The sequence below is a fragment of the Eucalyptus grandis genome, chromosome 9 (assembly GCF_016545825.1).
Source record: "Eucalyptus grandis isolate ANBG69807.140 chromosome 9, ASM1654582v1, whole genome shotgun sequence".
Taxonomy (NCBI): domain Eukaryota; kingdom Viridiplantae; phylum Streptophyta; class Magnoliopsida; order Myrtales; family Myrtaceae; genus Eucalyptus; species Eucalyptus grandis.
In genome coordinates this window covers 16,781,400-16,853,488 of record NC_052620.1, presented here as the reverse complement: position 1 = coordinate 16,853,488, position 72,089 = coordinate 16,781,400, and the positions used below count along the sequence as shown (strand labels likewise).

At 38.1% G+C, this 72,089-nt stretch overlaps 4 protein-coding genes across 4 annotated transcripts; 2 read left to right on the top strand and 2 right to left on the bottom strand.

The window, feature by feature from the left end:
• Positions 1-2,471: 2,471 nt before the first annotated feature.
• Positions 2,472-4,976, top strand: LOC108955169. Its single transcript, XM_039302406.1, has 3 exons — positions 2,472-2,503; positions 2,738-3,568; positions 4,718-4,976. The coding sequence occupies exons 1-3, from the start codon at positions 2,472-2,474 to the stop codon at positions 4,776-4,778; spliced, it is 924 nt and encodes a 307-aa protein (XP_039158340.1). The 3' UTR covers positions 4,779-4,976.
• Positions 4,977-24,476: 19,500 nt separating this feature from the next.
• On the bottom strand, positions 24,477-28,656 carry LOC104420342 (cysteine-rich receptor-like protein kinase 6). The gene is made up of 4 exons (XM_039301298.1): positions 27,880-28,656; positions 26,104-26,241; positions 24,833-24,931; positions 24,477-24,679 (listed from the first exon to the last, which is right to left on the bottom strand). Exons 1-3 carry the CDS (start codon positions 28,178-28,180, stop codon positions 24,843-24,845), a joined length of 528 nt encoding a protein of 175 aa, XP_039157232.1. The 5' UTR covers positions 28,181-28,656; the 3' UTR covers positions 24,477-24,679; positions 24,833-24,842.
• On the top strand, positions 28,596-31,370 carry LOC104420341 (outer envelope pore protein 37, chloroplastic-like). Its single transcript, XM_010032203.2, has 2 exons — positions 28,596-28,610; positions 31,020-31,370. The coding sequence occupies exons 1-2, from the start codon at positions 28,596-28,598 to the stop codon at positions 31,368-31,370; spliced, it is 366 nt and encodes a 121-aa protein (XP_010030505.2).
• An 11,052-nt stretch (positions 31,371-42,422) lies between these two features.
• On the bottom strand, positions 42,423-58,948 carry LOC104420339 (cysteine-rich receptor-like protein kinase 10). Its single transcript, XM_039302405.1, has 6 exons — positions 58,622-58,948; positions 44,100-44,215; positions 43,729-43,939; positions 43,269-43,506; positions 42,988-43,138; positions 42,423-42,758 (listed from the first exon to the last, which is right to left on the bottom strand). The coding sequence occupies exons 1-6, from the start codon at positions 58,938-58,940 to the stop codon at positions 42,423-42,425; spliced, it is 1,371 nt and encodes a 456-aa protein (XP_039158339.1). The 5' UTR covers positions 58,941-58,948.
• Positions 58,949-72,089: the final 13,141 nt, after the last annotated feature.

Sequence of the window (72,089 nt, the reverse complement as noted above, 5' to 3'; positions counted from 1 at the left end):
TTAAATGAAGCTTACCTCCTTTGAAGCAAAATTGTTTAGCAACAAATGAAAATAATTGTTTCCCATGAAATGGAGATGGTGTAAGAAAAAAATTCACATAAGATTAGTACACCGTTTTTAATTTATTAATTTATTAATTGACAATTAGTCAATTACATAAATTAAATTCACATTTATCCATGTAAAAAAAGTATAGACACCTAGTTTTTTTTTTTTTTTTTTTTTTTGTAGGATTTGAACAAATTTTGACTAAAAGTCAACCTCATCAAAATTTCGACAAGAGAGTACAATTGGATCATGCTCCGCATGAAATTTACAACTGTATTTGATTTGGGTAAATTAGACAATCATATAGTTAGAAGTCACGACTTTTAATTGTAATTGTTTGAACTTAAAGGTGATGGGAAAGTCATAATTATGGCATATCGGTTGATGAGATCTCAAAGATTTGATCTAGCATTTAGGCCTTTGAGAGTTATTTTGATTGAAGTTTTCTCGAGTGAGATATTATAACCTTTTGTCTCTGCTGTCCATTTGGGTCATTTCATAAAAATTAATAGTTCCATCAATTTTCATAAAATTGGATTACATTTTTTTTTTTTAAAGTTTGGGTTGCAAACTTTCTATGTATGTCAAGATCGGGTCGACTAGACACATGATAAAATGGGTGATCGAAGTTAGGTCAAAAACCTATTTATAATGTGTTGCCATGTGTCAATTATACGGGTAGTCCACCCTTGTACCAACACCATGCTTTTGAAGGGTTGATCTTTCCCGTTGGGCTCTTGCTTACCCAACAACTCTCTTATTTTTATTTTCTTTCGTCTTAAAGCCTCTTATATTAACATTTACAGTAATATCCAATTTGTCCAAATTGAATCGACGAATCTTAAGATATTGAAAATTTTGATCATGATTGTCTCATAATAAGGTGTTGAAAAGTTTATTATTTGGATCGATTAATTAATTCACCTTAAAAATCAATATATAGACCTTTCAGTACCACCATAATCAAAACGATGTAATAAAGAAAATATAGTTCATTATCCCAACCATTAGTTTGGCCTGATTTCAAGAAATGTGTTATCCCAACATTTTTTGAAAAATCAAGCTGTATATTTGGAAAATTGGGGTCATGAGCTTTTTGTAGGCATAAAAGTGGAGGAAACGGAATTGGATAAAAAAAATTATATATAGTTAAAGTTTAGTCAAATTTAGATATAAAATATATACATATCATTTTTCAAAATTAAAAAAAAAAAACCGAGGACTTTCAGTCAGGCCAACCCACGACTGCCACGTGGCAATACTGGGGTGGCCTAGCCCTGCATTAGTGCCGTGCTGGACGTGCGTCGCGCCCTGCGGGCTGGGCTGGCCCTTTGCAAGGCCCATATAGTCTTTTTACAAGATTATTTGAGCCTTTTGCGAGGTCCTTTTAACCTTTTTCAAGGAACCTTGCGCATGGTAGCCCCACAAGCCCAAAATTTTCCTTTAAATGGCGGTTGATTTGCTCATTTTTCTTAAGGTAAACTCTCCATATTTCTCTCTTTCCATCATAGTTTCTCAAGTTCTCAACACTAATAACTTTTTCTTATTTTGTTAATGAAACTCCGGTGCAATTAAGCTAAAAAATTCGGCAATCCTAGGCATATACGAATCGATGAAAACTAACGTGTCATCGAGTAAGGGCTTTAGACCCCTTAAAGAAAATTAGTATCGTCATAATACTAGATTTAGGTTAATTAAATAATCTAGTTCTTACTGCATTGGGTTAAATTGGACTAGCAAAAAAAATTGGTTGTCATAATGTCAAAATTAACCTTTGAAATATGAAAAAGAATACTTTTATTACTATCACTCACACTCAAATAAATCTAGAAACTTCTATTGTGATATCCTGAATTTCGACCCGTCCCGATTTTATGAAATGGGCATTTCGTCGACGCGCCTATGATTCTTTTTTTCTGAGTTGATTACTTACAAGTTAACTAATCATTGGGTGAAGCAATTAAGGGATAAATAACCGCGGTAAAATCCCTAAAAGTTACTCAGTAGGTTGGATTGTACTAAAATCGCGCCCGATCGATTTTAACCATGAAATTGAATTCGGTTTCGAAATTGGACGTTCGAGCATGTTATAATTCATTTATAAGACATTGTCTTGTCTTTCGGAGAAATTTTGTTGGGTTCGGGATTTTTATAGAAAATCATTTTGGATGGTTAGGAAAATAACGAAAATTCGGATAGGCCAAATTGAATGGAATTTCGACTTCCAAGTCGAGCCTTTGGGTGTTGGGGATTTACAGAAAGTTTGTGGGATTTCTCTTTAGCAAATTTGCACGTCGATTTAGAGAATTGAGTGAGGAAATTGAAGGTAATTTGGAGAAATTCGGAACCTAGGATGGGGGGTGCAACAATTGCACTCAAATTGGATAATTGTGAGATTTATCTTCAAGAAAGAATTAGGTGACATGAGGATAAGCTTGAGAGACTTCTTGGACATGTAATGATGGTTTTAGATATTTGTTTTACTTTTGTTTCCCTTCTTCGGCTTCTACCGCAAGCCAAACCACCGACCAACTGCCCTCCTTCCTCGTGCATGTATCTCTCTCCACGGAGGACTTCGACTTCTCCATTCCACCTTCCCATTCGTCCTCTGCTTCTGGTTTATTTTCATTTCCCTTTCATCTTTTCCCTTCTCACTTTGCCACGTTCACAGCTCACCCCACAAATGAAGCCAGCCCACCAGCGAACTCTCCTCCACCGTTTTCTCCACCGAAACAGCCCTGTCACCGAATCACCTTCAGCGGCCCTCACGACTTCAACCCAGCGTCCACCGAACTCCACCCATCTTCCTTCTTGCTGCCACGTTGTGTCTTCTTCCCACGCCGGTCAGCAAACCAGCAGCTGAAGACTACCGAAGATTGACCGAGGCTGCCCTTCGTTCGCGCGTCTCCACCGACCGGCCCGCATCCCACGAAGCAGCAGCCAGCTCGTCCTCTCCTCCATCGTGCGTCTTCAACGGTCAACTCTCAGCTCCATTTCCGCGTGGTCTTCCCCAGCTCGACGCCAGCGAGCTGCTTCCTTCGTCCGCGTGTCTACGGCCCAGCGAATTCATCCCCGAAGCCCAGCGTCCAAGCCTCCTCCTTTGGGCCACCGAATCCGCCGAGCCAGCAGCCTATCTTCATCTTCAGCTCGGCCCAAATCTACAGCTTTCAAGCCCAGCGAATTTCAGTCTAGCTGGGCCCAAAAGTCCAGCGGTTCAGCCACTTGAAGCCCAGCCCAGTTCAGTGTTTCCAGCAGCAGCCCACATCTCAGCTTGTAAGTTGGGCTTAGCAGCCCGCAAGCCAAGCCCACGGTTCAGCCCATTGGAATTCAGCCCAACTTCAATCCATCTCCAGCAGAGTTTTAGCCCGCGAAGCAAGCCCAGCCCGACTCAGCAACAAATCTCAGTTGGATCGAGATTTGTTGGGCCAAGTTTAGGCCTGGCCCGAGAGTTCGTCAATGCCGTCGAAAATTCAGATTTCGGCTGCCGTCGTACAGTGATCCGGTCTCCGCTTTTAATTAAGTGAGTTTTACTCATTAATGCTTTCTTAATTTGCTAATTATGCTTAAGGGTTGATTAGATTTAATTAAGTGTAATTAGGTGGTTAGATTATAGTAGATTAATGATTATTAGTTAATGATGATGCATGTTAGGCATTTAGCTAGTGCAATTAGATAGAGGATAGCATATATTATTTATTTAATGCATCTCGGGATTTTTCCCAACCCGTTTCGGGCTTCAATTAGGCATTACGGGCATAAATTGGATTTTTAGTAATTATTGATTAATTTTCGAAATTAATTATTTAATTATTTATTTTCCTGAAATTAGGCAGTGATAGCCGACGATCGGAATTTTATGCTGATTGTTGTGGCATAGTCCGTTTATTTAATTGAGCTTTATTTTGTATTGAATTGAATTATTTGTGAAATTGAGAATTTTTCTTTAATTGAATAATCTTTGGTTATTAATTGAAAAATAACCAGGTATCTGTTGATAATGCCAAAAATATTTGAGTGGACTACAAAAAATGGTGGGAATTATGGAAAGGAATAGTACGGTATTTTGGCTAAGGCCGACCGTGTACCCATACACGATAAATTTTTATCGGGTATCGTTAATACGAGGGAAATATGCCAATTATTATTTTGATTGAAGATTCTAAGTGTGAAGCACACGGTCCTTGGCCAAGAGTAATTAATCGTGTGAGGGTTATTAGTCGCATTGAACAGACTATTGAAAGATGTAATGATGTATGATGGGTGTGTGACAATGTGGAATAGGGCATGGAAACCATCGAATTTGGAATCGGTTGTGCTCGCTGAGCCGAAATTCAGCATTTCCACCAAAGTATGGTTGTGTCCACTGGACCGTAATCTACCACCGAATTTAGAACCGGTTATGCACGCTGAGCCGTAATTTAGCATTACCGCCAAAGTTTTAGTAGGCCGTGCTCGCTGAGCCGTAATTCAGCAGTGAATTTGAGTAAATGAGATTAGCTGACCAAGAAAGGGTCAAGATGACATGTAATCAACTAGATTGATTGATCATTGCTTTGATTTGATTTCGTGAATTGATTTATTGAATTGAAATGACCGATGAATGGTTTGATTGACATGAAATCGACTAGGTCGATTGATCGAGATATCGATTTGTGATGTGATTACTTAGGTGCCTATTGAATTATGCATCCCCTTGGGAGAAATACAGCAAGAAGTCCATCTGTGCTTAGAAGAATTATGCTTAAAGCTCCAGATGGTCCGTACATACATCACAGATGACAAACGCCTTGAATCAGCTTGCTCTCGTCAAAAGTTGAAAATCAAATGCTCCAAGCAAGACTGTGTTGGTACTTGTGGTAAGTACTCTCGGAAAAATAAACATTACAAGAAGTTTTGGATAAACAAATCCAAACATGGTTCCAAGCATTTCCGGAAAAAGAAGAAATGGCGATACCTACGCAAAAGGAAGGATCGCACAAGCCATAAGAAATCAAACCGTTGCTACATCTCGCAACTGAAAGGACATTTTGCCAAAAATTGTCCACAATCAAAAAAAAGGTTAGAATCGTCTAATTCATCACATTGAGAATGAAACAAGTATTTCTCTTGAAAATGATGACATTGAATCCTTATTTTCTGTTGGCGAAGAACCATGTGAACAAACTCTCTGTGTCATTCCTTATTACCAAACTTCCAGTGAGACTAAGTTAGACTCAGAGTCTGAAGATATTTTTCATATATCATCCTCATCTCTAGAACCTAACTTTGACATATTTTCAAGTCAAACTCACTGTCCCCATTTCCTTGTAAAAATCCTCACTTCAAAGTTTGCCAAACCCATTACGATCATTGCCCCATTGACACAGGAGTAAGTTGTTCAATATTGGACACTAAAGTTCTTCCTGAAGAATTCTGGACTCCTTACATTCGATATTTCAATTCTGCCTCAGGGGATACTTTCTCCACAAATGTCAGAACCACTCCCGTAACAGTCCAGTTCTTCTCGCAGTGTTCTATAACCACAAAAATCTTTGGATCAAGCCTCCCCAATAAAGACCTGATAATTGGGTGGGATATCATGACTCAAATCTCTTAACTCCGTATCATTCCTGGAAAATGTCTTAAATATAAAGACCAATTCTATGAGTTCGTCAATATTTATAGACTCTTTTCCATTCAGATGAGTCTATTAGATCCAATCATGCAAAAGTTGTTAGAATCTTGTTCAGAATCCCATTCAGAATTCGCTCAGAAATGTTTTCATCATTTATGGAAAAATCCAGAGTTCTTTGTTCGTCTTCCCTTCAAGAAGAATGAAGATATAAATCCAACTAAGGTGAGTCACATGGGAATGAATCCGGAACATTTGACTTTAGCTCAAAGGGAATGCTTAGAATTATTGCAACAAGGCCTTATTGAAATCTCTAATTTTCAATGGGCCTGTGAAGCCTTTTACGTCAATAAGCGTTCTGAGCAAAATAAGGGAAAAATGAGATTGGTAATCAATTATGAGCCTCTCAACCTTTTTCTCAAAGATGATAAATTCCCTTTACCATCCAGAGACTCTCTCTTTGCTGGCCTAACCAAGACCCATATCTATTCCAAATTCGACCTCAAAGCTGGATTTTGGCAATTGGGCATCCATCCTGAAAACAGATCCAAGACAGGATTATGTATCCCAAATCAGCACTTCTAGTGGAAAGTACTTCCTTTTGGCTTAAAGGTAGCCCCATCCCTTTTCCAAAAGGCCATATGTCGTATTTTCCAACCAATCTTATCAAGTGCAGCCGTATACATTGATGACATTCTGCTCTACAGTCCTGACGAATAGTCACACTGCCAACTCCTTGAGCAATTCGCAGAAATTGTCAAAAAGCATGGCATTATGCTTTCTCAAAGGAAAATGAATATTGCCCAAACAGAGATTGAATTTCTTGGTATGCACCTTAACAAAGGTACGTACTACCCAGGGGCCACATATTGCTCAAGAATTATTGAAGTTTCTGAAGATAACTTCACTACAAAACAAGTTCAGCAATTTCTTGGGATAATAAATTATCTCGGGGATTTTGTCCCAAACATTGCAAAGCTTCCGATTCCTTTGCAATCCATGCTAAAGAAGAATCCCCCACCTTGGGGAAAAACCCGCACTAAAGCGATTCTTGCTGAGCTTAAGGAGATTATGCAGAATCTCCCATCATTGCAAATACCATCAACAAGAAAAAGAATTCTTCAAATTGACGCCAGTGATGAATACTGGGCAGCCATCCTGTTAGAAGAAATTGATGGTAAGAGACACCTTTGTGCTCATAAAAGTGGAAAGTTTTCTCCAGCTGAAATGCATTACCATTCCACTTTCAAAGAAATCTTAGCAGTAAAAAAATGAAATCAAAAAGTTTAAGTTTCATCTCATTGGCCATCACTTTCTAGTAAAATTAGACATGGCATCTTTCCCTCATATGACCAAGTTTAAACAAAAGTAGATTCCAAACTCCCAATTGCTTCAATGGGCTGAATGGTTCTCAAAATACTCATTTGAAACCAAACATATTCCTGGAAAGAAGAATGTGCTTGCTAACTTCTTATCAAGGCCAAAAGCACCAGCCGAAATCAACATGTACATCAAGAGGCCTGCTTTCCATATGCTCAATCATGGAGTAAAATACAAGATTGAGAATATCAAAGATTTGCAAAGTTGGAAATATCCCCAAGAGATTATTCGGCAAATCCAGAATGACAGCCTTGCTGAGAACTTGGAGAATCTCATGTGGCAAAGCCACACAGACCTATTCAGATTCAATGGAGGTTCGATTCTTTATTCTTTTGGGTTAAATATGAATTATCCATTCATTCATCCTCTTATTTGGAAGGAAGATGATTTCCCTGAACAGCTCAAAACACTATTGTGGTACTTAACCAATAAGTACTTGATAGCCATTGAAATTCCAACCAGAAGGTTCATTGCCAACCTCACCAGGATATTCTTACTTGGAAGAAATGTTGAAAAAGAAAGTGATAAGAATCTCTTAGACTTTCTTAACTGGTTCCATTCTCCTACTTACTGGAAACAACTCTTAGAAAGGGAATTGAGAACCATGACACCAAGTCCTGAAGTCCATACCATCCTGTTTTTCAGACGGCCATGACATTTTTTCACAAACAATGGAAGAATCATTAATGCCCTACAGGAAATAGGAACCACATCCTATAAACCTCACTTGGACAGCCGAGAAGCACAGATTCACAAATCTTATCCAAGATCTGTCAGATTTTGTGAAAACGAATACCGAGAACTCCAGAGAATCCTGTGCCAGGAAAACAAAACCATTCGCGAAAATGTTTGGAATAATGTACCCACTACGTGGGATCATTATGACCTAGCATCAAAAGCTAAGGAAGCACTCGGATAATATAGACAAGCTACATCGTCCCAAGAGCATGAAATGACAAGCGAAGATGACATTGTCCAATCCACCCAGGACCCCTATGCACGCTTTGGAGGCCCTCTGTCCTAAGATCCCTATGAACAAGAACCTTCGTCCTTATTCCAAGGCATGAACACATCTTTCTATGCACAGCCATCCAACTGGCCTCAGCCAAGAATTCTTGCCGACACTCAAGAAAATGAAAATACAAACTGGGCTGAAGAAGAAGCATCACATTGGGCTCATGAACAAGCATCCTCATCACGAAGGCTGAATCAGATCCTTTCACCTGAAGACCTTGAAGCCCTTGAACAGAAATACGAGACACATCTCCTAGAAGACAGCTCAGATGACTTAGTCTGTAGCTACAATGCTTGTGACGGACGAGACCGTTGAGTCCGTACATTTTCATTGTAGCAAGTCATTGTTCACTTTTACTATAGTACTAGGCTAGGGAAGGTACTGTTCACAGTACAGTTACTGTTCATAGTGTGCGAATAATTCCCTCCCGAAAATTTCCGGTGCCTTTGTTTGTGCCCGGACCCATGAGCTTAGTCCTTGTTTGTTTGTGACCTCTAATTGTCTATAAAAGGCAAGGAGGATGTATTGTGTTGGGCAGAGTCCCTTGAAGTAAAGTGTGTGCTTTGTGAAAAACCTCTCCATGGCTTTCTAAATTTCTCTTCTTCTCTAGCCTGGTAGGATCCTCCAAGAAATGCAGCTTGGGTAGGTTAGAAACGATTCCATCCTGGATGTTTGGGTGTCTCTAGGCTCTGAACTAAAGGGCTGAGTGATTTTCTGCTAAAAGGTTGTCCCTGAAGGGCTTGAACGGGAGTTGTTCGCCTAATATGGGATGCATACCTACAGGAAATTTACTCTCATTCCCTAGTTCTAAGTTTAGGTCCATTCAATGATATCAGAGCGTGGAATCTGAGGCCAAGGTAAGTCTTATGATCCGTGCATGCATAGGCAGCCCGGTTAGCGTATTGGTTTACTAATCGAATCTTAGGGGGTAGAACTTGCTGAGACGTGGTCTCAATGGTTATTGTATAACCATTTCAGGACTCTGATGAGGAACTTGATGAGGAGGAACCTGAGGAGGAGAACCCTGATGTGAAACCTGAGGAGGAGGAAGATTTAGAAGAAGAAGATGATCTAGAGGAGGATCCTGAGTATGATCCGGATGAGGACTGAGATCTCATCCTATTTTGTCAGACCTTGATTATATGTGGATAAGTGTTAGATCCAACCCTTGTGAATAGAATTGCATTATATATTATGAGGTGCTTGTATAAAAGTGTGGTTGTGAATTTCAGCATGAAAATTATGGCTCTGCTTTTCTATCCTATTGCTTTATTGTCTGGGGATTTATAACTGCTTCCGCATGTGTTATTGAAAAATGAAAGGGTCGGCAATACATAGTCCTGGGATATCGCATTTTAAAATCGACCAAAGATAAAGGATGGACACGTGACCAAGGATCGGGGCGTGACATCTATACTACTCTAGACTATTATTATACTTGTTAATCTACATGTCAACATTTTCTAATTTTTTTTTAAAAACTATAGTTGTTTTTCCTAAAATACTTTCAAATTTGAAAATCAGGATTGTATATGGCGAGAAATGGAAAATACTGAAGTCTAAGCATACCAAATTATAACATGGCTTTGTCAATTCTAATACTAAATATGCATCATAAAATAAAATTTCACTTAGTTAATTGCACATGCATACATGGGCTCTCCTATGCTTATACCAATTCGTAATTGATGATTCAAGTTCTTAACATGCAAAATCATTTTCATTTAGAGTCGCTACATATCTAATTTTAGTGGGTCAATTAGAAATCTAAGTAAAGTATCGGGAGATGCCCTTTTGGTACATTATTATTTTTATTTAAAAAATATTTTGCAAGTAGCTTGAATTCATCTTAACTTATCCACTAACATTTTCGATGATAATGCATGTGACATCCCTAAATTAACTAACTCGAGGTATTGTCTGCTTTAGTTAGTCACATATTGAGCCTCACGGCTTTGTCATTTGGCATACATGCATAGATTTTCCTAGGAGATCACTCATCTTAATAGTGCTTGAGCTTTTGAAGTTTTAAAGCAAAGTTTGCTATTATGTTAAAATGCGCATTTGTGGGTTAATTCCAGTTCACACACACACACACACACACACACACACACACACACAATCATTCTTCTTCTATTCGGTGCATAGTTTGGATTAATTCTACCATATTTGTCATTCTAGAAGCTTGCTAAAAGCTGCTTCTTATCCAAACCCTCACACACACACACACACACACACACACACAAAACATAATTGTTCTTCTCCTATTCGGTGCATAGTTTGGATTAATTCTACCATATTTGTCATTCTAGAAGCTTGCTAAAAGCTGCTTCTTATCCAAACCCTCCGGCCTTGATGACCACTCCCTGCTCTTATCAAACCGGGTAGTTATAATGCAAGTGTGCAACCATTAATGAAATACTCAATAATCAAAGTAATAAATAAATTGCAATGGTAGGGAAGAAATACTTATCTTGACACACACACACACACACACACAAACATAATCGTTCTTCTCCTATTCGGTGCATAGTTTGGATTAATTCTACCATCTTTGTCATTCTAGAAGCTTACTAAAAGCTGCTTCTTATCCAAACCCTCCGGCCTTGATGACCACTCACTGCTCTTATCAAACCGGGTAGTTATAATGCAGGTGTGCAACCATTAATGAAATACTCAATAATCAAAGCAATAAATAAATTGCAATGGTAGGGAAGAAACACTTATCTTGAAACAATCCAAATTGCTGCAATGTCATTTGGAAAAACATATGTTCCTCATAAATGTGGTTTCTAACTACCACACAATTGCAATCGATTAACTTTTAGGTTTTCACTTATTTAAATGAAACCTAAACTACATGTAATGCTAGCTTAATCTAAGTGCAATGACATAGTGTCACGACCTAACCTCGGGTGAACTTCCTAGGGTTTGGCTAATGGATTACTAAGCTTAAACTTAGCTGGACCCTCCCAAGCCCATACCAATTCATGACTTAGGTTTAAGTTCTTAACATGTAAATGATTTTTCAATTAGGAGTTGTCGCTAATCTATTTTTGGTGGGTCGGTTAGAAACCCAAGTAAAGTAACGGGAGATTTACTTTACTTCTGCGAATCAGAATCAGATATTGTGAGTTCGGGAACTTGATTACGCTAGATTTGTCTAATGCTCTTTCGATATACTTCTCTATTATTTTGAAAAAAATGTTTTGTAGGCAATTCAAATTGATTTTAATTTACTTCCCTAATATGTGAGATAATCATGTGGGTACACAAACCATCAATTTAACACTGAAATAAAGTAATAAATAAATTATGGGACTTACCTCATAGTAACAAAAACATCTACAATATTAGATAATAATTCACATCAACGGTTCTAGATATGATTTTTAATTAACACGCAATCACTTAATTTTTATTTTCACTTGTTTAATGAGAATCATGCTTTATGCAATTAAACTACATGACATAAGTCTAGTATTTTTGTGTTTTCTTAATAAGCATGCAATCTATCCTGGCAAAAGAAACTAATTTATTCTAAGACAATGGTTCTTTTTTGGTATTTTACGTAAAATTCGAAATTAAAAAATAGCGAAAATTGTCTATCTAGATTAAGATATTATCCAACTTCTATTAGAAATTAGACTAGGCCGAATCTTAATTTAAACTAGAATGCTATCTTAACTAGGTAATCCTTAACCTAAATGCAATCTATCTAGGAAAAATTATCTAAATTTATAATTAATTAGGAAGATTATATAGAATCAAATTAAACATGCAATCATATCCTAATATGCAATGACTAGATGACATGCAAAGAATGCCCTAATTCTAGGTTTTCTTTTTCTTTTTATAAAATTCGAAATTAAAATTGTCCAATATTTAAACAAGCAATTTAAATTAATGAAAAGAGAATCTAATATCCTAAATTAATGTTTTTGGTATTTTTTATTTTTAAAAAAATCGAAATAAATAAATTTCCTAATCTTAAACATACAAACTACCCTAAAACAAGCAATGAACCTAATCCAACTAAAATATATTTATTTTGGGTTTTTGTTTTACATAAACAAAATCCATTCAAACAACATGACAGCAAATCATGCAAGATATGATTGATATCCATATAATAAATTGACGAATCGTATCTCGCGCATGAAATCGGATTGGTTAATTTTAACAAAATCGTGAATCGCATCTCGAGCGTGAGATTGGATTGACGATTTTTTGTGCAAGTGCGAGTCGTATTTCGAGTGTGAAATCAGATTGGTTGTGAAATTAATAATATTTCCCAATTTATAAAGCTACTCGAGATTACGGATATAATAGCATATCGGGAATTTCAATCATGTGTATCAAAATATTTTAAATAAGGAAATGCAATATTTGGAAATCAAATTAGACAAAAATTTTACCTAATCTGAATATTGGCTTCCAAATTTAGACTTCGCGCAATCTACCAGGATCGCAATTGGGGGGCAACTGAGCGGTGGATGGCAGTGGGCAGCGAGTGGCAACGTTGATGATAGTAAACGGCGACCGCGTCGACGACGATCGATGGACCTGCAAAACACAAACTTCGATGGTGGTTCTTGACCGAGTGTACGAGCAGGCCCGATGGACGCCTCAACTTGGCTGGAGCAAAAAGAGAAAAGGACCGCAATGAATTTGTGGACTATCCCTCTTGTGATGCTTTCTCTCTCCTTCAAGATCTCCACTTGACTTTCTTCTTCTTGGATCCAGATCACACTTTCTTCGTCCCGACTCCCACTACTTTCACAATTTTTATTTTCTATTTTCCTTTTTTACTGTTGCAGACTCTCCACCGAGTGGACTTTCTTTCAAGGTCGATTGAGAGCAAACTTCTTCTAGCGGCAAAAGTGAAGCGTGGCCCAAATGCTTGCTGGAAGTTGTCGGGACCGCTTAAAACGTTGTGGAGCAGTCTCCGAGCAAGCTTGGATCACCGCTAGTTTTGGACGGAAACTTCAAAGATGCTCTCTGGTTGAGCGTCGGTGCTGGTGGCACGTCCGGACAGCAGCCTCGTCGTCGAGGTTGGAGCTCGCGGCGGCAGGTGCTCAATGTCGCTGGGCTCCGTGGCAGAGGGATAGCATGAGCGGTGTTTCGACCAAGGCTTGGCCGAAGGACCCTTCTTTTCTCTCTCATGTGTTTTGCTCAATGTGCTTCGAGTACTTTGAATTGCCGACCACCTTGCTTGTCCGTAGATGGCCCTTTTATAGGTAGGACTGACATAGGTTTTCGAGGAAAGAGAATAAATCTGCATATTATATTTTAGAACCATGATATTTTGTAGCCAAAAATTTTCCGATTCCTTTCCATCCATGTTCCTCGATCTTCTTACCCGCGTCTTTGCAGAATCAGCCGAATTCTTTCTTCTTTTTATTTGCTTTACTTGCCACATTGTGTTCATGAAACAAATTTCTTCAAGACAAACTAAATATACTACCATAGATACGCGTGAAGAGAATATATGGTCAATATCTCTAAATTTTTACTTCCTTTCTATTCAGTGTCTTCCTAAAAAATTGGCAAGCTTTTGGATATTGCCCAAGCAATTTTTTCAAAATTCATGCGTGAGTGGGCTCCTTGCCCGCAATTTCAAACATCTACACCTGAATTTCGCAAGAGGCCCTTGAAAATCAAACATGTTCGCTAATTCTAATGCAATACAATTTTTTTTGCCGACTCATTGTTACTAAATGATAATGCTACTACAACTACATGTTATGCAATTAACTTATATTTTTGCTTAGGAGTCGCAGTTGATCCCTAATTTTTTGTGTAATAAATAAATTATTAGATTACCAAAATTTAGGTGTCAACACAAAGAAAATATTATCTATTATATTATGGCATGTTATTTAACTCCAACCTAATCTTAATGGTGGGCACGAATTAATGCAATTATTTTGGCATGACCTTACAGACAGGAGAAGTAATATTGAGCCTTATAGAAGCACAATAATGTACAAATGTGATGAATTATAGTGGATTGATGTATGATTTAGCCTCAATTATTAACACAATTAAGAAGAATTATAATAATTAAGATGGATAACATGTGCAGTCCTCTTTCAAATGCACATGATCCCATTTGAGCAATTAACTTATTCTCCAAATACATAGATTTTTGCTTATGGTTAGTTTAAAAATCATGGTGGAAGGCCAAGCAAATCTCACTGTGAATTCATGATAACTATTGTGGCCAAGTTGGGTCTAATAGCTGGATCTTCTTGAATGCATAGTAAGCAAATGTGCAGGCATCAAAAGAACTAAGTTTTTACAAAGAAATTTCAATTTCTCTTGACCAAAATAACAAAGAGTATGGTGCCAATATTTGTCATAGTAGCATGATAAAATTCACGAAACTAGCAAGATACTAGCCCCCTCCAATTGGTGGTAGAAGTTATTCCTCTTGGCACAAATGATCTCTAGAAGTAGTATACCAAAGTTATAATCGGATTTCATTGGGAACTCTGTATGCATTTCATATCCCGGAGACATGTAACCACTGCAAAAATAAGCATTAGCCACATTTATATTGCAATTTTAGATTCGTATCACGTAGCATCCTTGAATAGATAACATGAGAAAGTCCAGCAGTTAATCACAAAGTCATCTATTCAAAAATTAAGACTTACAAAGTCCTCACAATTTTATTTGTGTTAACTTATATTTGATCATCTCCAAAAATTCTTGCCACGCCAAAATCCGAAATCTTGGGGTTTATTTCACTATCTATCAAGATATTATTATGCTTTAGGTCATGATGGATGATTAGGACACAAGAATCTTGAGCATTTCTCTAGTGATCCCAAATACTATTTTGCAATAGAATGGCCAATTGAATTGTCCTCATTTTTTGGGATTCACATCATACAATAAAATTCATTAATGTATTGGGATGTGGCACCTATTCAAAACTCAAGGCCAAGTTCATCACACAATACCAAAATATATTTACTTTCATCAATCAAAGGTAGCTTAACAAAAAACTATAATGAGTTGAAAGAATGGAAAACCTTTTAATTTCAAGGCTTTTTAGCCAATGGAAGCTCGAGCATATGATTTCAAGCAAATTATAAATTCTCCATGTATGAAAGTTAAACTGCAACTTACCAAATAAGAAGTTATCAAGGCTTTTATTTGGCACAAACTCATAGACTAGTCATTTTTCATCTCCCTCCAAGCAGCTGTACAAGGTATCTATGTTGAAGCTTCGCAATTAATAGAACTTCATTCTTGATTTCTTCTTCACCCTATCTTGAGTTTTGAGATAGCCTCTTCACCATGATTTGTTCTTCATTAGGAAATCCACCTTCAAATGTTTTGTGTTTAGCATTTGATTCCTTACTACATGCATCTTGTTTCCATATTATCCGATTGCACAGATATATGTACCATATGCATCTCATTTCCATATTATTTGTGAATATTAAATTTACACCTTTGTTCTCCACAGAAACGAATCCTTTTTGCGATGGAATATTCTCTTTCAAAAGTTTGCCTCCTAAAACTTCTTGGAATGGAAAGTGTGACAGAAAAGTGCTCCAATAATTTTATTTTCAAATGGTTTCGTATATACGTGAAAATTCTTTTGGAAAAGTTATGCAAAGTCGAAAAAAATGATGATAATCAAGCTATTGATTGACAAATTACAGAAACGAGGCATCGCGGCAAAAGTCAAACTACGATACGAAGGCCACGTCGACTTTGAGAGCAGGTGAGGGGCGAGTGCTCGTTAAGCATAAATTCTTTCTCTCTAGTCATGATCACCTAATGCACAGTTTGAAAACGTGAATAATTTGAGATTTCAGTGAGACTAGCTACCGAAACCTAAATTGCATATGAAAACCTAAGTTTACGTTGATTTTTTTGTTCTCTATAGGTGTTTAATATTGAGCTAAATGATAAGATTCCGTTATTTTTCTTGAAAGGTTTGGCTTTTGTGGTTACGCAGCATAAGTGCCAATTTTGACGATTAACTTTGAAAGTTTTATATTCCGATTGCAAAAGATGAGTCCCACAGAGCACTGTTACAAATATAGCATAACAGTACCGCTAGTCTAGCAGACTCTTATTACAAAGAATTCTCTTTTCTAATTTTCGTCTTTATGGAAAAATCTCAATGCAATGCAAAATGGCTTTCGATTTTCGTTTACAACAAGGAAATGGAAATGTCAGTATCAACTCTTCAAATGATGGCCCAAAATGAAGAGGAAAACAAAATTATCTAACGAAGGTTCTTGACAGGAACGTCCAGCTAACTAGGTATATCAAGTAGAAAAATAATTCTTGAATCCGTGGTGCCACAATGAAAATAAATTTTCAAACGATTGTCCGTATTGACCAAACAAAATCAAAAGATGAAAAGTAATATGTATCGACAAGTTGAAACCTTAAAACCGGAGTTAGATTTATTAAAATTAATTTACAAGACTGTTTTACTAGGAGATAGGTAAGGTTGTGAGTGATTCTCTAAATAATCCATTACATACAAGAATCAATAATTGCTGAATACCTCATTTAATAAATTAATTGCATAAACTAATCTTAGTAAGTCTAGTATTTTCCTAAAACAAAACCCGATGACATTGGCTCAGTGATTTAGAATTTGGAGACGTATAGAGCCATCTCTGTTTGCGCAAGGGTTATTGATTTGCATAATCAAAAGGGATCTTCTTGTTGTTAAAAAGGAAAATCTCAAAACCGAAGAATTAAAAATTCTACAAGGCTTACATCAGTATTACTAACTCTGTATAAAATCGGGTCTATCGTTAAAGAAAAAAGCCTAGCTAACCGCACTATTAGCTTGGAAAATAGATGGTGAATTCATACATTTTTCATGAGAGAGGGGAGATATTTTTTTGGGGGGGGCACTGTTAGCTTGGAAAATAGATGGTGAATTCATACATTTTTCATGAGAGAGGGGAGATCTTTTTTTTTTGGGGGGGGAACTTCGACGTGCTTTTATTTGAGAAAGGAAATTGCTGTGGCCATCCTTCCCTTCACATAATTTTCTACGTGGAGACCATGTAGAGTGATGCCGTGCGTGACCCGTTGCGTAGAGATGCAAAGCTGGCAATAAGGAATAATTTGACTCTTATGTATTTTGAAGGCGGCTGGTTGAGGTTGTGGGTGTCACGCGGTGATATAGATTTGAGTGTCTGACTTTTTAACTTTAGCCACGCAATTGAAAATAATCTTCTTTCTATCAAAATAGAAGTTGTAATTTAATGTGTAAGCCCAAATGAGAAGCATAGGCACTATTGATTGACCATGTCACACCCCGAACCTGGAGCGCACCAACATCCCGCCATGGTCATGCAAATGCGACATTCCCAGGTAGTGTCATCGACCCAATTCATTTATTATTGCACAAGCGGAATGTATTATAGAACCCTTGACAAAAACTCATGGGATAGAAAAGCAAGAAACCGACTCATTCATAAACAAACATGCTTTCAAAGGTAACCACACTAGGGTTTACACATATACCAAAAAGGGCAGTCTACAAAAGGGATTGGTCCTATGACCACTAGTTGGACTCGTTCTTTGATCTCACTTTTGATTGATCAGCCTACGAGGGTTCCACCATCTACGATCCTGATTCCACCATCTACGATCCTGAAATTTTGGCCTACAACGGGGTGAGACATTGTCTCAGCAAGTTCAACCCCCTAAACCCCTATTAGAAAGAAAATACACCTAATGGTGGCCTAGCCATACCACATAGAGAACTTACCTCGCCTCAGTTCCTTCCTGCAGGTTAGCACAATTCAAATCACTCAATCATAGATAGTAATAGGAACTTAAACCACTGGAACGCCAACAATATCATTTCGAACGACCACAGAAGTCCGGATTATATGACCAAATCATTATGACACGTCCCATACCATGCCACATGATTTCGTCCCCATAATCCGACCCATCAATAACACTGAACATGCGATCCAATTGTTATTCATTGCCACATAAAGGCATAGCCTACTCGCAATTCAGCTATCTACTGACATTAATGCCACGCATTGCCTCCCCCCTTGGAGCGCGGCTTCGTCACTACGTCGACCGCATTCCCGAAGGAGCATGGTCCAGTTGGCTTAGCCTCTACTGTGACCCGCATTCGTTGTAAGGGTCATCCCATATAGGGGCAAGTCCAGCTCAACAGCCCTGGACAACTTCCTCTTAATTATCACACCACAAAATCATACTCTGCCCTAGGACACTTTGCATTTCACTCAATGCTTCCACTTAAAATAGTGATTCCGACCATTTTTCTTCATATTAAAAACATTTGAGAAAGTAGTTGTGTGTGTGGATACACAATCAAATTCAAACCAGAAAAACTAACACCATTCTTTTTCAAACCCCATTACTTGATATAATACTTAAAATCCATTTCGGTATCAAACCCGACACTCGGGATTTTCTGAAGAAATTATATATTTTTCACAATCACCACTTAGTTTCACAATTCAGCAATCAATTGCATAAATCATCACTCAATTTGCAATATCCACTCATCAAATTAATAATCTGAATACACAAAGAGTGATCAAAGACAAAATTCGAGAAAATAAGGTCCCGATTTTTTCGAAATTTAATAAATAATTAAATTTATTCCGAAAATTAATTAAATAATATTATTTTAATAATATATTTATTATTTAAATTTCAAATAATTTCGAAATATTCTAATTAAATCAAAATTCCCTCATTTAAGTCAACTCACCATTAAACTAATATAAATAACAATTTGGCCTTAATTAAACCTACTTTAACTTAATCATACTCTTAATCTAATTAACATTTAAATAAATTAAACTAACCACCTAAGCTTAATTAACTTAAGCTAAGCACAATTAAAGCATAATTAACCTTCTAATAAAGGTTTAGTGAGTTAAACTCACCCAATTAATGAATCGATCAGACCAAAACGACGGAAAAGCCGCAGGGAACAACTTTCATCAAAGCGGGCCAAGCATCCGGGGTTGGGAAGCCGGCCAAAACGAGCCAAAACTGAGCTGGAATACCTATTTTTCTAGCTACTGTTTTGGGGCCAAAAAGGGCGAAGCCGGCATTGGTTTGGGTTGGAACGGGCGGAGGAGAGGGGCGGTAGCTCTGGCGGTGGCTGGTAGAGGCTCCGGCGGTCTCCCAGTGGCCTTGGCGATGGCGGCAGCAGCTGAATGCAAGTGCCGGACGGTCGAACGAGCGGGTTGAGGCTCAAGCAGAGGAGGACCGGCGAACAACAACTGCGGCTTGCATGGGTCTCCGAAGAGCTGGACGGGACCTCTGGCAGGTCTTCGCTGGTTCTGACGGTGGCTGGCGACCTAGAGCAGCGACGGACGGAGGTGGAGCTATGTGCTGGCCGGCGGGCAAGCAAAGGCGGAGTGGCGAGCTGGCTGGTCGCGCAGCGAGCAAGCGTGAATGGGCAGCGACAGCGGCGACGGACTCCGGTGATAGGCGTGCGGGTGGCCGAGCGGCCGGTTGAGCGGACGCAGCTCCTCCTTCAAATTCGCACAGCTTTTTCCCTCTCTCTCCTCTCTCCAACTCCAAGAAGACTCAAGCTTGAAGATGATGGTGATGGGTCACCATTTTGGAGAACAAATCTCCACCTTACACTGGTCGACATCCTAGCCACTCTTGCCCCACACCATGACATCACTTGTGATGTCACAATCCACTATCTCAATCATCCACAATTTCTTTCAATAGGTTCAATTTCATTTTCCACCGATGCATGAAATCTTGTATATTAATTTCTTCAATTCCATTCAATTATTTTCCAATTGATTCCAATTAAAGTCCATAAAATTAATCCACTGTCAGCACACTTCAATTCACATATTTACTTGACCATAGAACCATCTTGATCTAAAAAATACCACAAAAAGCGGGCCTACCAATTTTCCTAACCAAATTAACCTTTGATTATTTTGCTGAAAAAACTCAGCTTGCATGAAAAATTTTTCAAAGATGAGTTAGTGTTCCTAAAATGATTTGTGACACATCAGGATTTCTAATTTCTGAATTCGATCTCAATTTCATGGTTGATTTCACTCTAACACAATATTAGCGCGTCCTAATCTACCGGGTAGTTTTTAGAAATTTTCGTGCATTTGACCTGTGGTTGATCAAGCCACAATGTACCTCTTTGACACATTGACGACTCTCGGTTGTCGGGGTAATCTCAATATTTCAAATACGGACACAGGGTACTCAATCGACAAAAAATTCAGTCTAGTGCCAATTGGCAAGAATTGTGCGATCTGGTGGAATCACTCACACTTGATCACATGCCTCTGTCAACTCAACCTATCTTCGGTCTCTAATTGATTTTTAATTGTGCCGTAATGACCCTTATAAATTAGCTCGGTCGAAAGGTCACTTCCTTGTCAAATTCTCGAGTGTGATGCATTATAATCTTTTAACGGCTTCACCTGATATATTAGTTTTCACGTGAGTGGCCGACTCAAGGAAAAGAACTATATGCGTGCCGACGAAATGCCCGTCTCAATTTATTGAAAATAGAATTGGAAAATCGGGATGTCACAGACCACATAACGAACATGAAGGGGAGGGTTTTCTACGATAGCATGAACATGATCAAAATAATTATTTCAAGTTTAGAAGATCATTGTGTTGAATGAAAATAGGAAATGAGTTTGTTTGTTCATTTCCACTCAATTGATTAGTTAAAGTTTGCCAAAAAGATGAGATCGAGAAGTTGCAGAGGTTTCCAGTAGGGAAAATTGTCCAAAAAATCTTAAATTTATTGCACTTATACAAATCAGTCTTAAATCTTTTAATTTTGCCAATTCACTCCTAAACCTTTTCACCTTTTTGTCAATTGAATCAATTTGATCAATTTTGGCTAGAATTTACTTATGTCGACACTAGCGACGCTACGTGGTATGATTGCCGTTGACATGGACAATTTTTAATAATATTTTAATTTTTTTGAAATTCTTATAATTTTTTTTTCCTTTTTACTCTTTCCTTTTCATTTTCTTCTTCTTTTCGCCAGTGCCCAGCCACTGGCGAGCCCCGACTAGGCTTGCCCTTGTCAAGCCGAGACCTAGCAAAGGTCAGCCTCATTGGGCGTCAATCGGGCAAAGGCAATGCCGGGTGAGGCCGCCTTGGCCTAGGTGAGGGATGGCCTCACTAGATCTAGCTTGGGCAAGGCCGAGCCCCGGAGAGGGCTCCCATGCTAGTGTGGGCAGAGGTGATGCCTGATGAGGTAGCCTTGGCCTGTGCGAAGTCAAGCTCTCTTAGTTTAGGCGAGGCCAACCCTTTCTAGGGCTTGCCCTCCCCCAGTCAGGCCTTGCCTATGGTGGATGGGCTACCTCGATGGCCATGGACGATGGCTGGACATGGGGTAAGCTCGCGTTGAATTGATTAGCACTGGATCGGTCGAGATTCTAGACTTGTCATCTACGTGTAACATGAAATCTGGGTTGACCTTCTAGAAGTTTGGGAGGACCACTTACTGTCTTTACCAAATCGATCATTAGAATATAAAATCACCACTTAATGGTTTGCTATCTAATTGATTGGGTAAATTTTGGTTCAAAGGTTAGGGAGAGGAGACATGTATGAATAAATGCGATTTTGACTGAATTCTTGTGCTAATTTATCGAATAGGATAAGAACAAAACAATGGGTAAACCGACCAACACTCGGACCGTCTTCTTGCCCCTATTTCTCCAAAAGTCCCTGGGGCTTTCCGGCTTCAAGTTGCCCAAAACTTATTGTCATCACCAGCTGGTATGGTCATTCCATAGGTGATTTTTAATGTTTGAATACTTAAACGTTTTGTCAAGTGGGTGCTAGGAAATTCGAAAATGGATAGCTTATTAAATTAATGGATACTGTGAGAAGACAACTGTATTTGTTATAAATTGATTCCCAATAATCTTATGCTTGAAACAGGTATGTACTAACACCCGAACACAACACGTCCACAATGTGAGTTGACTTGCTTCATGTCTTCCTAAAAAAGGTATTGTTATAGTTACATAGATGAGCTAACATTACTAGAAGAAACCGATAGCCGATGGGCAAAACAGTACAAAAAAAGAAGTCAAAATTGATTTAAAACTCTCATTATAGATGGCTTGTAGATTAGTGACCGTCGTTGGTGAGGGTTTTGCAAACCTGTCGCCAAGAATCGTTGGGAAAGGATAACAATTAGACACTCGTCCGGTCAACTCCATGACAAGATATTGATAGAGCTAATATAATTTAAATACCGTGACGGTAAATGAAAAAGTTATACCAATCAATGAAAGAACTAAGAAAACACAATTGCAACCAATTTATTCCTGATTTTGTAAGAGAAAGTGCATTCACAAAGCATATAGATAATCTTCGTCTCGAGCTATAAATATTGTCAAAGAGTACAAACACTTTTGGTTTGTTTTTTTCCTAATTGAAGGGATCGCTTTAGTTTCTTCAACTAACAATTTCCAAACACAAAGAACACTTTTGAAGAAAGGATCGCTCAAAAGGGCTGAGATGGGCTAGGCAACCAATTACAAGGGAGGGCTTCAAGTTTGCTAATTGATTGGCCTCACGATAATGGTGGACAACTTGGATTTCATGGAGATGGGCTAGACAAAATTGGCATTTGGCAATAAGGGCTCGCAAAGTCCCCCAAGGTTGATCAATGCCCAAGAGAAAGCTTATCGGATAATGAGCACCTACAACCTATAGGTATAGTTTTAACAACACCAAAGCCCAACTAGTTTCACAAGTGAAGAAATGTATAGTCTAGCAAGCACTATTTTGTCTAAAAAAGAGAAGTAATATTCATCCTAATAGATGCACAATAATTTACAAATGTGCAATATTACAAAGGATTGATGTATGATTTAGCTTCAAATGATAATAACAACTTAGAAATAACTATGATGAATAACATGTGTAGAGTATTCTTTTTAAATGCACACTACCCCTTAAACAATCAATAGCTTATTATCCAAATACATTGATTTTTGCTTATGATTCATAACAAAATCATGGTGGAAGGTCAAGCAATCTCATCATGAGACCATCCATGAAGAATAATTTCACTTACGTAGCCATTCATGGGGGGTACAATTCGGTAACTGACATGTCATTGGTCGACGAAGGCAAGGTCCTACTAGTAGATTGATTCAATCCAAGCTCTTCCGTTGGGATGCTCAATCCCCCTGATCTACTTCTGACAAAGAAGGTTGGATGTCGAGGCAATGGCGGGTTAAAGTAATTACTACTGAGCATGAGAACTATGGTTGCCATGGTGGGTCTAATGGTTGGATCTTCTTGAATGCATAGTAAGCCAATGTGTAAGCAGCAAAGGACTTCATCCCTTGAATATGAATCAACAATAGCTGGGTCCAACACTTTCAAGGGGGTGCCATTCCTCCATTTATTCCATACCTACAAGAATAATTCTAGAAAATCTTCACAAAATTGTGGCATTAATTCAATGACTCATCATGCAAGACATCTTAATCTTGCAAATAATCATATATGACTAAGGAAAAGAACCACAAGTGTTTTTTTAGGCTAAAGGACTAAGTTTTTACAAAGGAATTTCAATTTCACTTGATCAAAATTATAGAGAGTGCAATGTGAATATTTCCTGCTCTAGTGCAACGAAACTTACATAACTAGCAAGATATTCTCCCCATCCAATTGGTGGTAGAAGTTATTCTTCTTGCCGCAAATGATCTCTATAAGTAGTACGTCAAAACTATAAACATCAGATTTCACAGAGAACTCTCCATGCATTGCATATTCAGGAGACATGTAACCATTGCAAAACCAAACATTAGCCACATGTATATTGCAAAATTAGATGTAGATCAACGAGCATCCTTAAATATATAAAATGAACATGTTTGGCATCCAATTACAAAGTCATCTACTCAAGATCTAAGACTTACAAAGTCCCCATGATTTTATTTGTGCTAGCCTGAATTTGATCGACTCCAAAAATCCTTGCCATGCCAAAATCTGAAATCTTCAGGTTCATTTCACTGTCTAACAAGAAATTACTACATTTTAGGTCACGATGGATGATCCGGAGGCGAGAATCTTCATGTAGATAGAGCATTCCTCGAGCGATCCCAGATACTATTTTATAACGTACTGACCAATTCAATTGACTGCTTTTTTGAGGATCCGCATTATTACACCAAAATTCATTATATGCTAGCATGTGGCACCTATTCAAAAACTCAAGGTAAATATATTCTCTTATTGATTAAAGGTAGCTTAAATAAAAAACTATAATCAGTTGAAAGAACAGAAAACCTCTTAACTTCAAGTTTTCCATAGCTAGTGAATGCTAGAACATTTGATTTTAAGCAATTGTACATAAGAAGGTTAAATTGCAACATACCAAATAAGAAGTAATCAAGGTTTTTATTTGGCACAAACTCGTAGGCGAGTAGCTTTTCGTCCCCCTCCAAGCAAAATCCAAGTAGTCGTACAAGGTTTCTATGTTGAAGCTTTGCAACTAATAGAACTTCATTTTTGAATTCTTCATCACCTTGTCTAGAGCTTCGAGATAGCCTCTTCACGGCAATTTGCTGTCCATCCAGAAATCTACCCTAAAGTGCGTTGAATTTACCATTTAATTCCTTATTGCAACTTTTTAAAAACTAAACTAAAAGAATGTTACATGTTTCTTTTTTTTTTTCAGCACCATTATCTTTCATATGTAAAGCATCTTTCATTGTTTCTAACTTATACGTAATATGTACCTGGAAAACTTCACCAAATCCAAGAGAAATCATTTGTCGCTGCTTGCATTGTAGCGAAGTCAAATTGCAAGGACTCCACAGTGGTAAGTTCATTTGCACCTGCATTACCAAAAAATGCAATTTGATTATCAAATTGTATCGACATTGGCTCCTATTGGAGTTTATTGGTTGCTAGTACTTGGGAACATTATCACAATGAAGAGCACCGGATTGGGCTGGCATGGTTATCCCCTTCCCCAATGAAATCTTTCCCCTCTTGATTGGTTATGAAGAAAAAAATTACAACATCATCAATACTATGGGTAACAAAGTAATGAAATGAATCTTGTCTCATGATCACTTCTTCATGCTGAAGGTACTGCTAGGTCTGGTAATTGTGGTGCAGATGCTACCTATGCTTGGATGGAATTGATAAACGTTAGGAGCATTTTGAGGCCTCGTTTTGTGGTTGGTCATGTCGAATCTATATCCCTCTAGAATGACTCATGGCATCCAAATGGGATCTTGCTGGACCTATTCCCAAGGAGAATACTTTACTATTCTGCTCATCTCTGATTTATACTCTAAATGGAAAAGGCACAATGTGAGGTCTGAAGACAAGGTATCATTCTAGGCAGCTATTTGTGGTGTAATTTGTCCGAACGCTTCTTTGGAAGACCAAGATTCTTGCACTGCTGCTTCTTGTGACATTCTCACCTCTACTTCAGCTTTGGAGATTGTGACGAAAAGAGCCATGAGTTAAATGGTATTGGCTGATTTGATTTTCATCTAATTTGCTAAGGTTTGGATTCATATTTTGTTTGCAATATAAGATAAGCTGCCTATATTTCAAGGAATTGACAGATAGTCTTCTAAGCAAGGCCGAACTCTCTACTTTTTGTGTCATGAAAGCACTGAGATTGTTTAAATTTTCTTGATGCAGCAAGCTATAAAAAGGAGAGATTTTCATTGGTGTTTGGGAAATTTTTTGTAGACTTGCTACATCTATTTATCTTTAAGGCCAGAAATGAGATGTTACATTTCCAAACTTATTGATGGCATTATGATTGCCTGTGCAGTCAAGTGTAGTTTTCAAGGTTGAAAGAACATGAAGAATCTGATCTTTGTCCTTGATCATTTCCATTATATGTGCTCCATTTATATCAAACGGACTCTTAATTCATCTAATTAACATATATGATTCTTTATGAAAAATAAAGAAATATCATAATATGCTCATTTATTTGGCATAGACAGCTTACAAAAAAAATAAAGGCAATTAGTCAATTTACCGTCTTTTCCTTTGACGACTTCATGTGTCTTCTTTCTCTTTCTTCGAAGCAAACAACAAATAGAAACGACAAGGACCATAACACCTCCAATAGGAACGGTAATGGCGATGGTTATCATGGTAGATTTGTTGCTTTTTCCTGCACAATTTCCGTATTGTATATGAGACAACTGCCAAATAAATCTAAAAACATTTTAGATGAAAGCGTGTATAATATATAAACATTCCAATACTGTGCTTTTTCTTCTTCTTTTTTTTGTCAGAAACACTGTGCTTCACTAGGTAGGAATATGGCCTAAGACTGACGCGAGTAGATTGGCAATTACACACACAAGAAGGGGCTTGAGAAATCTGAATAGAGAGGCTCAAACAGAAAGTCTGAACTTCTATTGCAATTCTAGCATTTATAAGTTTCAGTTTTTGGTAAATTGATGGAGACGAATAAAAGAAGAATATTAAGAAGCAAAAAAATTTCTTGATTAACAACCCACGTTTGATCACCTACTAACTCCGGCAATAGGGAATTATTGCCGCTGCTGCAGCACACGAGCACTTGGGTCTAAATCCCTCTAAAAAACCCTATTCACATTAACCTTATGAATATATCAACCACCGCCACAAGAAGTCCAATTTTGGTCTTCTTTATGAACCCCACACACCAAATTAGAGGGAAAATTACCCAACGAGTCCTAATTCTATTATATGGATACTAATTCACTTTTGAAATTTTCAAATTTACCCAATTTAATACTAGATCTTGATGAAAAATTCGAATGTAATCTTTCTAATCAATTATTGCAATAAATCGATGACAAGACAATCCATTAATTTCCAATTGTCCTATATGACATACTGCCATGGCAGGGATTTCTAGCAAAAAGTGGCCAGAAGGACTACATTAAAATCTTACACAAAAGTTCGACATCCATAAAATAGGTTTAAGGATAATTGAACCATAAATTGCCTTGTTGCTGCCGGCACAGCTTTTAGGCATATGTTTCCCATACGGTATTTCTTGCTTGGCTGATTTTTTTTTTTTGGGGTCAAAAATACGGATGAGATGCATTAATTAACCGAGTTATTTGTGAATACATCAAGAGCATCAGCACATAGCAGATCTAAAAGTGCAAACAGGAGTAACTTGCTTGGTTGATTTAAGCTCGACAATTTGTCTCACCATTTTTAATTTTTTTTTTTGGACTGATCACCACCAGCAGTGTGACCCTAAAGATGGTTGATATGGATTCTAACCCTAGATTGATTTAGATGTCGATCTACATCTCTTATTGTTGAAACCCTCTTGTGTTTATATCAATACACAAACGGTGGTGACTAAATGAGGAGAATTAATGAACATCTACTAATGATTAATTACCCTCGGCCTAAACTCACTTTATTATTAATTTAGAGATCTCACATGACGGCTTGCGAGCAATGATTTCTATAACTTTTGATTCAATGAACTCACCATGATAGCTGACTATTAGCCATGTCCATGCGCCAAAGATTGAGACATGGACCCTAGCTTCTTTTGCTGAAAATATAGAATCATTCCGTACCTTCTTTTTGGCAAAACTGTATTTATCCAACGCGCTGACCCAAAAATTAATCAGATGGTCTATGGAGCATATGGATTAAACTTATTTGAACAATTAATCGTACAAATCTCATGTGAAACTCATATAATTAATAATTAGATGATCTTAATCCACCCAAATTAAAAGAGGACAAAAAACAAAAAGCCACGTGCCTAATGCTTGAACAAGAGCCAACGTACTTGGAGGCGGAGGCGGCAGAGCCGGAGGCGGAAGTGGCTCGGCAATTGGGCCAACGAACAAATTATTGGTCTCGTAATGGAACTGGCAACTCGGCGCCAGGGCCCTCATTCCTGCCTTCCCGAGATAATGTCCCTTGACGCTCTCGATGATTTTCGTTTGGCACTCAATGCATTGCTCCTTTGTCAAATCTGGTGTGCACTGCGCCATTGCGTAAACCGTGTCAGGCCCCACAGGCATGCTCCTCGTAGCAAACTTCCTCAGTGAGCCACTGCCGGCTGCCTCGCCCTGCAGACCTTTCATCTCTTCCCCCAGCGTGTACGTGACCTCGCTTGCGGCGTTGTTCACGTTGACCAAAATGTAGTTGGGTTCAATCGTAGCTGTGCTGAAGATCGAGGCGTCAGAGTATCTAACGTTGCAGAACTCGCTGTAGAGGACCGCTTCCTTCTGGAGGGGGCAGAGGCGGCGTATGTCGGAGGCCGAGGTTTCGAGGCAGGTGCGGCAGCTCTCGGCAGCGAGGTCACCACGGCAGGAGCCGATGACCTAGAGGGTTTGGGAGGTGCCGGAGACGGCGGAGGAGGCATTGAAGAAGCCGTAGTTGAGCAACGAGGAGTTGGTGGAGATGGAGGTGAGGAGGTTGGTGAGGGTGGTTTGGTAGGCGCTGTCAGCCGTAAAGTTGCCGGTCGAACCACAGTAGTTTGCCAGGAGTTGGGCGTTAATGGTGGAAGCAAAGGTGAGAAGAAGCAAGAGGAGGAGATTCGGAGGATCCATTCTTCTTAGTGTTTTTGTTTTTTTTTTTTTTTTGGTTAATACCTTGAAAAATCCCGAACTGGTACACTTGTAACAAATTTACCCTAAACTATTTTTTTGACCATGAAAAATCCCAAACCGGTACATCTTATGACAAATTTACCCCAATTGACCATAAAAAACCCTAAATTTGTACATTTATGACAAATTTACTCTAAACTAATTTATTCGACCGCAAAAAACCCCAAACTGATAAATTTGTGACAAATATACTCTTCGCTAAATTGAATTAATACCACAAAAAAAAATCATAAAAATTGTAAACTTTGACAAATAGATCATAAAATCCCAAATTGGTATACTAATCAATTGTCACGTGTCATTTAACTTAATAATTTGATAATAAAATTTAACAAAAACTAACAGAGGGTAAATTTGTCACAAGTGTACTAGTTTGGGGTAAATTTGTCAAAGGTATACAAGTTTTGGGTTTTTGGTGGTCAAAAAAATAGTTTGGGGTAAATTTGTCACAAGTGTACCAGTTTGGGGTTTTTCAGGATATTAACCCTTTTTATTTTTGGCGTTTCAGGTGTTTCTTTGATTAGTGTAGAGAGGCTAATAATGTATATAACATAGATATTTGGTGCAGCTCCTACACAAGTTGCGTCATCAAAATATCTACTTCGTCGACGTCTTCTACCTCGGTGTGGGGGTTGTTCATTGAATCTTTCTCTTTCTTTGCCAGAAAACCGACCAAACGCGCGTTGAAAAATATTAGGTAGTCTTGCACGATTCAGCGGCCGACACGTGGCGCGACACAGCACGCGTGGGTCCCTTGGACGAAGCCTCTCTCCCCTCCCTCCCTCCCCAACGTTCATTCTCTCCAACACGCAACTTCTTGTCACGGTAAAACACTGTTCAGATCTTGGAAATAGGAAGGAAAAGAAAATAGAAATGTCAGTATCAATGATGGCCCAAAATAAACAGGAAAACAAAATTATCTAATGAAGGTTCTTGACAGGAACGTCTTGCTAACTTGCTATGTCAATTGGGAATATAATACTTGAATCCGTAGTGCCACAATGAAAACAAATTTTTAAACGATTGTCTGCATTGACCAAATAAAATCAAAAGTTGAAAAGTAATATGTGTTGACTAGTTAAAACCTCAAGCCACAGAGTTAGATTTATAAAAATAGGTTACAAAACTTCAACAAAAAAAAAAAAAAAAAAAAAAATTAGTTTACAAAACTGTTTTTTCTAGGAGATAGGTAAGATCGTGAGTGATTATCTAAATAATCCGTTATATACAAGAATCAATAATGGCCGGATACCTCATTTAATAAATTAATTGTATAAACTAATCTTAGGGTGTGTTTGTTTCACGGAAAACGTAATGTTTTTGGAAAATGTTTTCCGGGAAACCATTTTCCTGGAAAATTGTTAGTTTTCCTTTGTTTGGTGATACGTGACCGAAAGTGTTTTCTGGTGTTTGGATCGCATTTGAAAAATGATCTAACAATTGATAATAGTATGTCTCTTACTTCCAAATTAATTTGTTGAGTTCATGTTACTTTATAAACGGATTTTTCTCGATTAGTTTAGTAAATCTAGAATTTGAACCTACAAAATGAAAAGGAAACTTGAATTCATACATGTATTTTTTTTTCTTGAAAATGGACATGATTTCCGGTTACAAGAGCAAGTCAAAACGATATCACTAATCGCTTCAATGCATTTGGCTCTCTTTAAATGGATGCGCCTTTCATGTGTAATATTAATTAATTTGACAAAAATTAATGAAAAATAAATTCATTATAAATGTACTAGTTTAGAGGTTCTTTATGATAAAAAAATTAATTTATAATAATTATATTGATTTGAGATCTTTTATATAACATTATATTAATTTATATTTTTTTCGTGATATTAAGTAGGAAGTAAAGGAAGCGAAAAAAAAAAAAAAAAGAGAGAGAAAGGAGGAAAACGTCACCATTTGTCCATATAATCGGCACTAGCAAGCTAAAATCTCTTTCTTTCATTTTCTTATTATAGATTTGAATGTTTCAAAAGGTTGTGCTTCTTTTTAAATAAGAGGCAAGAAATTTAGAAAATAAATAAAAGAAATACATCTAAAAAAGAAAAAAATCTTAGAAGAAACAATCCTTTTCCAACAAAATCGATCCCCCAAATTTGAACCCCGGCTCGCGCACAACCATCCAAAAATCAAATCCATTTTCCGTTCAAAATTACCAAAAAATAAAACCCAAATAAAAATTTTTTAAAAAAATGGGCTGTACACACATTGAACTCCCTCTCTCTCTTTCTCTCTCTAGCCCGATGACACCGATGGCCGACCCGTCCTCCTCGCCGCCCCCTCCTCCGATCCCTAGCCTCCTCCTCCCGCCATACTCGCCGCCGCCTCCGCCTCCCGGCTCGGAGCAGCCGCCACCGCCGCCGCCGCAGCGGCCCCGCGGATCCTCTTCTCGTTCCCGGCGGCCGGCCCTCGGGTCACCTCCGAGTACGACAGCAACGGCTCCGTCTTCCTCCAAAAGGTCTTGTGCAAGCTCCTCGACGGCCTTGCCAAGGTCAAGCTCTCCTTCCGCAACGACCGGAAGGGCGAGGTCGCGGAGCCCCGGCTGGCCTTCGTCTCCAAGCACCTCTCCCTCCACTACGACGTGGAAAAAGCGAAAGAACCTGGAATCGTGTTGAGCGTTGTTGAAGAAGAGCCAGACCTTCAATGATGAAGAAGAAGATCCGGACCTCCAATGGCGAAGGAGATGCGTGTCGTCGAAGAAGAGCCGAAGAAGAAAGATGAGGGAAAGAGCGAAGGGTGAGAGCGGCGTACCTCAGAAAAATTTGGAAAGAAAAAGTGACAGGACAGAGAAAAAATTGAAAAGGGAAAGTGTTTTCATCTCCTCACGCGGAGGAATTCGTTTTCCTAAAATAACACACGATATTTGTGTTGACCAGAAAGTCATTTCCATTGACCAAATCTGTTTTAGAGATCCAAACGGCTGAAAATCCGGAAAACACTTTCCGGTAAAACACTTTCAGTGAAACAAACACACCCTTAGTAAGTCTAGTATTTTCCTAAAACAAAACCCCATGATGTTGGCACGCGTGTGACCCGTTGCGTAGAGATGCAAAGCTGGCAATAATGAATAATTTGACTCAATATGTATTTTGAAGGCTGTTGGTTGAGGTTGTGGGTGTCGGTGTGTCGAGCGGTGATACTGATTTGAGTGCTGACTTTTTAACTTTAGCCACGTAATTGAAAATAGTCTTCTTTCTATCAAAATAGAAGTTGTAATTCAATGTGTAAGCCCAAACAAGAAACATAGGCACTATTGATTGCCCCCATAATGGACATGAACGGGGAGGGTTTTCTACAATATCATCAACATGATCAAAATAGTTATTTCAAGTTTAGAAGATCATTGTGTTGAATGATAATAGGAAACGAATTTGTTTGTTCATTTCCACTCAATTGATTAGTGAAAGTCTATCAAAAAGATGAGATTGAGAAGTTGCGAAGGTTCTGAGAGGGCAAATAGTTTAAAAAATCCTAAATCTATTACACTTTTCTCGATTCAGTTTTAAACCTTTTTTAATTTTACAAATTCAGTCGTAAACCTTTGTCACTTTTTATCAATTGAGTCATTATGGCCAATTTTGGTAGGAGTTAGCTGGCATGGATACTAGCCACACTATGTGGCGTGATCGGTGATAACGTGGAAAATTTTAATAATATTTTAAATCTTGAAATTTTTTTACATTTTTTTTTTTGTTTTCCTTTTTTCCTCTTTCTTTCTTTTCACTTTGTTCTTCCTTTTGCCGGTGGTTGGCCATTAACCACAGTGGCCGGGCTAGCGTCGCTCGCCACAAGTGAGGCTCAACCGAGCGAGGGTGAGCCCTAGCGAGGCTTGCCCTCATGAAGGCGAGACTCGGTGAAGGTCGGCCTTGCCTAGGTTAGGGAGCCTCGCCAAGCATTGGCCATCAGCCGAGCAAAGGCAACACCGAGTGAGGCCACCCTAGCCTGGGTGAGGCCACCCTAGCCTAGGAGAGGCCGACCTTCATTGAGTCTTACCTTGGCCAGGTTGACACTCCCCTAAGCGAGGGTGAGCCAAAGCGAGGGCTACCCTCACTAGCTTGGGCGGAGGCGACACCTAATGAAGTTGCCCTAGCTTGGGCAAGGGTTGGGATTGCCTAGTTTGGGCAAGGCCAACCCTCACTAAGGCTCGCCCTTGGCTAGTCGAGCCTCACCTACGGCAGGCGAAACTAGCTCGGCGGCTATGGCCAATGGCTAGCCACCAGCAAAAGGAACAAGAAAGTGAAAAGGAAAGAAAGAGGGAAAATGACAAAGGAAAAAAATGTATAAAAAATTTCAAAAATATTAAAATATTATTAAAAATTATCCATGTTAGTGTCGACCGTACTACGTGGTACCATTAGTGTCTATGTCAACAAATTCCAGCAAAAATTGACAGAATGAACTCAATTGGCAAAAAATGAAGATGTTTAGGATTGAATTGGAAAAATTGAAAAGTTTATGACTGAATTAACAAAAGTGCAATAAATTTAGGACTTTTCGGATGATTTTCCCTGTTTCAGGAGGAGATACTGTGTAAGGTAGGAAGAGATATCTCCATAGGTGTAGACCATCAGACAAGGCTCATAAAGTTAACTAGGACTATCTTAAACCGAAGAGATAGATTTATTAAAAAAAGTTTACAAAATTATTTTAATAGGAGATACGTCAGATTGTGAGTAATCCTCTAAATAATTGGTTATATTCAAAAATTACTAATAGGCTGACATATCATTTAATAAATTAAATATATAAATTAGACATAATAAGTCTAATATTTTGTTGAAACAAAAACTCATGACATATTTTTAATTGTTTAGAATTTGGCTAGTGCATAAGAATTAGACATGTAGAACCAGCTCGCCTCCATACAGATTATCAATTCGCATTAGTAAAATGGATCTTTTTCATCACTAAAAAGAAAACCTTAAAACAAAAGAAATAATCCAGAAAAAGAAGGTGTGCCTGGACTTGGGGGAAGTTTGCGTTGAATTGGTTATCACTGGACTGGTCGAGATTTTAGGCTGGTCACATGCGTGTAACATGAAATCTAGGTTGACCTTCTAGAAGTTTAGGAGGACCACTTGTTGTCTTTACCTAATCGATCATTAGAATATGAAATCCCCACTTGATGTTTTGCTATCTAATTGATGGGGAAAATTTTGGTTCAAAGGCTAAGGAGAGGAGACGTGTATGAATAAATGCAATTTGACCAAATTCTTACTGCTAATTTATCAAACAAGAGAAAAACAAGACAGTGGGTAAACCGCCAATACACTCGAACCATCTTCTTGGCCCTATTTCTCCAAAAGTCCTTGGGGCTTTTCGGCTTCAAGCTGCCCAAAAGCTTACTATCATCACCAGCTGGTATGGTAATTCCAAATGTGATTTTTAATGTATAAATACTTAAACGTTTTGTCAAGTGGGTGTTTGGAAACTCAGAAATGGATAGCTTATTAAATTAATGGATACTGTGAGAAGATAGCTGTATTTGGTATAAATTAATTCCCAATAATCTTATACTTGAAAAATTTATGTACTAACACTCGAACACAACACATCCACTACATGAGCAAACTTACTTAATTGTCTTCCTTTCAAAATCTTTCTAAAAAAGGTATTCTTGTAGTTACGTAGATGAGTCAAACTACTAGAAGAAACCGATAGCCGATGGGCAAAACCGTGAAAAAGAGGAGGAGGAAGAAGAAGTCAAAATTGATTTAGAACTCTCATTATAGATGGCTTGTAGATCAATGACTGTCGTTGGTGAGGGTTCTGCAAAACCTATTGCCAAGAATCGTTGGGAAAGGATAACAATTAGACACTTGTCTAGTCAACTCCATGACAAGATATGGATAGAGTTAATATAATTTAAATACCATGATAGCTAATGAAAAGTTACATCAATCAATAAAAGAACTAAGAAGACACCATTGCAGCCAATTTATTCTTGATTTTGTAAGAGAAAGTGCATTCACAAAGCATATAGATAATCTTTGTCTAGAGCTATAAATACTGTCAAAGAATACAAACACTTTTGGTTTTTTTTTCCCTGGTTGAGGGGATCCCTTTAATTTCTTCAACTAATGATTTCCGAATAACAAAGAATGCTTTTGAACTACGGATTGCTCAAGAGGGCCGAGATGGGCTAGGCAACCAACTACAAGGGAGGGCTTCAAGTTTGCTAATTGATTGGCCTCGCGATAATGGTGGACAACTTGGATTTCATGTAGATGGGCCAGACAAAATTGGCATTTTATAATAAGGGCCCGCAAATCCCACCAAAGTTGATCAATGCCCAAGAGAAAGCCTATTGGATCTTGAGCACCTATAGCCTACAGGTATAATTTAAACAACACCAAAGCCCAACTAGTTTCACAAGTGAAGAAATGTATAGTCCAGTGGGCATTATTTAGTCTAGACAAGACAAGTAGTATTCATCCTAATAGATGCACAATAATTTACAAATGTGCAAAATTACAGAGGATCAATGCATGATTTAGCTTCAAATAGAAATAACAACTTAGAAGAATTCTAATAACTATGATGGATAACATGTATAGAGTATTCTTTTATATGCACACTACCCCCATAAGAAATCAATAGCTTATTATCCAAATACATTGATTTTTGCTTGTGATTCACCAAAAAAAAAAAAAAAAAAATCACTATGGAAGGTCAAGCAATCTCACCGTGAGACCATCTATGAAGAATAATTTTGCTTATCCAACCATTCACTGGGGTTACAATTCAATATCTGACATAGCACTAGTTGACAAAGGCATGGTCCTACTAGTAGATTGATTCGATCCAAGCTCTTTCATTGGGATGCTCAATCCCCCTAATCTACTTCGGACGAAGAAGGCTGGATGTTGAGGCAATGGTGGGTTAAAGTAATTGCTCTTGAGCATGAGAACTACAGTTGCTATGGTGGGTCTAATAATTGGATCTTCCTGAATGCATAGCAAGCCAATGTGCAAGTAGCAAATGACTTCATCCCTCGAATATGAATCCAAGATAGCCAAGTCCAACACTTTCAAGGGTGTGCCATTCCTCCATTTATTCCATACCTGCAAGAATAATTCCAGAAAATCTTCACAAAATTGTGGCATCAATTCAATGACTCATCATGCAAGAAGATTGAATCTTGCAATTAACCATATATGACTAAGGAAAAGAACCACAAGTGTTTTTTTAGGCTAAAGGATTAAGTTTTTACAAAGGAATTTCAATTTCACTTGACCAAAATTACTAGGGGTGAGCATCGGTCTAGGGTCAACCCTAGACCGGCCCAACCCAGTTGATCCTGGTCTGGTTCCTAGGGAGATTAGGTCAGTTTTTGGTCCTAGGATTTCTGGACTAGCACTATGCAAGTTGGTCCTTGGTCCTAGGAGTTTAGGGTTGGTCAACCCGGATCAACCTTGATTCTATATATTATATATCTAAAATATTATTTATAATTTTTTTATATAGAGAAAACCCTAAAATAAACGGCGTTAGGAACATTAAATAACTATTTAGTAAGGAGTTCAAGTAATTTTACACTATTTTTTAATAACTTAGATCTTTTAATGTCTTTTACGGCATCAAAAGCCATAATATTACAAAGGAGAAATATGCTTTTGTGAGGAATCCTCAAGGCATTCAAAATGACATAAATAGCTTCTCATGGCATCATCCTCTAATACTCGTTCTATTTTGTTTTATTTATCTTCTTAGTCTTTAATTTACCAAAATTGAAAGAAATAACTTATTCGCTCGCCACTTGACACTTGCCTCACTCGCTTTGGGTCACTCGTGCCACTCGCTACTCGATGCTCCCCTGGCTTGTTACTCCCTACTCGATGCTCAACGCTCACCCCCACTCGACACTCGTCGCTCACCTCTCTTAGCTGACCTCGCTTGTCACTAAACCCATAAGGTTGGTCCGGTCTTCGCTCGCCTTTTTAGGGAGTACAAAAAATTATCGGTTGGTCCTAGGTAGATCCTAGAATCGGACCAAACCCATTGGGTCGGTTCGGTCCTTGATTGCCTTTTTAGATAGTACAAAAAATGAAATAAATAAATTATTCGGTCAATCTTGGGTTGACCTTGGAACTGGACCGAACCCATTGGGTCGGTCCAGTCCTTGGTCCCAAGCTCAATAGAGTCGGTCCTTAGCCCTAAGAATTAAGGATCAGCATTGTGCGGGTTGGTCCTAAGGTTAAGGGGTGAGCCGGCCCAACCCAGACCATGCTAACCCCTAAAAATTACACAGAGTGCAATGTGAATATTTGCTGCTCTAGCACAACGAAACTTACATAACTAGCGAGATATTCGCCCCCATCCAATTGGTGGTAGAAGTTATTATTCTTGCCGTAAATCATCTCTATAAGTAGTACACCGAAACTATAAATATCAGATTTCACAGAGAACTCTAGTTTTAACAACACTAAAGCCCAACTAGTTTCACAAGTGAAGAAATGTATAGTTGTCACGATCTACCCTTCTTGTCTGGAGGGAAAAGGACGATAGGTTTAAGGATATTACTTAAACGCGAGTCTACAACCCTCAAGTAGGCATGGGTTGTCCCAAGTCTATACCTCACGCGACGTTGATGTATTCAATATTAAGTCAAATTGACACCATGAGAATTTTCAAATGAGGAGTGGCCACTAACCTATTGAATTCAGCTAGAAAACAAACGAAGCACATAAGTATAACTCACTTCCTACACAACTAGAAAATCTAAAGCTAGAGAATTTGTTACACTAATCGATCAACTAGTGCCATTTTGATACGTAATCATATTCATTTCAAGAAATGTTGGTCAAGCAATCTAAATTAATTATAAACTCATCTACTAACATGTAAGGTGATTATGTGGGTGTGTAATCATTAAATAACAATTAGCAATCAATGAAACATTAAATAAATTGCAATAAAAGGTAACGATCTAATGCTATGAAATAGGAAGCATGCCATTCTTAGCTAGGCTAAAGGGAAGCCATAATCAACATATTGAAAGTGCCTAATTATGAGCATTGATCTAAAAAGGAAAAAAAAAAATTCAAACCTTATTGCAATGCCGTAAGAGTTTGTTCAATTTTGGACATGACTTTTTATCAAAGATTTTCGCACATTTTAAGAAAAAAAACTACCCAAAAACTAATTTTTAAGCATTTTCCTAATTTCTCAAAAATATAATTTTTTCGGAATTTTTTATTATTTTATTTATAAAAAATTATTCCGAAAATAGGGACCCGAGCCGGGCCTGGGGGCCCAGCTCAAAAATGGGCTACCGCAAGTCACACGAATCTGGGCTCAAGGGCACGAAATGGGCTTTACACATAAAGAAGCTCCAATTGATTGAAAAAAAGAATTGGGCTCAACTCATAGAATTAAGCCAAATTCCTCCAGCATTTAACTAAGCCCAATCCTAAATTTAACAAGCCCATCTAACCTATCTAGAACCCGAAACACACTAAGCTCAAATAAGCCCAAATTCAACAAAATCCAGCTTCGGCCCCCAGAGCATGAATATGTCAATTTTTAATTATCAAACCTGGGATCTACAAAATAAAGCGCCGCTTATGAACCGCATCTCGAGCATTAAACGAAATCTCATCTCACCGTCGTTTACCACCAGCTTGTTTACCACAGCTTGTCACCAGACAAGTGCCTCCGAACATTACAATCACAGTTCCAAGAATACTCACAAGGTCAACATCAAAGCACCAGGCAAAGGCAACTGAAAGTTTAAGAGATCCGGACCCTATGGAAACGAAATTTTTGACTGAAAACGCACTCAATAATTAAGAAAAATCTTGCACTAAGCAGAACAAATTCGAATGGCCCCTTAAACAAGTCAGAATCTGAGACTAAATTGGATGGACTTTATTAAGGCATTTCTACGAACACGTAGTAGGCAGCGAGTTGGAGAGCGAATATGGACCTACTCGGTGCTCGAACTCCTCAAGAGAAATCAGCGAGCAACATTCAAACTTAAGAAAAGCCGATTCATTTGGCTGGACGACGCTCAGCCGGGGCTAAATTTCGGCCCTCTCGCTCTCCGTCTCCCCTTCTCCCGATTTCTCTCTCTGTCCGCATCCCCCTCACTCGCGCTCCTTCTCTCCCTTTTAAGGGCAATCGGCAAGCGCTCATGGTTTTCGGCATTGCTAGCTTGTCGAACGCCCTGATCCCAACCAGCAGATCACATCGCAAGCTCCTGCTCTGCCTCTGTCGCCCCTCTCTTTTGTAGAATGCGTGAGCAATGTGGACCGGAAGAAGATAAAGGTGTGTGGGCCGGGCCGAGAAAAAGAGAAAACGGGTCAGCCCGCACGGGAAAGAGAAGAGGGAAAAGAAAGAGCCGGGCCAGCCTGGACCCGGCCCGGTCTTGCTTCCATTAATTAATAATAATGATAATTTTAATTTTTTATAGAAAAATTATATTACTATCAATGCAAATACTTCTAATGTCCAAATGTTACACAATTTAATGAAAATTATTTTTTTAGAGGTTAAAAATTAATCCCCAATTTTTTATGCAATTAAACTTTAAATGAATAAGCAAAATTTAAGTGTCAACAACAATCTAGTGAGTTAGTTAACAAACACTTCAATTTGATTATAGACAAGAGAAGTAGTGTTGAGCCTTATAGAAGCACAATTACAAATTTGTTGAATTATATTGGATTGATGAATGATTTAGCCTCAATTAATAACACAATTAAGAAGAATCATAATAACTATGATGGATAACATGTGCAAATTCTTCTTTTAAATGCACACAACCCCATTTGAGCAATTAAGAGCGTATTCCCCAAATACATAGATTTTTGCTTATGCTTAATAAAAAATCATGGTGGGAGGCCAAGCAATCTCATTGTGAGACCATCCATGAGAACTACTAGGGCCATGTTAGGTCTAATAGCTGGATGTTCCTGAATGCATAGTACTAGCATTGAAGCACTTCATCTCTTGAATATGAATCCATGATAATTGGATCCAACATTTCCAAGGGTGTGCCATCTCCCCATTTGATTCCATACCTATAAGAATAAGTTCATAAAATCTTCACAGAATTGTCATATTAATTTGATGATTGAACATGCAAGACATCAGAATTTTGTAGAAAACCATATATGAATGTAGAACATAACAAAAGCCATAAAGGAATTTCAACTTCACTTGACCAAAATTACAAAGAGTACAGTGCCAATATTTGTTTTAATAGCATGGTAAAACTCGCATAACTAGCAAGATATTCACCCTCAATCCAATTGGTGGTAGAAGTTATTCCTTTTGCCGCAAATGATCTCTAGAAGTAGTATGCTGAAGCTATAAACAATGGATTTCACTAAGAACTCTTCATGCATTACTTATTTTGGAGACATATAAACACTACAAAAATGAAAATTAGTCCCATGTATATTAGGATGTAGATTCATATCACATCACATCCTTAAATAGGTCAAAGTTTGACCAAGTCATATCTATTCAAAAACTAAGAGAGTCCTTGCAATTTTATTTGTGTTACCCTAAGTTTGATCAACACCAAAAATTCTTGCCATGCCAAAATCTGAAATCTTCGGGTTCATTTCACTGTCTAACTAGATATTGCTACATTTTAGGTCATGATGGATGATACGAAGACAAGAATCTTTGTGTAGATAGAGTATTTCTCGGGCAATCCCAAATACTATTTTATAACGTAATGACCAATCCAATTGTCCTCTTTTTTGAGATTCGCATCATTGCACCAAAATTCGTTAATAAACTAGGATGTGGCACCTATTCAAAAACTCATGGGGAAACTCAATGCACAATACCAAAATGTATGTACTCTCATCAATCAAAGATAGCTTAACAAAAAACTAAAATCAATTGAAAGAACAGAGAACATCTTAATTTCAAGGTTTCCACAACTAATGGAAGCTCGTGCATTTAATTTCAAGCAAATTATACATTTTGCATATAAGAAGGTTAATTGCAATATACCAAATAAGAAGTAATTAAGCATTTTATTTGGCACAAACTTATAGGAGAGTAGCTTTTCATGTCCCTCCAAGAAAAATTCGAGCAGCTGTACAAGGTTTCTATGTTGAAGCTTCACAAATAATAGAACTTCATTCTTAAGTTCTTCATCATCCTATCTTGAGCTTTGAGATAGCCTCTTCACTGCAATTTGTTATCCATTAGGAAGTCTACCTAAAGGGTTATGTATTTTCGTTTAATTCCTGATCACAACTTCTTAGAACCTAACATACAAAGGCTTTCCATGTTTCTTTTTCTTCAACATCATTATGTTCAATTCAATTCAATTCAGTTGTAAAGCATTCCGGATTGTTTATAACAAAAATGTAATACGTACCTAGAAAACTTCACTAAATCAACCTTCACCTAACTTCTTTTCATGAGAGAAATCATTTGTTGCAGCTTGTGTTATAGCCAAGTTAGATTGCAAGAACTCCATGGTGTTAAGTTCATTTGCACCAACATTACAAAACAACTCAATTTGATTAAAATATTAAATCGATGGTGTTGATTTTGATCAATAGTAATGGATATAGGATTGCCAATGCTTAGGGACATTTATCACTATGAAGATCACCAGTTAAACTAGCGTGTTGTGTCCCCCAACCCTAAAGCAATCTTTATTCTCTTTGACTGGTCATGAAGAAAAGAAAAATGAAGCAAAATCATTAATACCATAGTAAACAAACGGGATGAATCTTGTATCAGGGTCACTTCTTGATTCTGAGGTTAGTGTTCATTGTGGTGCAAATGCTACCTATTCTTGGAGGCAATTCTTAGAGGTTAAGAATATTTTGAGGTCTCGTTATGTGGTTAGTAATAGTGAATTTATATCAATCTGGCATGTAAGGGCGTCAGAAACGCGCAATCGCAAAATTTCTCTCTTTGCTTCGTCTTCTCTCTTTCACGGACGAGCTCACTTTCTCTTTTGCGTTGCATTTCTCACGACCTTCACTGACTTCATGCGCATATCTAGGGAAACAACTTTGAAAGTGGCTGAATTGTGGCAATTGAAACACGGATTTGGGCTATAGGAAACATAGGCCAGCTCATCTATAACTAATGTATATTCTATCGTGGTGATCTTGACTTTTGTGATAACACGTGCCCTCAGAAAATATTAAGTAGGATCTTATTTCCATGTCATTTACGAGATACTCTATTGATTGGCTGCCACATGTCTTAGTGAACTTATTAAGTTGTCCAACTTTAACACCGTGAGTGAGAGAAGAGAGAGAAAATAACAGAGGACAGGGATTAATGGAGGTGAGAAGAAAATTGAAATTAATAGATCCCACTTGAACATATGGCTTTCAATTAAGGGAGTGTCTCATTGATGGCGGGGAAAGATGGTCCGTCTCACCCAATATTTTCTCCGCCATTATTTGTCAAGGACCAGTCCACTAAACAATTGGTACAAATTTCAGAGGAATATTGTCTATTATTATCTTATAAAGGACGATAGGGATCGGAGTAGATAAGCATAACAGCAGAAGTAAAAAAAATAGAGTGTTCAAAGTCGGTGTTTTTTTTCCCAACACGGAAAGTTAAGGCCAACGTGAAGGGGCTTCTTCGTGACAAGCCTATAATACATAGATTTTGGTTTATGGTTCATAAAAAATCATGGCGGAAGGCCAAGCAATCTCACCGTGAGACCATCCATGAAGAAAGATTTTGCTTATGCTGTCATTCATCGGGGGTACAGCTCGGTAACTGACATATCATTGGTTGACAAAGGCATACTCCTACCAGTAGATTGATTTGATCCAAGCTCTTTCATTGGGATGCTCAATCCTCCCAATCTACTTCGGATGAAGAAGGCTGGACGTCGAGGTGATGATAGGTTAAGGTAATTGCTGCTGAGCATATGAACTACGGTTGCCATGATGGGTCTAATAGCTGGATCTTCTTGAATGCATAGTAGGCCAATGTGCAAGCAACGAAGGAATTCATCTCTTGAATATGAATCCATGATAGCAGGGTCTAACACTTTCAATGGCGTGCCGTCTCTCCATTTATTCCATATCTGCAAGAATAATTTTGAAAAATCTTCACAAAATTGCGGCATTAATTCAATGAATCATCATGCACGACACTTGAATCTTGCAAATAACCCTATATGACTAAGGAGCGAAACCATAAGTGTTTCTGTAGGCTAAAGGGCTAAGTTTTTATAAAGGAATTTCAATTTCACTTGACCAAAATTACAAAGAGTGCGATGTGAATATTTGCCGAAGTAGCACAACGAAACTTACATAACTAGCAAGATATTCACCCCCATCCAATTGGTGGTAGAAGTTATTCTTCTTGCCGCAAATGATCTCTATAAGTAGTATGCCGAAACTATAAACATCGGATTTCACTGAGAATTCTCCATGCATTGCATATTCAGGAGACATGTAACCACTGCAAAACCGAACATTGGCCATATGTATATTGTAGAATTAGATGTAGATCAACAAGCATCGTTAAATAGATAAAATGAGCAAGTCTGGCATCCAATTACAAAGTCATCTCTTCAAGACCTAAGACTTACAAAGTCCCCATGATTTTAGTTGTGCTAGCTTGAGTTTGGTTGACTCCAAAAATCCTTGCCATGCCAAAATCTGAAATCTTCGGGTTCATTTCACTGTCCAATAATATATTGCTACATTTTAGGTCACGATGGATGATCCGGAGACGAGAATCTTCATGTAGATAGAGCATTCCTCGAGCGATCCCATATATTATTTTATAACGTAAGGACCAATTCAATTGACCACCTTTTTGGGGATCTGCATCATTGCACCAAAACTCATTATGTGCTAGCATGTGGCACCTATTTAAAAACTCAAGGCGAAGAGATTTACTCCCACCGATCAAAGGTAGCTTAAACAAAAAACTGCAATTGGTTCAAAGAATAGAAAACCTCTTAATTTCAAGTTTTCCTTAGCTAGTGAAAGCCGGACCATTTGATTTCAAGCAAATGTACATAAGAAAGTTAAACAACAACATACCAAATAAGAAGTAATCAAGGCTTTTATTTGGCACAAACTCGTACACAAGTAGCTTTTCGTCTCCCTCCAAGCAAAATCCGAGTAGTCGTACAAGGTTTCGGTGTTGAAGCTTGGCAACTAATAGAACCTCATTCTTAAATTCTTCATCACCTTGTCTTGAGCTTCGAGATAGCCTCTTCACTGCGATTTGTTGTCCATCAAGAAGTCTACCCTAAATTGTTTTGAATTTATCGTTTAATTCCTTATCACAACTTCTTAAAAGCCAACATAAAAAAAGCGTTCCATGTTTCTTTTCTTTTTTTTCAGCACTATTATGTTCAATTCATATATAAAGCAATCTCCATTATATCTAACTAATATGTAATATGTACCTGGAAAACTTCACCAAATCCACCTTCACCCAACTTGTTTTTAGAAGAGAAATCATTTGTTGCCACTTGTATTGTAGCCAAGTCAAATTGCAAGGACTCCACGGTGGTAAGTTCATTTGCACCTGCACTTCCTAAAAACACAATTTGATTGTCAAATTGCATTGACATTGGCTCCTAATGGCTTTTATATGGTTGCCGGTGTTTGGGAACATTATCACAATTAAGAGCACTGGATTAGGCTGGCATGGTTGTGCCCTTACCCTAATGAAATCTTTCCACTCTTGATTAGTCATGAAGAAAAAAAAATTACAATATCATCAATACTATCGGTAACAAAGTAATGAGATGAATCTTGTATCATGATCACTTCTTCATGTTGAAGGTAATGCTAGGTCTATTAATTGTGGTGTAGATGCTACCTATGCTTGGAGGGAATTACTAGACTTTAGGAGCATTTTGAGGCCCCATTCTATGGTTGGTCAAGTCGAATCTATGTCCCTCTAGCATGACTCATGGCATCCTAATGGGATCTTGCTGGATGACTACCCAAGGACAGTGCTTTACGATCCTGCTCTTCTTTGAACTGCAAAAGCAGCTGATATGACTTGTGCTCTTAATGGAAAAGGCTCAATGTGAGGTCTGAAGACAAGGTATCAATCCAAGCAGCTGTTTGTGGTGTAATTTGTTTGAAGGCTTCTTTGGAAGACCAAGATTCTTATATTGCTACTTCTTATTGTTGGAGAAATCTTTCCAGAATATTTTGAAGCTGACAAAACATTTCTATCAGTCTAGTCTGGATGTCGACAGTTTAAAGTCTCAAGACTTTGTAAACTCAAGACTCAAGACTCAAGACTCAAGTCTATTCTCACTGACAGTCTTTCTAATCCAGTGACGAAGGAAATCCGAAGCCTAAGTATATGGTTGAAGATTCGATCCTATCCTCTGGAAAAGATCCCTTGGTTGGATAATCATTTCGGATTCTTTGATTCTTATCTAAGATCAATTGAAGATCCAATGTTTGACGAAACATTCTTGGAATGTTCTATTCTTGGAAACCAAGATCCTAATTGTATGGGCGAACAGGATTGATGGGCTATCATCGATTCCTTAAATAGCTCGGATGATCTTCTTAATTGATTCCGTCCAACGGGTAGATTGGAGGAATTCCTTTGGTAAGTGCCAACGGCTATGAAGGCATAAAGGAGTATAAAAGGAAGACGTTCTAGTTGATTTAAGTGTGTGATTGATAGAAAAATTCCAGTCTCAAGAACCTTGATTGTTAGTCGATACGGTTTGAGTGAAATTGTATACACAGAGAGTGTCTATACTTGGTGATACCTTGAGCGAGTGTAGTAGATCATCTACATCGAGAAATCAAGGAAGATCAACACTTTGTAACATCTCTTTGTTCATAGTGGAATCCAGCCAATCGGCTGTCAGTGCAGAAGAGTGGACGTAGGCTTGCATCAAGCCGAACCACTATAAACCGCGTGTTCAATTCTCTCTTTCCTTTACTCAGTCTTACGATTGATTTTTTAATCCTTCATCTGTCTAAGTATTGTGAAATTTTCAAGAAAATTTTTATAAACCTATTCACCCCCCTCTAGGTACTCGTACTAGCAATATCAATTGGTATCAGAGCTCGTGTTCTTACTTTATTTGAAGTGTTTTACTTCAGAGTAAAAGATCCATGGCTAGTATGCTAGCACCGGGGCTGGTGGAAGGGCAAAGCAATACCAGACCACCCTACTTTGATGGAAATGATTACAACATCTGGAAAAACAAGATGAAAGCTTTTCTACGGTCAAAGGATCCTCTCGGAATGGGATGTGGTGGAAAGAGGAATTATTCCTACTTGCTGCATCGGTATCCGAAAGAGGGAAAGAAAGCGTTGATATCGGCGGAATGTCTCAAGAAGAGATAAACAAGAGACAAGCACTCGATGCAAAAGCAATTTACTCTTTATATTGTGCTTTATCACCAACTGAGTATAACAGAATATCTTCTTGTGTCACAGAAAAGAAGTCTCGGACAGATTACATATCACTTATGAAGGGACGGATCGAGTGAAGGAGACCAGAATTAACATTCTCCTTGGTCAATATGAAGCCTTCAAAATGAAACCAGGAGAATCTATAACTGACATGTTTAGCCGTTTTACAGATATTGTCAATGGCCTTGAAAATCAAGGACAGAAAATTTCTGATCCTATGAAGGTGAACAAACTGCTGCGTGGACTCTCCAAGGATTGGAATCATATAAAGACTTCAATAAGAGAGACGCAAAGAATTATGCCATTATCTGTAGACGAGCTGATTGGGACTCTTCGGTCTTACGAAGTGGAACGAATTAATGAAGACGAAGATCCAAGAGGTAAGAAATCCATTGCATTAAAATCTAACGATGATTCGATGATACGGACTCGAAGAAGATGCGGACGATGAGGAGCTTGCTCTAATGATTAGAAAGTTCAGAAAGCTGAATAGAAAAGGAAGAAGGTTCAACTCAAGGAAACAAAGTCTTGAAACAGCAAACCAAGTTTGTTGATAATGAGGAACCAAACAAAGATGTAGTTTGCTTCGAATGTAAGAAAAAGGGACACATCATACCAAATTGTCCTCTCCTGAAGAAGAAGAGAGGAAAAGCTGAAAAGTCTCGAAAAGCTCTCAAAGCCGAAACTTGGAGCGATACGAGTGTGAAGATAGTGATGAGGAATATGCCAATGCGTGTCGATGGCACACCGACTCGGACTGGATCGAGACTCGGACGGTGAATTTGAGGTAAGTGATTATAAAATCCCTGTCAAAGTCTCTAAATACATTGATGAACTATGTTTTAGTCTTAAGACTTCTCTCAAAAAAATTTCCGAACTTAAAAAGGAAAACTCAGTTTTAAAACAAAAGGAAAATATTTTAGAAGAAAAAGTGAAAAGTTTAGACCTGAATGTTTCTACTCTTAAGGAGAATGAAGATAAACTTTCAAAAGAAAATGCTTTCTTAAAAACCGACTTATCAAATATTTCAAAGAAATTTTCAATAGGGTCTGAAAAACTTGAAAAAGTTCTTTCGGTCAAAGACCTTACTTCAATAAGTCTGGTTTAGGTATGACAGCGAAACAATTCCTTTGATTGATTTTCCAAAAATAAAAGAAAGAATTAAGAAAAACAGTCAAAAGAGGCTTACAAAAATCATTTCGAGAAAGTTTTTGTAAAGTCTCGTAGGTCGAAATGCTCTAAGGTGTTCAAAGTGTAACAGTCATGATCATTTTGAAAAAGAGTATTCTATGGTTTGGAAGCTTGTTAAAAAGTATGGCCTAGTAATGCTCATTCTACTAACGCCAAAGGACCCAAGAAAATTTGGGTACCAAAGAAAGCTTGAGACTCTCTTTTAATGCGGGTCTCTGTCAAAAAAAAAGTTAAGTGGTATCTTGACAGCGGATGTTCAAGACACATGACGGAGACTCAAACTGCTTTATAAAGATTGTTCAAGTAAATGGTGGAAAAGTTTCATTTGGAGGAAACAGCAAATGAAGCATTGTGGGATTTAGAACTGTGAAAATTGGAAATCTCACAATAAGCAATGTCTCTCTAGTGGAAGGACTCAACTACAATCTTCTAAGCATTAGCCAATTATGTGATACCGGTTTCAAGATCTCCTTTCAAGAAGGCATATGTTCTGGAATTAGCAAAGACTCAACTCAGTCTTTCATGGGTCGAAGGCATGGAAATATCTACCTCCTTGATGTAAAACCAAATGAAGCACAATGCCTAATCTCAATTCAAGAAGAAGCAGTATTATGGCACAGAAAGCTTGGCCATGTCAACATGAAACAATTAGCCAAAATCTCATCAAAGAAGCTTGTTCGAGGTCTACCTAAATTGCCATACCAAAAGTCTGATTCATGCACTCCATGCATTCTAGGAAAGCAGGTAAGAAATTCATTTAAGCCAATAAATCATGTCTCTACTAATCATGTACTACGGTTGCTTCATATGGATCTCTTCGGACCGACCCAGAACCCGAGCATTGGAGGTAAGAAATATTGCCTAGTAATTGTGGATGATTATTCCCGCTTTACATGGGTATATTTCCTTGCAAGTAAGTCAGAAACCTTTTCGTATTTTGAAAAATTTGCCAAAAAGGTTCAAAATGAAAAAGGATGTGCAATCTCAAGCATAAGAACAGATCATGGAAGTGAATTTGAAAATCAAGATTTTACGAAATTTTGTGATAAATCTGGTTTTAATCATATGTTTTCCTCTCCATATACTCCAGAGCAAAATGGAGTTGTGGAAAGAAAGAATAGATCACTTCAAGAAATGGCTAGAACACTTATAATTGAAAGCAAAATTTCTTCACGATTTTGGGCTGAAGCTGTTTTAACAGCATGCTATATTATAAATAGTCTTTTTAAGACCTATTTTAGAGAAAACCCCCTATGAATTGTTCAAAGGTAAGAAGCCTATTGTTTCATACTTTCATGTGTTTGGTTGCAAATGCTTTATTTTGAAAAATGCAAATGATCGAGTTGGTAAGTTTGAAGAAAGATCGAGATGAAGGCATCTTCCTTGGATATTCTACATCAAGCAAAGCCTACGAGTCTATAACAAGAAAAGCCGGTCGGTGGAGGAATCAATGAATGTCAAATTCCAAGACTCAATGCAAGATGAATCCAGTCAGACTCAGTATGAAGAGTCTGAACCCACTTCAAACCTTCCAACGCTTACAACTCAAGAAGCATCTCAGTCTCTGGAAGTCCAACATCAAGAATCTCATGAAGATTCAAATAAAGAAAGAGATCATCAACCAGGCAGATCAACCAGTAACTGGAAGCATAAATCCGGTCATCCCAAAGATCTCATTATTGGTGAAATCAATGAAGGAATCCGCACCGAGATCAAAAAGGCGTGAAGAATCTAGTGCCGTGGCTCTCATTTCTGAAATTGAACCAAAAAGCATAGAAGAAGCTTTATCGATGAAAGTTGGATCGAAGCTATGCAAGAAGAACTCGAGCAGTTCAACATCAATGATGTCCGGGAATTGACATCTAAACCAAAAGGTAAAACTTATTGGAACCAAATGGGTATTCAGGAACAAGATGAATGAAGAAGGAAAAGTCATACGAAACAAAGCAAGACTCGTGGCCAAAGGATATACGCAAGAAGAAGGAATAGACTATGATGAGACTTACGCTCCAAAGAGCAAGGTTAGAAGCTATTCGTCTATTACTTGCGTTTGCTTGTTATAAAAATTTCAGGTTATTCCAAATGGACGTCAAAAGTGCATTCCTAAATGGATTCATCCATGAGGAAGTTTATGTGGAACAACCACCTGGTTTGAAGACCCAAAGAAGCCGACTCGGTCTTGGACTGAAAAAGGCCTTGTATGGTTTAAAGCAAGCACCTCGAGCTTGGTACGACGGACTAAGTAAGTTTTTATTACATAATGGTTTTGTCAAAGGTAAAGTAGATACTACTTTGTTTATCAAAAAGGAAAACAAAAGCTTTTTACTTGCTCAAATATATGTGGACGATATTATTTTTGGATCACCAAATGAAAGTCTATGCAAGAAATTTTCTGAGTCTATGCAGGATGAGTTTGAAATGAGTATGATGGGAGAATTAACATTCTTTCTTGGACTACAAGTAAAACAAATGAAGGAAGGAACTTTTATTTATCAAGAAAAATATGCTAATGATCTTGTCAAAAGGTTTGGATTGGAAAAGTGCAAAAAGACCGACATACCAATGTCATGTTCTCAGAAGATAGACAAGGATGAAGAAGGGAAGAAAGTAGATCAAAAGTCATGCAGAGCATGATCGGTTCACTTCTTTATCTTACGCTTCTAGACCTGATATTTTGTTGAGTGTTTGCATTTGTGCTAGGTTTCAATCAGATCCTAAAGAATCCCATCTCAGTGCTGCAAAACGTATTATCAAATACGTTGCCTCATCTTCAAGCATCGGTCTCTGGTATCCCAAGAAAGGAGACTTTAATCTTCTAGGATACTCAGATGCAGATCTGGCCGGTTGCAGAGTCGATAGAAAAAGCACTTCTGGAACTTGTCAACTGCTTGGAAACAGGACAGTGTCTTGGTTCTCGAGGAAGCAAAGCACTGTAGCTCTCTCAACGACAGAAGCAGAGTATGTAGCTCTTGGAAGTGCTGTTCACAAATTCTATGGATAAAATAACAGCTACAAGACTTTGGGATTGAAGACTCATGCACGTAAATCGGAGATGTGACAACACCGGTGCGATCAATCTCACCAAAAATCCAATCCTTCATTCAAGAGCAAAGCATATTGAGATTCGACATCACTTCATTAGAGATCATATTCAAAATGGAGAAATCTCGATTCAATTTGTTGATTCAAAGAGTCAACTAGCGGATATATTCACGAAGCCTTTGGAGAAAAAGCAATTCGATTTCATCCGTTCAAGACTCAACATTTTGAAGCTTGAAGAAGTTAAAGTCTAGAGACTCACCAACTCTAAGACTCTAATCTTTCAGACTTTAAATCCTCGAGACTCGGACATTCGTGGCTATAGACGTAAGTTGTAAAGGTACAAATTTTCGTTTAGTTATTTTATCTAAACTCGAAGAGGTACGATCTTTCGTAATAATTTTGGCATTATTGATTTTGAAAAGAAGTGTTAGTACACTTTCCTTGCACCGATTGAACTTCCCTTTTCAAAACCGAGTTATATATATACGTTTTCTTTTCCCAATCTTCAAAACCCTAAAAGGCTCTCTCCTCCCGATACTTGTTCGTCGTCGAGAAAGTGGTCATTTTTCTTGGGAAAGCGAGTGAAGGAATCTTCCATTCGACAAAGAAAGATGTCTTCTTCGAGGAAATCATTAAGAATTGCAAGCAGGGGACCACAAAGAATGAAGAAGGGACCAACTCACTTCGATCTCACTGAGGAAGAAGACTTAACAAGTCGGCGACAAAGTCCGATTCGCTCTCATCCACGTCATTCAACGCCTCCCCGCCCCACAAGATGCAAGTAATCTTACGGAAGAAGAGATAATCGAGATGCCGACCAGTAAAAGAGTCCAAAACCCTCCTTTATCTATAAACTTTATCGTGCGTTGAAAAGCACCGGTACTCCATTGCAATATATAGATGACTTCCTTAAGGACAAAAATTATGGAAATGAGTATCGTTTTCAAGAAAATGGAGGATTTGGGAATTGCCCCGAAAGGAAAAGCGAGAGGACGCACTTGCGAACATTCCAGTGATCCTCGTATGCCAGGACAAAATTTAATTGAAGGGAACGATGATGACGAATGTTCCTTGAATTTCAACCGAAAATGGGAGTGGCAGCAAAGGTGAAAGGAAATCGGATGGATTTGTTCAAATCCAAGGATCGGAAAAAGTGTATTTCGTGTTGAAAAGAGGGGTGATAAACCCTAGAAGTGTCGATTTTGACTTCCTGGACGCCATCAACATGAACTTGAGAGAAAAGTTGAATTTGTTTCAACTTGAGAATTTTTGCTCTGACTCTACTGACGGGTATGCTCATCTGACCGCTTATTTCTATTCAAATCTTAGCTTTCGGATGCGAATAGAATTTCATTCGATGTACGAGACCAAGTCTACGTGGTAGATGTGAATATGTTGGCGGACATAGTTGGAGTTGAACAAGGACGTTATCTACCAATCAAAGTCTCACCTGCTCGTACTACTCGGAACTTGTCAAAGATAGGAACGCAGAGAAGAAAGTTACCTATTCCAGATGAATGCCATCAACATTGTGCTTCATAAGATTGTAATCAATTGTCTAAGACCGAAGTCTACGTCAAAGACTTCCGTGTCTCTTTCTGAAGCAAAGTTGATGTACTCGATCAACTCAGGACGGAAGTTCTCTCTCCCGCACACTATTCTCTTCCATATGTACAGAGCAATGTCGAAAGACAAAGGACAATTGCCTTATCCTGGTCTGGTGACCAAGTTCTTCAGACACATGAATATTGAACCGCCACAAACACTTTGTGTTCAACCGTGTGATAAGATGGTGGTAGGTTTGAAGATGTTAACGAAGATGCGTCTGCAAGAACTTTCCAAGGCAATGGAGAAATTCCAGTGAAATCTCCAGTTCGATGCCGCTCAAAGAGAAAAGGAAAGGAGGCCATTGGTGCCCCATCGAAAAAGAAAAAGAACTCTCATCCTAGAGGATGAAGATGAAGAGGATGAAGATCCTACTATCCATGCACCGACAAGAACGAGACGTTACGTGTCTCGGCAAACCAGAACTTCGAAGAAACAGAGAAAGAAGAAGAGCAAACCAAGAGTAGAGAAGAAGAAGAGCAGAGAGAGAAGGAGAAAGAAACTGAAGAAGAGAAAGAAAAGTCTGCTGCTGAATGCGGAGAGAAGGAAATCATGAGCATGATCATCATTCTTCCCCTTTGAATGTCCTAGAGACGGGGGGGAGTTGGCGAGCAAGAAAGGTCTACACCTCATGCTGCGAGATAGTGAAGGTCCAAGACAATCTCCAGCGGACCCGGAAGAATTTCAGGCTTCTCAATTGCCTGAAGAAGGTGATACGTCGACACCCAATCTGCAAGACTATACAGAAGCACCATCGTCTCCATTTACTCCATCTAAGAAAGCTCATGCCAGTACACAGACGGACAATTCTGCAGATTTTCATCGCATCATGGATATTCTTCTGGAAATGCGTGGCCAAATATATGCTCGGAATGTGAAATTCAAGCCATGAAAAATGCTGGACAAGCATCTTCAGTCACCTTAGAGGACAAGATGAAAGACCTCGCTCCGCAACTTCAAGCCAATGCCAAAGGAGAGGAGGTAGCTCATCTAAGGGAGGACTTGAAGAGGCTAGAAGGCGTAGTCCGAGTCAATGGGAGATTTCCGAGATCGTGCGCCTTCCCAAGCGGACATGACTCCTTTCTCACCCTTTTTAATGATGACAAAAAGGGGAGAACCAATTTGAATCAACATCATTTTCAAAAACTTTGACTTTTGTGGTTATGTTTATTTTTGAGTATGACTTAAGAACTTGAACTTGGGTGTGAACTTGACTAAATTGGTCTGTGGTTTTGATGCTTGACTGGTTGCATTTATATCAAGTATTGTTATATGGTATTACTCATGAAAGACTAACCAATTTGCTGTGGATGCGAGTCTGGTTGTTTTATTAATTTTTATGAGTTAGCCATATTGCTTGAAAAATGTTTTTGCAGGTCAAAGTTGTTCAAATCTACAAGAAAGTTTTGTCACCATCAAAAAGGGGGAGATTGTTGGAGAAATCTTTCCAGAATATTTTGAAGCTGACAAAACATTTCTATCAGTCTAGTCTGGATGTCGACAGTTTAAAGTCTCAAGACTTTGTAAACTCAAGACTCAAGACTCAAGACTCAAGACTCAAGACTCAAGACTCAAGACTCAAGACTCAAGTCTATTCTCACTGACAGTCTTTCTAATCCAGTGACGAAGGAAATCCGAAGCCTAAGTATATGGTTGAAGATTCGATCCTATCCTCTGGAAAAGATCCCTTGGTTGGATAATCATTTCGGATTCTTTGATTCTTATCTAAGATCAATTGAAGATCCAATGTTTGACGAAACATTCTTGGAATGTTCTATTCTTGGAAACCAAGATCCCGATTGTATGGGCGAACGGATTGATGGGCTATCATCAGATTCCTTAAATAGCTCGGATGATCTTCTTAATTGATTCCGTCCAACGGGTAGATTGGAGGAATTCCTTTGGTAAGTGCCAACGGCTATGAAGGCATAAAGGAGTATAAAAGGAAGACGTTCTAGTTGATTTAAGTGTGTGATTGATAGAAAAATTCCAGTCGAAGAACCTTGATTGTTAGTCGATACAGTTTGAGTGAAATTGTATACACAGAGAGTGTCTATACTTGGTGATACCTTGAGCGAGTGTAGTAGATCATCTACATCGAGAAATTAAGGAAGATCAACACTGTAACATCTCTTTGTTCATAGTGGAATCCAGCCAATTGGCTGTCAGTGCAAAAGAGTGGACGTAGGCTTGCATCAAGCCGAACCACTATAAACCGCGTGTTCAATTCTCTCTTTCCTTTACTCGCCTTACGATTGATTTTTTAATCCTTCATCTGTCTAAGTATTGTGAAATTTTCAAGAAAATTTTTATAAACCTATTCACCCCCTCTAGGTACTCGTATTAGCAATATCACTTATGACCTTCTTACCTCTGCTTCAGCTTTGGAGATTGTGAAGAAAAGAGCGACAAGAGTTGAATGGTATCGGCTTATTTGATTTTCATCTAATTTACTGAGGTTTGGATTCATATTTTGGTTTGCGATACAGGATAAGCCGCCGATATTTCTAGGAATTGACGGATAGTCTTCTAATGAAGGCTGAACTCTCTACTTTTTGTGTCATGAAAGCACTGAGATTAGATTCCATTTGTTCTTTGGATGCAGTTTCTCTAAGCAATTCTGGAAGAGTGCCCTTCAGCTTTATTTTCCTAATAATGATGTTGGTGATTGAGAGTTTAAATTGTCCTGATGCAGCAGGCTATTAAAAGGAGAGATTTTCATTGGTGTTTGGTAAAGTTTTTGTAGAATTGCTGCATCTATTTATCTTGAAGTCCAGAAATGAGTTGTTTCATTTCCAAACTTATTGATGACATTACGATTTGCTTGTGCAGTCAAGTAAAGTTTTGAAAGTTGAAAGGGTATGAAGAATCGGATTTTTGTCCTTGATCTTTTCCATTATATATGCTACATTTATTTCAAATGGACTCTTAATTTGTATGATTAATATATCTGATTCCTTATATAAAATAAAGAAGTTTCATAACAAGCTCAATTATATGACACAGATAGTTTACGAAAAATAAAGGCAAATAGTAGATTTACCGCTATTTCCTCCGACGACTTCATCCGTCTTCTTTCCTCGAAGCAAAAAACAAGTGAGAAAGAGAAGTACCAAAACATCTCCAATAGAAACGGTGATGGCAATGGCTGTCACGGTAGATTTGTTGCTTTTTCCTACACAAGACCATTTTGTATATGAGACAATAGCCAAACTAATCTAAAACCATTTTAGATGAAAGCATGTTAATATTTAAACATTCTAACACTTTGCTTTACTAGGTGGGAATATGACCTAAGACTGACGCAAGAAGATTGGCAATTTGACACGCAAGAAGTGGCCTTGACAGATATGAATAGAGAGGCTTAAACGAGAAAGTCTAAACTTCAGTTGCTATTCTAGCATTTGTAAGTTTTGTTTATGATAAAATGAAGGGGCTGAATCTAAATAAGTGAAAATATTAAAAAGCAAAAAAATCTAGAATGAACAACCCCTATTTCATCACGTATTAATAAGGAAATAAAATCCGAAAGAAGAGCATACTTAAGAGAAACTTGTGCACTATTTGATGACTAGAACTATCACATGTTATATTAACAACGCTATTATCGCCTGTAGACTCCACCATAACTCATTTACTCTTGTACTTTGGCCAGTCTCTCTTGTAGTGCCTTACCTCAGCATAACATCAATGATTCCAGTCATTGGACCTCTAATTAAAATGACTTTTCCATATGCTACTTTCAGACTCTATGCTTTGCGTCATATCATTTGCCAAATCATCTTTTTTGTAACTTCTTTTGTCACTCCTTAGAAATAAGGTGGACTTCATCTCTTCTAACAAAATTGTAATGAGCTCCCCTTAGAAGAGTATTAGTGAAGTTTTAGAGATGCCAATGATAGCATGCCTTGTTTCTCATAAAAAAGGCTTCATTGCCGTTCTTCAAGTCCATCACAAATTTCTTTAACTCATCCAAATGGGCTCTAATTGATGTGCCTTCAAGTCCATCACGAATTTCTTTAACTCATCCAAATGGGCTGTAATTGATGTGCCTTCAGCCATCCGAAATTGAAAGATCCTTTTTAGCATATATATAAGTGACTATTCAAAGCTTTCATAAGTGGGGATAATTGTCCAAGAAGTGCTAAACTTATTGTACAATGGCTAATTCAATCCTATATCTTTCAATTGTGTCAATTTAGTCCCAAACTTTTCAATTGTGTCAATTTAATTCTAAACCTATTATTTGGATGTTTGGCCGGAATGACTATATGGGCAAATCGTCAAAAGGTTTAAGACTAAAGTACTACAATTAAAAAATATAGGATTGAAATGGTATTATAAAAAGGGCAGAGTGTGTTGTAACTGGAGGAGAGAACTTCCATACTCCGGTAGGTGTTGTAACAGGAGGAGGAAGTGGGGTCGGCAGGGTGGAGTTATTATAAAAGGGGTATAGTGTGACACATTTGATGGTATCTCCGAGTACTGGCCGGGTTGGCTCTCTGATGCTCCTGGTGGTGTACATTGTGACATCAGCTGATTTTTCCATGACTCAGAAGATGCCCTGGTTCAAGTAGCTCAATGTGCACTCGACATTCCAAATCACAAAGAGTCGCTGGTTAGGACATCTTTGCAGGATATCCTGTTTTCCAAGTGCCACGCAATCACTACACGTGGCGATGTCGAGGTCGCCGCAGCAAAAGAAGTGCTCGTTAGGCTGGTCTGGAAGGTTTTGGCTAGCAATAGCATGGGCAAAGCCATCGGTGCTGTCGGTGACGGTGGAGGAGATGGAACAGACGAGGACGTTGAGGTTGGATTGGTAGATGGAGTTGGGAGTAAAGAGGGTGATGTTTTCGCAGTAATGCAACGAATATGTAAGTGATGACTTAGAACTTGGGGTATTAAAGTGCTGGTACGCCACATAGGATAGTTGGCACTCAATAAACTAACAAGATAGCGTTTTCTAGTCGAAATTGGCAAGAAGGACTACATTGGCAATTTGTCAAAATGTTTAGAATTGAATTGCTATAATTAAAATGTTTATGATTGGTTTAGGACTTCTTTGATAATTTTTCCCAAGCAAAAGTCCTAAAGCAATTGTAGAAATCTTAATCTAACCTTCAATGCAAATTGTTGAGAAATTACACAGAACTTTACTTATTGTGGGATGAACACTCAAGTGTCCATTTTCCTCCTTCAGAAATGAACTCCTTTTCACAATTTTGATGACATTTTCCTTTTTCATGATGCGAAACTAGTAGAATATTTTTAATAGATCAAAGTTACACATAGTTTTAGGGAAGGAAATTTATGAGCAGATTAGCTAACAAATTGGGTATTTCAATCATGTGATTTAAATGAACTCTAGTTTTAGATAGGTCACTAAGAGGTTTACTTTCTTTGTTGATAGAAGATCAAATTGGATAAGGTTTTATTAGGAGAGTAACGTTGTTAAACTCAACTTTGCCCCCTTTTCTTACCCAAAATAAATAAATAAATAAACTTAAGTCTGACAGAAACTAGTTCAAAATAACTGAGGGTAAAAAAATGAGTGTATTATTTCACAGTATATAGAACATGTCTTTATCGATTAAAACAAGTGGGTATTACCATGTAAACTTTAGGCTCATATCACATGTTTCCATTTTTTTAATTTTTAATAAGTGGATATTACCATGATAGAATCAAGAAAAATTTGATCCTGACCAACTTTTATTAACATAGTCAAATGTTTACAAATTTTTATTTTTGTTGTGCATATCGTCCTTAAACTATTTCTCATCATTTGTCTTTTATATTCAAACAATGGTTGAAATAGAAAAAGACCTCATTAAAAATTTGCCAAAATAAAATCACAATTACATTTCTCAATGTGAAAATTTAAAAGATGAAATTTATTAAATAAAACTATTGCGTAAAATAAGGAAAATCTAAAATGATAGTTAAATTTCATTTATTTCAGATGGATAAAAATTAATATCATTCCTAAAGTGTTTACGGAAAAAATAACAGCATGCCTCAACTTGCATGCATTTTTTATATCACTTTTTTTATTATTGTATTTTTAGATATTCCTATATCATTAAACAGTATCTTCGTGGATAGGTAACAATGTTACGTCCTAATCAAGATCTTGCTTCAAGATAATGCGAAAAGAGTTAGGAAAAAGAGAATAGGTTAACTCGAAAAGTAATTATGCTAGAAATCAAGAGTAGAAGAGAGACACGAGCAAAAGCAAGACTATTCTTCGGTGCAACATGAAAATTCATTTGGACTCTCTGAAAAGCCCCTCGAATTTTAATTCGCAATATAAATACTACAAACTAAATGATCAAATTAAAATTCACCAAATTTATCACAATTTGAGCTATAACACGCTTATTCAAGGTTATCAATGGACCAACGAAAGTTCATAGGATATTATTGTTGGAGAAATTTCAGTAAAACTAAAGCATCAGTGTAAAAAAAAAAAAAACTTACAATCCAATCTTAATTTAAGGATTATAACTACTTGCTCTTTTAAATCAATGATCTATATAGCCACTTGTGCAAAATATTTTTTATATAGAGGTTAGCAATATCTTGAGTAATTATTTGGCTCACTGGACTAAATCCACAGTCTTCAAACTAATAAAAGGGGAGTTGGCACGGATGAAGACAAGCAATACAAACACAAATGTACCTTTAGGTCCGGTCACTGGAGCGGGAGGCGGAGGCGGAGGCGCGGACACCGGCAAGGCGGAGGCGTTATAAAAGGGGTAGGACTCGTACATCACGATGCAGCTCGGTGTGAGCGTCCTCCCACCTTGCTTCCCCTCCACCAGATAACCGTTTGCGTTCTGGAGGCACTTGTTACAGTCCCATGCTGTCAAGTCCGGCGTGCACTGCGCGAATGCGTACAGCTTCTGCAAGCTCGTGAAGTTCGCCTCCGCTGCGGCAACCTTCTTCCCTGACCAGCCAGCAAAAGCCTTTTTGATAACGTCTCCCAGGGTTTCCAACAGGACCTCCATGAACCGGGTTGAGTCGTTGGCATTCTCGGTGTTGAACATAACGTGCAACGGCTCTCTCTCCATGACCGAGAAGGTGGACTGGTTCGAGTACCGCAACATGCACTCGTCGTACCACATTACAGAGACTTGCTGGTTGGGGCATCTTTTGAGGATCTCCTGTTTTCCAGTGGCCACACAGTCGCTGCACGTGGTGGTGTTGAGGTCCCCACGGCAGAGGAAGAGCCCGTAGACCTGGTCGGGAGGGTTTTGGCCTGCGGTGGCGTTGGCGAAGCCGTTGGTGCTGTTGGAGGCGGCGAAGGCGAGGGAAGAGAGGAGGGCGTCGAGGTTGGACTGGTAGGTGGAGTTGGGAGTAAAGAGGGTAGTGTTTGGGCAAGCATGAAATAGATAATTGGGTGTGGCTTCAGTAATGAAAATTCTGATGAAGAAGAAGAAGGAGAGAGAGATGGAGACGGCGAAGCAAGACTTCATGGTTGGATTGATGATTGTATTGGCTATAGCTCGATCAGCACGAAATTATAGGAACACCAATGTTTGAATTGTCGTCCCATAAGTTTTGTCCATTCCTGAGATTTTATGGTTCTAGACTGCCTTAACTACCCATGCCTTGTCTTGTCATGCCAGCTATTTTCTACTATGAGATGTTGCACGCCGTTATTCCATCGAAAAGTCTCATACAACTTTATGATGGATGTGCAGTTTCCTATCAAGTACACACATTATCGGAGCTTTCACGTTGTATCCAACATGCTCAAACACGTAGTCAACATGTGTCCAATTTTCCAATATATGGTCAACTCTTCTTAACACATTCCGACACGCGTGTCCAAGACGTGTCCAAGAGAGAGAATTGTTGAAAAAGATGATGTAAGATGGAGGCAAGGGCGAGGAAACGGACGCAAGGCTGCAAGGGAGGGCCAGAGAAAGAGCAAAGACTGAGGCGACCGGGTGGTGACTATGATGCTGTAATGGAGGGCCCGCGGTGAGACTACGGCTGCAAAGGAGGAAGCGTCAGACACAAGGCGGCGAGCGATTGTGATGGCTGATGAGGCGATCGAGATGGAGATTGAGAGGAAGAGGGTCGTGTGAGGAGGAGGAGGGGGCGGCAGCTAGGGTTTTTGAGGGAGGGAACTCAAAAAAATAAAAATGAGATTTTGATGGGACTTTGCGTGATTTCTTCTTTCTGCAGGGTAGTTGGACGGGAGGGTGGCTTGAATTTCTAATAGAGGAAGTGAAGCCTGACAGGTGGTGGTGGGGGAGTTGTTGTTGGGGGGTGGGTTGGCGAGGGAAAGGAGAAACGAGGAAAATAAATGAGGGAGTGAAAAAAAATTTGGGGCGTGAGGGCTTGGGTGGACTTGCGGGGGGATTTTGGTGTTGCATTTTTTTATCAGAAAAATAAATAAAGGAGATTATAAAGTGATTTCAAAAAATAAAAATACTAAATATTGAATAATGATAAATTTTGATTATTGCGAAAGATCATAAATTTATTTAAATAAGTTAATTCTAATTTATTATTAGTCATTAATTTCATCAATAACTTTTATTAGAATTAGAAACATGTCCCCAAATATAGATATGTATTAATTATGAATATATCTTTCGAATTTCTTATGAATAGATTACTAATATTATTAATATGAACTCATTGTAGGCTCTTTTGTTATTATTTATTTAATTAAGAATTTGAATTAAATTAAATAAAAATAAAAATAAAAATATTCATTTAATATACAACGTGTCCTAACGTATTGAAATTCTCTATTTTTGAGAAATGACATGTTGGCGTATCGTGTTGTGTTGTATCGCGTGTCCATGCTATCGAGGTCCTGTCCAATTTGAGTTAGTAATTTCCTAAATTTTTAAACGTGACTTTTGGAAACTGTAGGTGGACTTTCTGGTGATGAGGAAATCATGGAGGACCAAGGTTGGATTTTGCTTTCGGGGCAACTTCGCTAATAGTTTAATCTTGCCGATTCTCAATTTTGCTAACTCTGTTCTAAATGTTTCAATTTCGTTTCGAGTGTATAACATTTCGACTGAGTAAAAAATAAAAGACAAATGAGATTGACGAAATGAGGAGCGTGGTGCAAATTCTTATGGAGAAGACAATCAATTCAAATCCGTGGAAAATTTCTATAGAAGATCAAAATAGAGAGAGAGAGGGGGGAAGAGAATCGGTTGATAAGTTTTTCTTTTGTTCCAACTAGGCTCTTTCTCTAAAGAGAGGCTAAATCCGAGCCTATCAATGACACATCCACTCGGATTCACCTTCACTCAGAACTTAAGCCAATAATCTATGAAGCTGGTAGGCCAATTAATATACTATCAATTGCTTCACTTTCTCAAGAACAAAAACAGAAATAATACGTTGCGCTGCTGAAATTATTCTAGCACATAAACATTTTTCAGCTTAAGTCTTATCCATTCTCCAATTGCACCTTCCCTCGGTACGCAGTCCACGACCCCCACCGGCCGTGCACAACTTGCACCGCTTGCCAGAGCACTCATTTTTAGAAATTTTTAGAAATTTGTAATCTTCTTTATTTTCTTTTTTTAATTCATCTTTCTGATTTCCTGCCGACAAGGTCATGGGGTCTCGGCGAATGGCCGCCGAAGAAGATAAATAGTAGAATATGAAGAAAGGAAGAAAGAAAAAAGAAAGGAAAGAAGAGGGAAAAAAATAAGCATAGAAATTACAAAACCACATTGTTTTGAATATCATTGAACACATCAGATTACCAATCATTCTATGTAGGATAATTAGCGTTAACTAGACCGCCATATTAGCAATCTCCAATTTAAATTAGCCGATGTAACTACATTGAAAAACATCAAAAAGTTTCATACTACAATGGCGAAATGAAAAGCTTATCACTGACTTGGCAGCTATACAATAGATTTATAACTTTTTGAATAACTTTTCCACTTTTTCACTCGGTTTTGTATTGCTAACAATTTTCTTTTTGACATACAAAGAAAGGTATCTCACGTCGTTTGTTCATGGGACATATGCTTGATATATACATGCGGTCTCTCTTCATTTATTGACTTGAGTTTTTTCGAATTGGATATTCTAATGGAATCATATTTTACTTCAGATTATTTTGTCTGCGTAGCCTGTTTGTCAATTGTATGCCCATAATTGTCTTAGACATGATGAATTTGGTCACAATCTTTGATCTTCACTTCTGTGTTAATACGTTGATCTTCGTCTAAATAATCGGTACATAGGTAAAGGATGATAGAGATTGGAGTAGACAATAACGGAAAGGAAACGGTAGGGGTTTCTTTTAATATTCAAAGATGATTTTCTCCAACACGGCTCTTGTGGCTCAGGTCAAACTGCTTTTGCCCAACAAGACTGAACCACGTGCTGGGCTTCTTAGGCAACCACGCCATACTGGTCAGATCACAAGCGCCTTCAATTGATAGTGAGATTCTTTTTATAATTTCCCTTTCCTCTTTATTGATCTTAAATTACCAAATATTTTGCCCTGTTTTATTCGAGATTTACCAAATAAGAAATACGCCATTTCAAGCAAACGAATCCTCCTTCTCCTCCTAGCGAAGGAAGCATGAGTTTCGGGATCAATGGTCCCGTCATTGAAGCAAGTCAATTACGTTGTCTAATGTTTTTCCAAAGCAGAATAATGCCCACTCCGTTGGACTCTTTGGTCCTCATCCCAAGCGGAGACTTGGGAAAGAAAATTCTGAGGATGTAGACGTAACTGGAAATGAGAGAGAGAGAAAGAGAGGAATCTTCATTCTAATCTTTGTACTAAAAAAATGTAGGAACTCTTGTTTCCGATTCCTTTTTCCAACGAAGGACGTGCCTTTTCTGAGGAAAAGTTGTTAGGTGCCCGGGAATTTACGGATCAAGATCCTCTTATTGCTCGGGCATCTTGCTAATTTTTATTTATGAATAAACTTCACATGCAACTAAATTTTACTACGGATTAAGATTCTCTGAAATTAAAGTAAATTAACATTATTTTTTTCTTTCCTAATGAGTGTTATTTGACGTTTTGAGTTTACTACATTGAGAAGATGACGTATTAACACAAAAAATAAAGGTCTGAACTTAATCTTCTCATTTATACCTTTTTTTCTTCATTTCCTTTTCTTTCCCGTTTATATATATATATATGGCTTCTTCCTTTGTTCCACGGGTAATATCACCGCCCTTCTCCTTTTGTGATAGAGAGGCAAGCTCGGGGAAAGATAGGCCGATCCAATAGGAAGCGATTGCCGCTAGTGGCGAGGCACGACAATGAGGTGAGGGCCGTGTGACCCACGGTTTTACCGAAAAATTGTGAATACTTTGTTATTGGTTAGGCCATCAATACTCAGGTGGGAAAAAGAGAAGAGAAGAAGATGAACGGTGAGGATGGTCAGCTTTTTGGGCTCCTACAGGGCTCACTGATAGGGTCAATTGCGTGATTTGCATTCTCTTGTTGCCGGGCGGGAGGGGGTGTGGGGGAGGGAGACTTGACCAACAAAAGTCAAGATAACATGCAACTCCAATATCTCAGTTTCAAGTGATGGCGATGGCAATGGAGAGCACTTTGGACCAGGTTCCTATGTATTCGTTGCCATGGAAACTATTCGAACTTTCCTTGATCTTACATGAGGAAAAGTATTGATCCAATTGGACAAGTTTGTTGACCTGGTACAGCTCCTTGTAGGCCACGGCTAAAATCTCCGACGGAGGTACACATTACTGCTGCTTCACGTAATGCATTTGCGTGTGTATAAGTGATTTTAATGAAAATTGCCGAACAACTTTTACAGGTAGTCACCTCCTGATGCCAATGGAAATACTTGCAACATCGATTGAGTTAAGGACGTCTATTAGCTTGTTCAGCTTGGAAAAAGACTTATGAAAAATTACAATGAAATGTGACGATGTTTTTACCCTACAATTAGCATGAAATGACAGAACACTTCTATGCAGGTTTCGGATCATTCGCTCTGAGGGACATAGAATTACTTCATTGTAGAGTAGCTCCCAGTCATTTACAATCATTTTCTAAGTATGTAGTAATTTGTAGACCAGTGTACTGTAGACGATCCCTAGGGACATGAAGTTCTTTTATGAGTAGCAGGAAAAAGTGACGGAAAAGTTATTTTGATTTTCAAATGGTTTCGTATATACGAGAAAATTCTTTTGGAAAAGTTATGCAAAGTTGACAAAATACGATAATAATCAAGCTGTTGATTGACAAATTACAAAAGCCAGGCATTGTAGCAAAAGTCAAACTACGATGCGAAGGCCACGTTGGCATTGAGAGCAGGTGAGGAGCAAGTACTCGTTTAGCATTAATTCTTTTGCTCTAGTCAATAGTCTTGATCACCTAATGCCCAGTTCGAAAACGTGTGCTACTTATTTGAGACCTTGGTGAGACTAGCAACCGAAACCTAAATTAAATGTGAAAACCTAGGTTTACATGTTTACATTGATTTTTTGTTCCCTATAGGTTTTTAATACTGACCTAAATGATAAGATTCTGTTTTTTGTTATTCTTTTAAAGGATTTGGCTTTTGTGGTTTTACAGCAATAAATGCCAATTTTGGCAATTATCTTTGGAAGCTTTATATTCCTAACAGTACCACTAGGTTAACAGGCTCTTATTACAAAGAGTTCTCTTTTCTAATTTTCATCTTTAAGGCAAAATCTCAATGCAAAGTAAAATAGCTTTCAATTTTCGTTCACAACAAGGAAATAGAAATGTCAGTATCAATGATGGCCCAAAATAAACAGGAAAACAAAATTATCTAATGAAGGTTCTTGACACGAACGTCTTGCTAACTTGCTATGTCAATTGGAAATATAATACTTGAATCTGTAGTGCCACAATGAAAACAAATTTTCCAACGATTGTCTGTATTGACCAAATAAAATCAAAAGTTGAAAAGTAATATGTATCGACTAGTTAAAACCTCAAGCCAAAGAGTTAGATTTATTAAAATTAGGTTACAAAACTTCGACCAAAAAAAAAAAAAAAAAAAAAGCTTACGAAACTGTTTTTCTAGGAGATATGTATGATTGTGAGTGATCCTCTAAATAATCTTTTGTATACAAGAATCAATAATGGCCCGATACCTCATTTAAATTAATTGTATAAACCAATCTTAGTAAGTCTAATATTTTCCTAAAACAAAACCATATAATGTTGGCTCAGTGGTTTAGAATTTGGAGATGTATAGGGCCAACTTGGTTTTCACAAGGGTTTTTGATTTGCAAAATCAAAAGGGAGCTTGTTGTCATTAAAAAGGAAAATCTCAAAACCAAAGAATTAAAGATTCTACAAGGCTTACATCAGTGTCACCAACTCTGTATAAAATTGAATCCATATTTAAAGTAAAATACTTGGCTAACTGTACCATTAGCTTGGAAAAATGACGGTCAATTATGAGCTCACACATTTTCCACGAGAGGGAGAGTCTATGTTTACCTTGCAAACTTCCCCGTGCTTGTGTTTGAGAAAGGAAACTGTTGTGGGTGTAAAGGGAAAGAGAAGGTAACGGAAGACATCATCTCACTCCTGCATTTGTTTTGTCTAGGAGACACCGTGCGTGACCCGTTGTGTAGAAATGCAAAGCTGGCAATAAGGAATAATTTGACTTAATATGTAATTTGACTTTTAGGACTACCTTATTGGCCCTAAAAGTCCTTGGGGCTCTTCGGCTTCAAGCTGCCCAAAAAATTGACTGTCATCATCAGTGGTATAGTCATACCACGGGACTTTTAATGTTTGAATAACTGAACGTTTTGTCAAGTGGGTGCTAGAAAATTCAGAAACAAATAGCTTATTAAATTGAAGGATACTGGGAGAAGATTACTGTATTTGATGTAAATTGATTCTCGATAATATTATGCTTGAACAAGTTATGTACCAACACTCGAACACGACACATCCACAACATGAGCCGACTTGCTTCGCCATCTTCCTTTCAAAGTCTTTCTAAAAAAAGGTATTGTTGTAGTTACGTAAGTGAGCTAACACTACTAGAAGAAACTAATAGGTGATGGACAAAACTATACAAAAAAAGAGAGCCAAAATCAGTTTGAAACTCTCATTATAGATGGCTTGTAGATTAGTGGTCATCGTTGGTGAGGGTTTTGCAAAAACCCATCAGCCATAAATCGTTGGAGAAAGATAACAATCAAACGCTTATCCAGGTCAACTCCATGATAAGATATTGATAGAGCTAATATAATTTAAATACCGTGACAATTAGCTGAAAGTTACATCAATTGATCAAAGAACTTAGAAGACATGATTGCACTAAATTTATTCCTGATTTTGTTAGAGAAAGTGCATTCACAAGGCAAAGAATAATCTTTGTCTTCGTCTTGAATTATAAACACTGTCAAAGAATACAAAGACTTTCGGTTTTTCTTCTTTTTTTTTTTTGGGGGGGAGAGGTTTGGGGTGGGGATGGATCGCTTTCATTTCTTCAACCAAGGATTTCAAGCAACAAAGAAGGCTTATGAATGAAGGATTGCTTAAAAGGGTTGATGTGGGGTAAGCAACCAATTACAAGGGAGAGCTTCAAGTTTGCTAACTGACTGGCCTCACGGTAATGGTGGACAACTTGGATTTCATGGAGATGGGCCAGACAAGATTTGCATTTTACAATAAGGGCCCACAAATCACACCCAAGGTGATTGGTGCCCAAGAAAAAACCTATTCGAGATGGGACACCTACTGCTTACAGATATAATTTTAACAACACCAAAGCCCAACTAGTTTCACAAGGGAAGAAATGTATAGTCTAGTGGGTCAGTCAACGAACACTTCATTATTTAGTCTAGACAAGAGTAGTATTAAGCCTTATAGAAGCACAATAACATGCAAATGTGGGAGATTACAATGGATTGATTTATGATTTAGCTTCAAATAGTAACAAAAACTTAGAAGAATCATAATAACTATGATGGATAACATGTGTAGGGTCTTCTTTTTAAATGCACACAACCCCGTTTGAGCAATTAAGAGCTTATTCTTCAAATACATAGACTTCTGCTCATGGTTCATAAAAAATCATGGTGCAAGGCCACACAATCTCACCATGAGACCATTCATGAAGAAAGATTTCGCTTATGCCGCCATTATCGGGGGTACAATTTGGTAACTAACATGTCATTGGTTGATGAATGCATCATCTTATTGGCGAATTCCTCCGATTCAAGCTCTCATCGGGATGCTCAATGTGTGATCTACTTCGGATGAAGAAAGCTGGATGTCGAGGTGATAGCTGGGTGCATAGTAAGCAAATATGTAGGCATCAAAACACTAGATCTCTTGAATATGAATCCATGATAGTTGGGTCCACTACTTCCAAGGGCATGCCTTCTCTCTATTGATTCCACACCTACAAGAATAAGTTGGGAAAATCTTCATAGAACCATGGCATTAATTCAATGACTCATCATGCAAGACATCTGACTCTAGTAAATAACCATATATGACCAAGGAACAAAAATAATAATAAGTCTTATGTAGGTTAAGGACGCACATGACAAAATTTCTAGAACAAAAATCAATTTCTATTCCTTGGACAAGTTTATGAGTAAAGAAACGCATTTCATAGCAACTCAAAATTTTTGTTTCTAGAATAGAGATTCGTTTGATAAAAAAATAAAATTTCTATTTCTTGAGGTGGTAGTGGCCGGTGACTAGTGGTAGTTGACCAACATCCGGTGTCTGGCCGACAACAAGCATCCTGTGGTGGGTGGCAGGCATCTGGCGTCGTGGCATTTGACGTCTAGAGGTCGGTGTCCAGTGGTGGCAGCCGACGTACAGTGATCAGGGGCGGATGTCTAGCCTCTCGTGTGTAGTGGGCAATGATGAGCTATGTAGCACGGACACGGCGACACGGACACGCGATACGACACGACACGACACGCGACACGTCATTTCTCAAAAAGTAGTGAATTTCGACACGTTCCGACACGTTAAATATTAAATAAATATTTTTATTTTTAATTAATTTGATTCAAATTTACAATGAATTTATATTAATAATATTAATAAATCTTAATAAATTTTTTTTTTATTTCATTATCTCAAATTTACATTTATTTTTCGAAATTCCCCTTCCCCCAAATTTATTTTTATTTTACAAAACCCCCGCCCCCCGGGCCCAAACTTCCCTCGTCTCTTTTCTCCTCAAATTTTTCACTTTTTTTCCCTCCCCATCCCTCCCCACGTCGTCCATTCCCCCCCCCACCACTTTATTCATTGACATGATAGACAAGCTGTCCTGTCACTTCCCCTCACGATGGCCATCCTATCAAAAACCCTAGCTTTACTTTCATCTCATTCTCCTTTGCCACTTGCCGCACGACCCTTCCTCTTCTCCTCCACTAGATCTGTCTCCTTCCTCGCCGCTTGCCGCTCGCCACTCGCCGCACGATCCACTTCTTCTTCTTGATCTCCACGTTCTCCCGTTACACGCCCTTTTTCACGTAGATCACGAAGCGGCGGGTCCCATGATTAGGCACGGCCGCGATCGCGTCCTCCACCTTGGTGAAATTGCTGCTCCGCCGCCGCCAGAGTTGGAGCCGGAAGATGGGTGGACCATGGTGAGGAGTCGTGTGACTAGGTGAGGTGATTTGGTTGAGACTTCCGGAGACGACGCTCTTGACAATGCCGTTAGTGCCCTCAAACCCATCTCTGCATGTCTCTGGTTTGCAAGTGCAGCACTTAGCCATGTCCTCGTCGCTCGCCGCACACGACCCCCTTCCTCGCCGCTCTTTCTCTGGCCGTCTCTCGCCGTCGCGGGCTCGCCGTCGGTCCGTCTCTGCTCCCTCGCCGTCACTTCCACCCTTCATCGTCTGCCGAACACGCGTGTCCAAACGTGTCGGGCAAAGGTTGACTGCGTGTCGACGCGTGTCAACGTGTCCGACACGCTCCGACACGTGTCGGACACGACACGGAAGCACGGACAACGTGTCCGTGCTTCATAGATGATGAGAGTGAACGATGAGAAGATTTTTCATTTCTTACTTTTATTCCCAAAATAAAATAGTTAAAAATTTTAGCTTCTGATTTTTTTTTCCAAATGTATTTCGAGGATATAAATCTATTCCAAAAATAAGAAAATGAAATTACGTTACCAAACAGATTTCTATTTCAAACTTATTCTGGGGAACAGAGAAACAAAGACATAAAGAAACATAAATATTGTCATGCACACCCTAAAAGGACTTAGTTTTCGCAAAGGGATTTCTATTTCACTCAACTAGAGTTACAGAAGGTGTGGTGTCTCATGGTAGCACGGTGAAACTTACATAACTAGCAAGATATTTAACCCCTTCTAGTTGGTGGTAGAAGTTATTCTTCTTTCCACAAATGATCCCTAGAATTAGTATTCCAAAACTATAAACATCAGATTCATTGAGAATTCTCCAATGCATTGGATATTCTAGAGACATGTAACCATTGCAAAATGAACATTAGCCACATGTATATTGCAAATTTAGATTCAAATCATGCAGCATCCTTGAATAGATAAAATGAGCAAGTCTGGCATCTAATCACAAGGTCATCTATTCAAAAACTAAGACTTACAAAGTCCCCACAATTTTATTTGTGTTAGCTTGAGTTTGATCACCTCAAAAAATTCTTGCCATGCGAAAATCCAAAATCATCGCATTCATTTCACTATCTAACAAGATATTGCTATGCTTTAGGTCACGATGAAAGATTTAGAGACAAGAATTTTCATGTAAATAGAGCATCCCTTGAGTGATCCTAGAGACTATTTTGTAATGTAGAGGCCAATCCAATTGTCCCTATTTTTCGGGATCTGCATCACTGTACCAAAATTCATTAATGTGCCAGGATGTGACACCTCTCAAAAACTTAAGGTGAAGCTCATCACACAATACCAAAATATATTTACTCTCATTCATCAAAGATAGTTCAAGAAAAACCTATAATCAATTAAAAGAACAAAACCCAAAATTTTCAAGGTTTCCACAGCTAGTGAGAGCTTGACCATTTGATTTCAAGCAAATGGTACATTTTGCAAATAAGAAGGTTAAAGTGCAACATACCAAATAAGAAATAATCAAGGCTTTTATTTGGCACAAACTTGTAGGCAAGTAGCTTTTTGATTCCCTCTAAGCAAAATCTAAGCAGTCATACAAGGTTTCTATGTTGAAGCTTCACAACTAATAGAACTTCGTTCTTAAATTCTTCATCACCCTATCTTGAGCTTTGAGATAGCCTCTTCACAGCAATTTGTTGTCCATTAGGAAGTCTACCTTATAGTGTTTTGTATCTATCATTTAATTTGTTATCACAACTGCTTAGAAGCTACCATAAAAAAGCTTTACATGTTTCTTTTTCTTCAACATTCATTATGTTCAATTCAATTCATATATAAAGCAATTTTGGATTATTTCTAACTAATATGTAATATGTAATTGGAAAACTTCACCAAACCACCTTCACCCAACTTGTTTTCAGGATAGAAATCATTTGTTGTGGCTTGTATTGTAGCCAAGTCCAATTGTGAGGACTCCACGGTAGTAAGTTCATTTGCACCTACGTTGCCGAACAAATCAATTTGATTATCAAATTACATCGACAATGGCTCCTAGTTGCACTTGTAGGGTTGCCAATGCTTGAGAAATTATTATAATGAAAAGCTTCGGATTAGACTGGCATGGTTGTGTCCCCCCCCTACCCCAAAAAAATCTTTCCTCACTTGATTGGTCATGAAGAAAAGAAAAAAATAATGTCATAAATACTATAGGAAATAAAATAATGAGATGAATTTCATATAATGATCACTTCTTCATGCTGAAGGTAGTGTTAGGTCTATTAAATGCGGTTCAGACACTACCTATGCTTGAAGAGAATTGCTATAGGTTAGTATCATTTTGAGGCCTCGTTATCTTGTTGGTTATGTTGAATCTCTTTCCCTCTAGCATGACTCATGGCATCCCAAAAAGAGTAGTTTAAGACGCCGCTCTTCTTTGAAGTGCAAAAGCAACTGATTTAAGGCCCAATGCAGTCTGAAGACTCGGTATCAACCTACGCAATTATTTGAGTAGTAAATTGTCCAAATTCTCCTTTGCAAAACCAAGATACTAGCACTTCTTCTTCTAGCGACATTCCTACATCTGCTTCAGCTTGAAAGATTGTCAGGAAAAGAGGCACAAGAGTTGAATAGTATTGGCTAATTTGATTTTCACCTAATTTGTCAAAGTTTGGATTCATATCATGGTTGGCTGTGCAAGATAAGCTGCTTGTATTTCTAGGGAGATAGTTTTCTAACCATGGCAAAACTCTCTGTTTTCTGTGTCATGAAAGCACTAAGATTAGATCCCATTTACTCCTTGGATACAGTTTCTCTAAGCAAGTCTGAAAAGTGCCCTTCACCTCTATTTTCTTAATAATGATATTGGTAATTTGGGATTTGAATTGTCTAATGCAACGGGCTATGAAAGGGAGACATTTTCATAGGTTTTGGTGAGATTTTTGTGGAATGGCTGCAACTATTTCATCAAGGAGACCAGAAATGAGTTGTTAAATTCCCAAACTCTTCTTCTGTTGATTGCATTATATGTGCTTGTACATAGTTTTGAAGGTTTTTTTTTTCTTTTTTTTGGGTAAAAAATAGTTATGAAAGTTGAAAGAGCATAAAGAATCAGATCTTTCCATTTCGGAATATTATCTTTGACTCTTGATTATTGTTGAGTGTCATAGGGTGCTGGTTGTTGTATAAAGAGGTGATTCGTCTCGGGATGGACTGATTCCCAATCTAGCATTGGAAACCAAATTTGTCATTTCCAAACTTGCTTGTTCCACCGGCTCATTTCAATATTTTGGTTAAAAAATACATTTATTATAATAAAATGTAAAAGTTGCATTATTTTATTTTGGTCAAGTGGGTTATGTGATTATTTGTCCATACTGAAGACATGGTTCTAATCTTGTTGAGTGCAATTTTTTTTTTTTTCAAATAGAGGCTTCAAAATCTTTTTGGAATCATTTAGCTCAAAAACTAGCCTAATTGGGTGATTAGCTCAGAATTGAACCAAGCAGGCCGGTTCTCGCCGGTTCCCAAGTTGAAATGGGCCCGATGCTCACCCCAAGTTGTACACCAGCAATTAGGAGTTTCTGAGAT

What these genes read in the sequence shown, in the direction of transcription:
- LOC108955169 (XM_039302406.1), top strand. Translation starts at nt 2,472, where the DNA reads ATGAGGATAAGCTTGAGAGACTTCTTGGACAT. An exon ending in TTGAGAGACTTCTTGGACAT is followed by an intron (nt 2,504 to 2,737) that starts GTAATGATGGTT and finishes CCACAAATGAAG; the next exon opens with CCAGCCCACCAGCGAACTCT. An exon ending in CGGTCTCCGCTTTTAATTAA is followed by an intron (nt 3,569 to 4,717) that starts GTGAGTTTTACT and finishes GTGATTACTTAG; the next exon opens with GTGCCTATTGAATTATGCAT.
- LOC104420342 (XM_039301298.1), bottom strand. Translation starts at nt 28,180, where the DNA reads ATGAAAGGTCTGCAGGGCGAGGCAGCCGGCAGTGGCTCACTGAGGAAG. An exon ending in TCTGCCGCCTCCGCCTCCAA is followed by an intron (nt 26,242 to 27,879) that starts GTACGTTGGCTC and finishes GAAATTGTGCAG; the next exon opens with GAAAAAGCAACAAATCTACC. An exon ending in AGTCGTCAAAGGAAAAGACG is followed by an intron (nt 24,932 to 26,103) that starts GTAAATTGACTA and finishes TTGGTAATGCAG; the next exon opens with GTGCAAATGAACTTACCACT.
- LOC104420339 (XM_039302405.1), bottom strand. Translation starts at nt 58,940, where the DNA reads ATGGAGGTCCTGTTGGAAACCCTGGGAGACGTTATCAAAAAGGCTTTT. An exon ending in GATTTGGTGAAGTTTTCCAG is followed by an intron (nt 43,940 to 44,099) that starts GTACATATTACA and finishes AAAACAATTTAG; the next exon opens with GGTAGACTTCTTGATGGACA. An exon ending in CCTTGATTACTTCTTATTTG is followed by an intron (nt 43,507 to 43,728) that starts GTATGTTGTTGT and finishes GCAATGATGCAG; the next exon opens with ATCCCCAAAAAGGTGGTCAA.